The sequence below is a fragment of the Chiloscyllium punctatum genome, chromosome 30 (genome assembly GCF_047496795.1).
Source record: "Chiloscyllium punctatum isolate Juve2018m chromosome 30, sChiPun1.3, whole genome shotgun sequence".
NCBI classification, from domain to species: domain Eukaryota; kingdom Metazoa; phylum Chordata; class Chondrichthyes; order Orectolobiformes; family Hemiscylliidae; genus Chiloscyllium; species Chiloscyllium punctatum.
Window position 1 is genome coordinate 18,724,054 of NC_092768.1, and position 71,926 is coordinate 18,795,979.

The following is a 71,926-nucleotide window of genomic DNA, read 5'->3' on the forward strand; positions in this document are numbered from 1 at the left end:
CAAACAACATCGTCTTTGAAATAAATCGCGGAGTAAATGTCGATCAATGAGTTTTGAACAAGTTGACGAAGGCCATCTGTTACAAATAATGTTTTCCATGGACCGTCATCGCCACCTGGTGGTTATTATTGAGATACCACTTTTATATTTTATTTCCCGGCACTGCCTATTTCCGCCACCTGGTGGTAGTATTGCTCCACTTACCATTCCCCTCCAAATCCTCTCGTTCCGATGAAACTGTCAGGTAAAGAGATAGTCCCTTAACTTTGGTGTAGGAATATTGCAGCCTTCCAGATTCAACATCCCATTTAGAATTTTGAAATCGCACTCTATGTCCCTCTATATTTACGGGCAGAGCTTTTTTTTGTCTGATTGCTTCTGCGGTTTCCATTTGAACCGCTTTGTCGATGCATCTTTTCATGACAATGAATGTACTATAATAAAGCAAAATACTGCAGATGCTGGTGATTTAAAGTACAAACAAAGTGCTGGAGAAACACAGCAGGTACAGCAGAGTCAGTGGACAGAGAAACAGAATTAACATTTCAGTCCAATCTCTCTCTTGTTCAGAACTCCACGCTTAGTTTCTGTTTCTCTCTGCACTGACCCTCCCAGACCCTGCTGTGTTTCCCCAGCTGTGTTTCCCCAGCATTCACCACTTGTATTTATTCAAATTCTGTCTCATTTTCCCATTTAACGGAGCTGAGCTCTGGGGCAGATTACCCATGATCCTGTTGAATGGCAGGGGCTGACCTGAGGGGCTGAGTGGCCTATTAACTCTCCTATTTCTTATGTTCTTATTTTCATATATCAGGTCCTCGCTTTTCAATCCTTCTTCATTTAATTTCCTCCTGTAGTTGTGGGTATATTTTGTTTCTGAGGAGACCTTAAATCTCCTGGTTTGATATGTTTTCCCCAGCCCCCATGTTGTGTGTGTGCAGGTGTGAGACACAGTGACAGACAACAGCTGTATGAATCTTTATTCTATTTCCACCATCAGGAAGAAAGGAAAACGCCAGGGTGGTCAGTGACAAGCAGTGCCCTTCTCCTCAAAGAGCAATGCTGAGTGATCAAAAAAGTGAAGGGAAGGGTAAGGATTAAATCTAAATAGAGTTGGAGGGGGAAATAAAGCACTCCACTCTGTGGGCTGAACATCTTTCCGTGAACAGCTCGAGGGAGTTGGTAGACACCACATGCTCCCTCTCCAGGGACACCCGGGCTCAGATATAACCATCTGTCTCTCCTATATAATGCTTCATGCAGACTTTGCATGCAACCTTGTAATAATGCAGAGACTGTGTGGAACACTGTACAGGGCAAACAGAGAGACAACTGACAATCCACATTCACGAACACCAACTAGCCACTAAACACCACAACCAGCTGTCCCTGATAGCCACACACACAGATGACAAGGATTACAAATTTGATTGGGACATTACAACAATCAGAGGACAAGCTCAACAGAGGACAGCCAGAGAATCTCTAGAAGCATGGCACTCATCCACGGACTCCATTAACAAACACACTGACCCTGACCCAATACACCAGCCACCACAATGAACATCCAGAACCAGCAACTGGAAGCAGCAGGAACGGAACCAAATACATTCCAGAAGAGACAGTACCACAGCGTCTCACTGGAGAATCCCAAACCCTGAAGATGTCCCCTGGACGGGGGAGGTAACGTCTGTAAACCAACTTCCCAGCTCGGTGAACATACCCACAACTACGGGAACTGGCATCCGAGCTACAAATCTTCACACAAACCTAGATCTTCATTTCCTCTTTTGGTTCACACTACACACTTCAACTCAAATGTAATGAATGAGATCAAACTGATGGAGCCAAATGATAAGGTTTCCTTGAGTTAAAAAAAAAAGAGGAATTTTGTTCCCCAAACCCTGAGAAAATAATAAAAATGTACCATCAAGCATAAACACAGACAAGAAGGGACAGGGTGACCAGACCGGAAGCTGAAGTCTTTGAGTGTGAGAATTCCCGAAATTCTGTCTGTTTTGCTGTTGTCTTGTTTGTGATAGCCCAACAGGTTTATTTGGAAGTACAAGCTTTCAGAGCGCTGTTCCTTCGTCAGGTAGCAGGACTTAACATTTATCATAAACAATCAAAGTGATTTTGCTTCTTGTAAAGGACCCCTCCACCATGGAAAAAAGCTCATATTTTCCATTCCGTCTGTGCCATTCACAATCTACAATCCCGCACACCAGGCAACATCCTGGTAAACCTTCTCTGTACTCTGGCTGTGACTCAGGTGCTGCATTCTTGATCATCATCCTTCCTGTATTTATCCTGTCCAGTCCTGTTAGAATTTTATTAGTTTCACCTCTTAACCTCTGATGCTCCAGTCTGTTGAGCCTCTCCCTAAAGCTCAAACCCTCCAACCATAGCAACATCCTTGTAAATCTTTTCTGAACCCTTTCAAGTTTCACAACGTCTTTCCGATAGGAAGAAGATCAGAATTGCACACAATATTCCAACAGTGGCCTAACCAATGTCCTGTACAGCCACAACATGACCTCCCAACTCCTGTACTCAATACTCTGACCAATAAAGGAAAGCATACCAAACACCTTCTTCACTATCCTATCTACCTGACACCACTTTCAAGGAGCTATGAACCTGCATGCCAAGGTCTCTTTGTTCAGCAACACTCCCTAGGACCTTACCATGAAGTGTATAAGTCCTGAGAAGATCTGCTTCCCCAAAGTGCAGCACCTCACATTTATCTGAATTGAACTCCACCTGCCACTCCTCAGTCCATTGTTTGATCTGATCAAGTTCCCGTGGTACTCTGAGGTAACATTTGACACTGTCCACTACACCTTTAATTTTGGTGTCATCTGCAAACTTACCAACTGTATCTCTTGTGCTCACATCCAAATCATTTATATAAATGTTGAAAAGTAGTGGACCCAGCACCGATCCTTGTGGCACTCCACTGGCCACAGGCCTCCAGGCTCAAAAACAACCCTCCACCAGCAGCTTGTGTCTTCTGCCTTTGAGCCAGTTCTGTATCCAACTGGCTAGTTCTCCCTGTATTCCATGAGATCTAACCTTGCTCATCAGTCTCCAATGGGGAACCTTGTCGAATGCCTAACTGAAGTCCATATGGATCACATCTACTGCTCTGCCCTCATCAATCCTCTTTAACACTTCTTCAAAAAACTCAATCAAGTTTGTGAGACATGATTTCCCATGCACAAAGCCATGTTGACTATCCCTAATTAGTCCTTGCCTTTCCAAATACATGTACACCCTGTCCCTCAGGATTCTCTCCAACAACTTGCCCACCACCGACTTCAGGCTCACTGCTCCATAAGAACCACTCCCGCCACATTCCCATTCCGTGATCCAAAACCAATTATACAAATCAAAAACACACACATTTGAGCATCGATCATTAATAAACACCAATGTCTACCTCCCAGCAGTTGGAAAAGTAACCAGTTATCAAAGGGGAAGTTAGTGTTGATGCCACTGAAAGTGTAATCTGTGAGCCCAGGCCAAGGATCAGATTAGATTAGATTAGATTACAGATTCCCAACAGCATGGAAATGGGCCTTTCAGCCCAACAGGTTAACACTGACCCTCCGAAGAGTAACCCACCCAGACCCATTCCCCTACCCTATGTTTATCCCTGACTAATGCACCTAACACCACAGGCAATTTAGCAAGGCCAATGCACCTGAGCTGCACATCTTATTCTGGCGAATGTGTCAGACATCCCTCAACCCTCCCACTGCAGAAAAGACCAACAAAGAATTAAATCAGATGGACCACTGACATTAATCCAGCCTCTGGAAATGACGCTGGCACACACAAGCGAAACATTCCTTACTAATGACTCGGGGCTTGTGCCAGAATTGGGAGAGCTATTCCATGGAGTCATCAACCAACAGCCTGTTAATCCTCTGTCCAAGACAGCAACCTCCTCATTCAACAGGACACATCACCAGAGGTTACAGTGCAGTGGTATAGAGGCAGGAATGAGTTGCCCTGGGAATCTCAGCATTGAATTGGGACCCCATGATGTCTCATAGGTACAGGTTCAATCTGGCCAAAAAGTCAACTGGAACAATCACTGAGGATAGAAAATGTACAGAAGGTATTCTAAGTCTGGACTTCAATGTCCATCACCAAAAGCTGGCTGGGAGCACCATTATCCATTGAACTGGCTCAGTCCAAAAGGATCGAACAGTTTGACTTGGTCAGTGACAGATGGTGAAGGAACCAGCAAGAGCAAAACAGATAGTGAACCTCATCGCCACTGACCCAGCCGTCAGAAATACATCTGACCATGGTAGTATCTGAAGAAGGGACCAGAACACAGCTCTTTTGGAGAGAAAAGCCAGTCATCACATTGACAATCCCCCCTGTTGTGTTGTGCAGCTCTATCACCGTGCTGAATGGGATCGCTCTCCAAAAGATCAAAGAACTCAGAATAGGGAATCCCTGAGGTGCTGTGGGCCATCAGCAGCAGCAGAATTATATCCAGCTCCAATCTGTGACCTCATGGCCAAACACAATCCCCTCATATTTCCCGAATTTTCTGGTTTTATTTCTTGAATGACTGTGAGTGATGAAATCACCTGGATTTGTTCTGAAGATGTGAATGTATTTGTTAACAACATGTTCATTGCATCTTTAGAGGAGGCAGGAGATTCAAATCAAATGTCTGTACTCTGCAAAAGTCTGAGTTTATATATTTTGAGTTAGGTTATTTTGTTTATTGGGATTTTGTAGTATTTTAATGTTAAAATACTCATTTTTCCCCCAAAATGAGCCTACAAAGTATTGAATTATAATTATAACCTTGGATTTTCTTTTAACAATTTCTTTGTAGGTTTAAATACAGATGTAAAACTGTGATTGTGCAGGAGGACCACTCCCCCACCCTGAGAGTTTTCCCACAAGTAACTTGCTCCTTCTGCTTCCTGCATCCTTCAATGTAAAGACATGGCAGACTGGTTTTGTTTGAAAGTATCAGCTCTAAGTAATGTCAGTCATGCTCAGTCCTGTGACTGTTCTTGTGCAGCACGTTTTTACAAGTTGGGGAATTCGAGATGACAGATAATGATAGTTTGTGGGTGAGGTGATGAACAAAATGTGAACAGGTTCAGCAATGGAACAGAAAGTCCACTTCTCAAAGTGATCAGGCTCAGTGGAAAAAGGCAAACTGAACAATTCAAGTATGTTAGAGACCATAGGACTGTAAGATAGGAGCAGAATTAGGCCACTCAGCCCATCGAGTTTGCTCCATCACTCAATCATGACTGTTATGTCGATCAGCCCCGTGCGACTGCCTTCACCTACTAACCTTTGACTAATTATGAACCTACCAATCTCTGTTTAAAACACACTCAATGACTTGGCCTCCACTGCTGTGGACCCTGCTGTGCAAGGTGTTCCACAGATTAACCACACTCTATCTGAAGAAATTCCTCCTCATATCAGTTCGAAAGGATGATCTCTTTCCCTCTGAGGTTATGCTTTTGGGGCCTAGTCTCTCTGACTGGTGGAAGCATCTTCTCCATGTCCAATCTGTCCAGGACTCTCAGTATTCTGAGATCCCCCTCTTTTCTGTTTGATTTGATTTATTATTATCACGTGTCCTGAGATAAAGTGAAAAGTGTTGTTTTCTTTGCTAGTCAGGCCGACCATACTGTACAATATTACAGGTGGCACCATAGCTCAGGGGTTAGCACTACTGCCCCACAGTGCCAGGGACCCACGTTTGATTCTAGCCTTGGGCATCTGTCTGTGTGGAGTGTGTACATTCTCCCGTGTCTTTGTGGTTTCCTCCCACAGTCCAAAGATGGACACGCCTGGTGAACTGGTCTTGCTAAATGGCCCATAGCGTTCAGGGATGTGTTGACCATGTGCATTAGTCAGGAGTAAAAGTCGAGTAACAGGGTAGGGAATTGGGTCTGGGTGGGTTACTCTTCAGAAGCTCGGTGTGGACTTGTCGGGCCAAACAGTCTGTCTCCACACTGTAGGGAATTCTATGATCAGGGGAATTGAACAGTTTTGGAGGTGCAGAGAGAGATAAACTGAAACACTTGAGATGTCCATCCGGAAGTATGATAACATCAGTGAAGAAGCTGTTCTTGAATCTGTTGGTCTGTGTTTACAAGGTTTTATATCTTCTGCCTGATGGAAGATACTGGAAGAGAGTACATTCGGGTTGGGAAGAGTCTTTGATTATATTGGCTGCTTTCTCAAGACAGCGGGAAGTGTTGATGGAGTCAATGAATGGAAGGCAGGTTTGTGTGATGGACTGGGCTGTGTCCATGATTCTCTGTAGTTTCTTGTGGTCTTGGACAGAGCAGTTACTATGCCGTACTGTGACACATCCAGCTAGTATACTTTCTATGGTACATCTGTAAAATTGGTAAGAGTCATTTGGACATGCTGATTTTCCTCAGTCTTCTAAGGGAATAGTAACATTGTGGTGATTTCCTGACTGTCGCATCAACATGGATGGACCAGGACGGATTGGTGGTGATTGTTACTCTGAGGAACTGGATGCTCTCCACCATCCCCACCTCAGCATCATTGATCCAGACAGGGGCGTGTCCTCCACTCCACTTCCTGAAGTCTATCACCAACTCCTTCGTTTTGTGGACATTGATGGAGAGATTGTTGTCTCGAGACCATCCCACTAAGCACTCCATCTCTTTCCAACACTCTGACTTTTCATTGTTTGAGATCTCACCCGCTATAATGGTGTCATCAGCAAGTTTGTAAATGGAGGTGGAGTGGAATTTGGGCAAATAGCCGTGAGTGTATAAGGTGTACAGCAAGGGCTGAGTGAGCAGCCTAGCAGGGCACCAGTGTTGAGGATTATAGTGGAGGAGGTGTTATAGCCTATCACTACTGCAGTCTGTGGGTCAGGAAGTTGAGGATCCAGTCACAGAGTGGATCCAGAGGGGGAAGCAGAGTGCTAGGCCTCAGACTTTGGTGATGAGTTTGGTTGGAATTATGGTGTCGAAGGCAGAGCTGTGACCAATAAGTAGGAGTCTGACATTGACATCTTTGTTCCCCAGGTGTTCCAGGGAATGAGAGTAGGCCAGTGAGAAGGTGTTGTGGACCTGTTGTAAGGGTAGATGAACTATCGTCGATCTAACCTGGGAGGCTGGTGTTAGTGTGTGCTATGACTAACCTCTTGAAGCACTTCATAGTTCTTCTGTTATACTTCATCAAGGACAGACCCAGAGACACAAACTGTTCCTTAAATGGTGAGTTCTTCATTCCCAAGACCATTCTTGTTAACCTCCTGTATAACCTCCCCAAAGCCAGTTCATGCTTCTTCAGAATTGGGACACAAAACCGCTCACCATCAAAAAGACAGACCATCAGAGATGGCAGTGCAGTGGTACACAGTCAGGAATGAGTTGCCCTGGAGATCTCACCGTTGCATTGGGATCCCATGATGTTTCACATGAAATGGTTCAATATGGGCAAAGAAACAACTGAGGGTGGAAAAGCCAGTGCAGGTATTCTGGGTTTGGGACTTCATGGCCCATCACCAAGAGCTGGCTGGTAGCACAATTACCAACTGAATCTCCAAATCCTGACTGGGTCTGTCACAGTTGGTGAAGGAACCAACAAGAGCAAAATCATTGTTAACCTCACCGCCACTGATCTACCTGTTAGAAATACACCTGACCACGGTAGTTTCTGAAGAAGGGACCAGAACACAGCTCTTTTGGAGAGAAAATCTTGTCTTCAAGACAATACCCAGTTTTGTGTTGGATAGCACATACACCATGCTGCATGGGATAGATGTCCAAAAGATCAAACAACTCAGAGCTTTGAACAACATGTTCATTGCAGCTTAAGCGGAGGCAGGAGATTCAAATAAAATGTCTATGCTTTACACAAGTTTAACTTTAAACAATTTGAATTAGATATTTGTTGCAGCTTTTTTGTGTTTCCATTCATCAGACAGGTGCATCGTTGGCTGAGCCAGTATTTATTGCCCGTCCCTAGGTGCCCCTCCAGAAGGTGGTACTGAGCTGCTTTCTTGAACCACTGCAGTCCATCAGAGAGGGATTTCCCAGGATTTTGATCCAGCAACAGTGAAGGAACAGTGATATATTTCCAAGTCAGGATGGTGAGTCACTTGAAGGGAAACAAGGCTGGTGGACCCCCGTATCTACTGCCAATGACAATTTTATTTTTAAATTCAAACTTATCAAGTTGCCACCTGAATTCAGGAAGTTTGTGTTAACTGACATCTATAGAGTCTGAGAGATGTACAGAAAGGAAACAGACCTATGTCCCTCGAATTCTGGACTCCCTGACCCCAGGGAAAAGACCTTGCCTATTTACCCTATCCATGCCCCTCATGATTTTATAAACCTCTACAAGGTCTCCTTTTTATATATGAGTTTGCTTGCACTCATATTTCATCTCCTCACCCTTTATTTCTTTTGAATTATCCACGATTGATTATTAAAGTGTTCCCAAATCTCTGGCGTCCCACACACCCTCATCACATTGTCTGATTTTACTTTTGCTTTTATGCTGTTCCTGACTCCCCTTGTCAGCCACGGTTGGCTAGTGCTCTCCTTAGAATGTTTGTTCTTCTTGGGGATGAAAATAGTGAAAATACCTTCAGCTGCCTGGGCCCAATTCCCGGCCGGCACATTTCATCATCTCATCCAGCTTTCCTCCTTTAAGACAATCCTGTCTCTTTGACCAAATGTTTGGCTCATCTGTCCAAACACCTCTATCTGTGACTGATAGCCTCATAATCCAGAGGGACAGGCTAATGATCTGGGAACATGAGAACCAGGAGCAGGAGTAGGCCGTCTGGCCCTTCGAGCCTGCTCCACCATTCAATAAGATCATGGCTAATCTTTTCATGGACTCAGTGGTGTATAAGTCAGTGTGCCAAACTACCACTGTACCCTCCTTGTCGGCTGGTTTGATGGTGAGGTTAGGGTCGGAGCAGAGGGAGTGGAGGGCTGCGTGTTGTGAGGATGAGAGGTTGAAGTGGGTCTCCTCTAAATTGGGGAGACGGGATGCCCACTTGCTGAGTGCTTCAGGGAACTTCTCCGGGGACCCTCGCACCAACCAACCCCATCAGCCTATGGCCAAACACTTCAACTCCCACTCCGCCGAGGACATGCAGGGCCTCCTCCATTGCCATTCCTTTACCACCCGGTGTCTGGAGGAAGAACACCTCATCTTCTGCCTTGAGACACTCCAATGTGGATTTCACCAGTTTCCTCATTTCCCCCCCACTCCCCAACCTTATCCCAGTTCCAACTTTCCAGCTCAGCACTGCCCTCATGACCTGTCCACCTTCCTTCCCACCTGTTACCTTTACCCCCCACCTCCACCTACGTATTGTATTCTGAGCTACCTTTGCCCCAGCCCCACCTCCCTCCCATTTATCTCTCCACCCCGTAGGCTCCCAGCCTCATTCCTGATGAAGGGCTTTTGTCCGAAACATTGATTTTCCTGCTCCTTGGATGCTCCCTGGCCTGCACCACATTCTCAACTGATAAAGGTCAGTGTCCTGTATGCTTTCCTAACTACCTATTAACCTGTTTAACCACCCTCAGGAATCTGTAGGCAAGCACCCACTATCCCTCTGTTCTTCTGAGCTTCTTAATGTCCTGCCATTCATTGAGTCCTCCCTTGTCTCCTTCCTTCTTCCAAAGTGTATTTCCTCACACTTATCAGGGTCAAATTCCATCGGTCACAGATCTGCCTGGAAGTATATATCAACAATATCCTCTTCACCATGAACCACCTAGCCAATCTACATGTCATCCAAAACCTTACTTATCATCCCCCCACCTTCTTATTTATGTTATTTATAAATAAACGCAAACAATAAGAGACCCATAGTGATCCCTGTCGTATGCCACTAAACAGTCACACAAATAGCCTTCCACAACTACCCTCTACCATCTGCCATTAAGCCAATTTTGGATCCAGCTTGTCAAGTAATTCTGGATCCTATGAGCTTTCACCAACTTTATCAGTTTCCAACAGGGGACCGTGTCAAAGGCCTTGCTGAAATGTATACAAACGACATTAACTGCAAAACCATCTTTCCGAGTAACCTGGCTTGATAAAACATCTTTTGTCTTATTTTGGTTTTAATGAGGTGGTCTGTACCTCAGACAGAAGCATAGAATGATGTCGGTTTTAACCAGAAGAAATGAAGGTTTTGTATAATAAACCATACTGTATTTCTTCCTTCTCATTGGAGGACATTGAAATCGGCTTGAGCAGCTCGAGAGGGGAGTGGGTCTGTTGGGGATCACAAGTGGAGGTGATGGTGGGGTTGAGTAAATCAGTCACTGCAGAAATGTTGTGGTGAATGGAGGGTCAAAGGCCTGGATAACGTTTTTTGTTTTGAGTGTGTGGTTATCAGTGAATTGGGGAATAGTTCTTTTTCCCCAAGGAGGGATACAGAAGGCCGCAGACCTGGAATGTGAATGTGGGATGTAGATTAGGGTTAGTGATAAGAGCTGGCCTTCTTTGTGATGGAAGGATGAGGATGAGAGGACTAAGGTCGGGTGAGACAGCAAGACCAAGGTGGTGGCCAGGAATCATGGTTGGAGAAATGACTGAAACTGACAGTCAGGACAACCAAGGAAACTTCTAGAAAGATGATTATTCCTCACATATAATCAATACTTTGCAATATTAATTACTGATACACAATAAAGCAAACTTCAATCTGTCTTTTCATTCCTCAAATTGATATAATGAGGAGATCACAGCAGGTCAGGCAGCATCTATGGAGAGACAGCGAGCAAATGTTTCAAGTCTAGATGACTCTTCATCAGATTGTATTTGAAAAGAAAGGGCCGGCCCACAAAAAAGCATCAAATTTGGCAGTAATTACCTCGAGGTAAAAGGTCAAGTTACAATCACCACACACCCCCAAATTTTGGACAGCCCCAGTGTCCCAATGGATAAGTCACTGGCCTCCCAAAACCAGGATTGTGGGTTCAAGTCCCAGCTGGGGGTGGAACAAAGTTTGGTCAAGATACAAACCTCAAAGCCCTTTCTCTCAACATTGTTTGATCTGAATGTGGCAATCTGGGCAGTTCCCACTCAGCCGCTTCTCACTCTGTCACTTACTTTCCAGTGACACAAACCAATGTAATACTTCTCTCAAGCTGAGCAACATCGCCATCTCACCCCAGTTCCCAGACAAATCCTGTCCCTTCAGATGCTGTCTTCAGTTTAGCCAACACCCCACAATCACTACTTTGAAATGCCAATTGATCAAGTGTAAAATTCTATTGAGAGATTTATGTCAGAAAGGATTTTTTTAATTTCAAAAATATAATTCATTCATAAAATAATTTGATGGTTTGTACAGTTGGTCATGCCATACATATGTAAAGATTTACATACAGAAATCAGAATTTTGAAAGACCCAGTATATCCCATGGACAAAACCAACGTCATCGACAAAATTCCATGCAAGGACTGCCACAAACACTACGTCGGACAAACAGGAAGAAAGTTAACCACCAGGATACACGAACACCAGCTAGCCACAAAAAGACACGACCCTCTCTCCCTCGTAGCTGTACACACGGATGAAAAAAAACACCATTTCAACTGGGACAACACATCAATCCTGGGACAGACTAAGCAAAGACATGCCAGAGAATTCCTAGAGGCCTGGCATTCCAACCACAACGCCATAAACAAGCACATAGATCTAGATACCATCTATCAACCCCTCAGAAAACGAACAGGAAATGACATCACCACAAACCCCAGGAACCCCATCCAGGAGAAAGATATAAATAGAAAGTAGGAGACAACAGCTTCGCTTCACTTGGAGGTCGCTACTGATGATGTTACTGAGCCAGGTAATGAAACGTCTGGATATCAAACCTACAGCTCAGTGAGCAAACCTACACCCTAAACCTCAACCTGAGCTACAAACCTTCACAAACTTTGCAAACACCTGTTAGACTCTAACCTGCTGTTGTGTGGTTTCTAACATTGCACACCCCAGTCCAACACTGGCATCTCCCAATCCAGCCTTTCTCTGGTCTGACTGGCTGGGGCAGGGCTGGCCGCCAGGTTCGAATTGGGTAATATTTAAAATGTCAGGTTCGATTACCCTATTCAGAGAAAAAGGAACCGTCGACTAATATCGAGAAACTGTCAGAGAAATTACCCAATACCCAATTCAGCTTCTCTGTCTAAACCTGCCACCTATTTTCAAAAGCACTGTGTCATTTTGTTCCCTTCCCATTCATGTATCTACCTGGATACATCTTCAACCTAGGGTGTACCCTAGAACTCTGCAGGAAGCTAGGGAAGTGATTGCTGGGCCTCTTACTGAGATATTTGTATCATTGATAGTCACAGGTGAGATGCTGGAAGACTGGAGGTTGGCTAACGTAGTGTCACTCTTTAAGAAGGGTAGTAAGGACAAGCTAGGGAACGATAGACCAGTGAGCCTGATGTCGGTGGTGGGCATGTTGTTGGAGGGAATTCTGAGGGACAGGATGTACATATATTTGGAAAGGCAAGGACTGATTAGGGATAGTCAACATGGATTTGCGTGTGGGAAATCATGTCTCACAAACATGATTGAGTTTTTTGAAGAAGTAACAAAGAGGATTGATGAGGGCATAGTGGTAGATGTGATCTATATGGACTTCAGTGAGGCGTTTGACAAGGTTCCCCAAGGGAGACTGATTAGCAAGGTCAAGGGTCACAGAATAAAGGGAGAACTAGGAATTTGGGACAGAACTGGTTCTAAAGTCGAAGATAGAGGTTGGTGGTGGGAAGTTGTTTTTCAAACTGGAGGCCTGTGACCAGTGGACTGCTACAAGGATCAGTGCTGGGTCCTCTACTTTTTTTCATTTACATAAATGATTTGAATGTGAGCATGAGAGATATAGTTAGTAAGTTTGCTTATGACACCAAAATTGGAGGTGTAGTGGACAGCAAAGAAGGTTACCTCAGACTACAACAGGATCTTGATCAGATGGGTCAATGGGCTGAAGCGGCAGATGGAGTTTAACTCAGATAAATGCGAGGTGCTGCATTTTGAAAGCAAATCTTAGCAGGACTTATACACTTAATGGTAAGGTCCTAGGGAGTGTTGCTGAACAAAGAGACCTTGGGGTGCAGGTTCATAGCTCCTTCAAAGAGGAGTCGCAGGCAGATAGGATAGTGAAGAAGGCATTTGGTATGCTTCCCTTTATTGGTCAGAGTATTGAATACAGGAGTTGGGAGGTCATGATGCGGCTGTACAGGACATTGGTTAGGTCACTGTTGGAATATTGCGTGCAATTCTGGTCTCCTTCCTATCGGAAAGATGTTGTGAAACCTGAAAGGGTTCAGAAAAGATTTACAAGGATTCAGAAAAGATTTACAAGGATGTTGCCAGTGTTGGAGGATTTGAACTATAGGGAGAGACTGAACAGGTTGGGGCTGTTTTCCCTGAAGCGTCGGAGGCTGAGGGGGTGAATTTAAAGAGGTTTATAAAATCATGAGGGGAGTCGATAGGATAAATAGGCCAACTCCTTTCCCTGGGGACATAGTTTAGGGTGAGAAGGTCAAAGATATAAAAGCAACCTCAGGGGCAAAGTTTTGACTTAGAGGATGGTACGTAAATGGAATGAGCTGCCAGGGGAAGTGGTGGAGGCTGGTACAATTGCAACACTTAAAAGGCATTTGGATGTGTATATGAATAGGAAGGATTGAGAGATATGGGCCGGGTGCTGGCAAGTAGGACTCGATTAGGATGGAGTATCAGGTTGGCATGGACGAGTTGGACCCAAAGGTCTGTTTCCATGCTGTCCATCTGTATGACTGAATAAGCGTGTGCAGCATGGCCAATTTGGGCCGAACAGGCTGCCACCATACTGTAAAGTTGTATGATTAGATGGCAGCATCCACCGTCTCCTTTTACCTGGAGCAGGTGGTGAAGAATCAGTGGACAGAGCTGAATATAATCTGTTGAATAAATTGTTGAAAGAGGCACTTTGAGCAATACTGGAATAGGCAGTAAATAGAGGGAAATGGAGCAAATGCGGACGCAGATTTGGTTATGTGAAGGGCTTGGTCCTCTTATGAAAAACTTTGAACACAGCGGATAAAATAAGACGTACGGCATTATCTGTCAATTTGGGTGAAACTGAATTGAACATCGGTGCGGGGGACATAGGGAGACGTATGAAGCGCAAGCGAGCCTCATCTACTGATAGATCTGCTTTTTGTTTGTAAATCAGGGGAGAGCGCGAACGCAGTCCCCCACTAACACAAATTTTGCAGTCGAGTATCCCGCATTTGGGGACATCGCAGGCGTCAGCACATCCGAAGTGCAATGGGATAGCCTCGTCCTGGGAGAACCTTTTTTTTATTTCAAAAATATACTTTATTCATAAATGATTTGATGGTCTGTACATTGGATCATGCCATACATATGTCCATATTTACAAACACAGATTCGACTTTATCCTTGTCCTTTACAATCCTGTGCATTTTTTCAATCTTGTATATATACATATATTTGGCTGAGGCATCAGCAGAGCCCAAAAAAACGTCTGTATGGGCCCCCTGTTCTTCTTTAGGCAGGCCGATCTTACACGGTGGTCTTTCCCCACCGCGCCTTGGCGGCAGCTGCCCCAAGCTTCAGCGCGTCCCTCAGCACATAGTCTTGGACCTTGGAATGTGCCAGTCTGCAACACTCGGTCGGGGTCAACTCCTTCAGCTGGAAGATCAACAGGTTTCGGACCGCCCAGAGAGCGTCCTTCACCGAGTTGATGATCCTCCAGGCGCAGTTAATGTTCGTCTCGGTGTGAGTCCCGGGGAACAGGCCGTAGAGCACGGAGTCCCGCGTCACGGCGCTGCTCGGGACGAACCTCGACAAGCACCACTGCATTCCTCTCCAGACTTCCTCTGCATAGGCACATTCCAGAAGGAGGTGTGTGACAGTCTCGTCCCCCCCGCAGCCACTTCGAGGGCAGCGTGCGGTGCGGCAGAGAGTCCGGGCGTGCATAAAGGATCTCACAGGCAGAGCCCTTCTCACCACCAGCCAAGCCACGTCTTGGTGCTTGTTGGAAAGTTCTGGCGATGAGGCATTCTGCCAAATGGCTTTGACAGTCTGCTCAGGGAACCGCTCGACAGGATCCGCCCTCTCCTGTTCCCGAAGGGTCTCAAGGACGCTACGTGCTGACCACTTCCTGATGGACTTGTGGTCAAAGGTGTTTTTCCTCATAAATTTCTCCACGAAGGACAGGTGATACGGAACGGTCCAACTACTCGGAGCGTTCCGCGGCAGCGAGGCCAGGCCCATCCTTCGCAACACCGGGGACAGGTAGAACCTCAGTACGTAGTGACACTTGGTGTTTGCGTACCGGGGATCCACGCACAGCTTGATGCAGCCACACACAAAGGTGGCCATCAGGGTGAGGGTGGCATTGGGCGTGTTTTTTCCCCCATTGCACCGGTCTTTGTACATTGAGTCTCTTCGGACCCGGTCCATCTTTGATCTCCAAATGAATTGGAAGATGGCCCGGGTGACTGCGGCGGCACAGGTCCTGGGGATAGGCCAGACCTGTGCCACATATAGCAATACTGAGAGGACCTCACACCTGATGACCAGGTTTTTTCCCGCGATGGAGAGCGACCGTTGCCCCCATCTGCCGAGTTTCTGTCTCATCTTTCTGATCCGCTCCTCCCAGGTCTTGGCGCACGCCCCAGCCCCCCCGAACCAAATACCCAGCACCTTCAGGTGGTCAGTCCTGACGGTGAAGGGGATAGAGGATTGGTCGGCCCAGTTCCCGAAGAGCATGGCCTCGCTCTTGCCTCGGTTTACCTTGGCCCCCGAGGCCCGTTCGAACTGGTCGCAGATGCACACGAGTCTGTGCACGGACAGCGGATCCGAGCAGAAAACAGCGACGTCATCCATGTACAGGGAGGCCTTAACCTGCAGGCCCCCGCTGCCAGGAATAGTCACCCCTCTCAGGCTCGCATCCTTCCTGATGGATTCGGCAAATGGCTCTATGCAACACACAAACAAGGCGGGTGAGAGGGGGCATCCCTGCCTGACTCCAGATCTTACAGGGAAGCTATCTGATTCCCACCCATTGATTGAGACTGCACTGACAATGTTGGTGTAGAGCAGTCTGATCCAATTTCCGATTCCCTCCCCAAAGCCCATTTTGGAAAGGACATCCCTCATATGTATGCGATATCCTGTCAAAGGCTTTCTCCTGGTCCAGGCTGATGAGGCAGGTGTCCACCCCCCTGTCCTGCACGTAGGCGATCGTATCCCTGAGGAGTGCGAGACTCTCAGAGATCTTCCTGCCCGGTACAGCACAGGTTTGGTCCGGGTGGATCACCGATCCCAGAGCAGACCTGACCCGGTTGGCGATGACCTTTGACAGGATTTTGTAGTCTGCATTTAACAGTGAGATCGGTCTCCAATTTCTAATTTCCTCCCTCTCCCCCTTCCGCTTGTAGACGAGGGTGATGATGCCTTTCCTCATGGATTCACTCATGGTACCTGCCCGGAGCATACTGACATACACCTCCAGCAGGTCCTGGCCGATCAAGTCCCAAAGAGCGGAATAAACCTCGACCGGTAAGCCGTCGCTTCCGGGAGTTTTATTCTTTTCGAAGGACTCGAGGGCCTTGGTCAGTTCATCCAGAGATAGCGGCTGGTCCAGCCTCTCTCGTGTTCCGTCATCTAGGACCTCCGTGATAGAGGACAGGAACGACTGGGAGGCCGCGCTGTCGGTCGGCTTCGAGTCATACAGGCTGGCGTAGAAGGATTTGCTGATCCTCATGACGTCAGCCTGAGATGACGTTACCGAGCCATCTTCTTTCTTCAGGCTGCTGAGCACGGAGCTCTCTTTGTGCACCTTCTGGAAGAAGAAACGTGAGCACGTCTCGTCCTGCTCCACCGAGCGGACCCTGGACCGGAAGATTATCCTGGAGGCCTCCGAGGCAAAGAGCGAGGCTTGCTGGCCCTTCACCTCCTTGAGGTCCTCCGTGACATCCACCCCCATCGTCTGCAGCAGGAGCAGGTTCTGCATACTTTCCTGGAGCTGGGACAGTTTTCCCCGCCTCTCTCTCGCCTCCTGGACACCTTTGAGGATAAAGAACCTCTTGATGTTCCCTTTTACCGTTTCCCACCAGTCCGCTGGAGACTCAAAGAGGGGCTTCACGGTTCTCCAACCTGCGTAATCCCTCTTGAGCTCTTCGATGTTTCCCGGGGTCAACAGCTTAGTGTTCAGTTTCCACGTTCCCTTGCCCGCCCGCTGTTCGTCCTGTAGGTGACAGTCGGCCAGCAGGAGGCAGTGGTCAGAGAAGAACACCGGCTTGACGTCGGTGGATCTGACCGAGAGCGTTCGGGACACAAACAGGTAATCTATCCTTGAGCGGATAGACCCGTCTGCCCGTGACCAGGTGTATCTACGCTGCGCTCCGTCTGCAGGGGCGCTGAAGACGTCGTGTAGCTTGGCGTCTTTGACCGTTTCCATCAGGGCCCTGGACGTAGCGTCCGGTTTACTGTCCCCCCCGCCGGATCGTCCATCTGCATCAATGATGCAGTTGAAGTCTCCGGCCAGAATGACCGGCCTGGACGTAGCCAGCAGCAGTGGAAGCTGTTGCAGGACGGCCAACCGTTCACTCTTACCCACTGGGGCGTACACGTTGATTAGTCTCACGGGAGCGTTTCTGTATTTAACATCCGCGACGAGGAGGCGCCCGCCCACCACCTCCTTAACCTCGGAGATGGTGAAGTTGCCTCCCCGCAACAGGATACCCAGGCCGGAGGCGCGGCTATCGTTGCCCCCCGACCACACTGACGGCCCGTGGGCCCACAAGCTCGACCATCTCCTGTAACTGCTGAGGTGCGGTATCCCACACTCCTGCAGAAACAGGATATCGGCTTTGACGTTGGCCAGGAAGGCCCGCGTTGAAACACATCGCGTAGCCGCTTTAATGCTACGTACATTTACGCTGGCAATTTTAAACCCCATTTTAACAGTTTGCGGGGTTACCAGTGTCCATTTTCTTCTGGTCTTGCTCCAGTGGGGTAGCTGCGTGCATCCCCGTGGTGACAGCAAACTGCTGGACCTTCCCAGGGCTGAGGTAGTTGTCCGGCTCCACGCTGGAGTCATTTCCCCGCTCTGGTGTCATCGTGTCGGACCCAGGGTCCTCATCGCCCCGTTCTCCATCTGACAGCAGGGCTGTCACTGGGACGCTGCTCCCAGTTCCCTGGAGCTGTGGGCCGGTGGGTACCCCTTGGTTCTCACCGGGTAGGGGGAGGCCTTCACCCATCCCCTCAGAGGGATCGTCTTTTCCTTCTTGGGCGGTGTTGCCCTCCTTTCTCCCCACGGCGCTCTGCCTCTTCCTCCGGAGGCGACCCTTCTTGCGCCCGTCCTCACCCTCGGAGGAGCTGCCTGTATCCTCCTCTTGGAGGTGTCTCTTCCCCCTTCGCTTGGTGGCTTTGGGGCCCTCGAGAGGTTTCCTTTTCCTGTTTTTAACGATAATCCACTGCTCTGCCTCCTTTGATCCCTCCTCTTCCATTTCCTCCGTCTGTCTTGCAGGAGCTTGGGTCGGCTGCTGCATCTCCCCGCTGTCTGCTGCCTGCTCCTCTACAACTTTCCCTTCCTTCTGGGTGCCTCCAGGTACCGTTCCTTTGCTGATTCGCGGTACCTCGTTAGACTTTGTTGGTCCGCGGCTCGTGTTGCCACCTCCGGCCATCTGTGCGTAGGTGGCGGCTCCTCGTCTTGGGCAGGCCTTGTACATGTGGCCCGCCTCTCCGCACAGGTTGCAGCTCTTTTCCTCCCGACAGTCCTTTGTCAAGTGACCCTCCTGTTTGCAGTTCCTGCAGATGGTCACTTTGCAATCCACCGCCACGTGTCCCGACTTCCCGCAGGTTCGGCACACTTTGGGCTGCCCTGCATATGTCAGGTAGCCTCTGCTCCCTCCGATTGCGAAGCTCGAGGGTGGGTGGAGGATGTTCCCACTGTCATCGGCCCTCAGAGTTACCCTGACCTGCCGCTTGGCTTCTCCCTCAACTTGGACGTACCTTCCCAGGAAGGTCAGGACATCAGCTGCTGGAACGTAGGGGTTGTACATATGGATTATAACAACCCGATTCCTCTGTGCAGGAAGCACACACAATGGGGTCGCCGACAAGTTGGAAAACAGCGGCTCCCCTTCCTTCTCCTTGAAGACCTTCAGGAGCTGTTCTCACTGCTTCACGCTTCTGAAGGTCACATCGAAGTAGCCTGCCTCAGGGAAATCCTGCAGGCAGTACACGTCCGCTGCTGCAAGGCCGCAACACGCGGGATACAGGGAGCCGTATGAAGCACAAGTGAGCCTCATCTACTGATAGATCTGTTTTTTGTTTGTAAATCAGGGGAGAGCGCGAACGCAGTCCCCCACTACCACAAATTTTGCAGTCGAGTATCCCGCATTTGGGGACATCGCAGGCGTCAGCACACCCGAAGTGCAATGGGATAGCCTCGTCCTGGGAGAACCTTTTTTTTTTTTATTTCAAAAATATACTTTATTCATAAATGATTTGATGGTCTGTACATTGGATCATGCCATACATATGTCCATATTTACAAACACAGATTCGACTTTATTCTTGTCCTTTACAATCCTGTGCATTTTTTCAATCTTGTATATATACATATATTTGGCTGAGGCATCAGCAGAGCCCAAAAAAAAAACGTCTGTATGGGCCCCCTGTTCTTCTTTCGGCAGGCCGATCTTACACGGTGGTCTTTCCCCACCGCGCCTTGGCGGCAGCTGCCCCAATCTTCAGCGCGTCCCTCAACACGTAGTCTTGGACCTTGGAATGTGCCAGTCTGCAACACTCGGTCGGGGTCAACTCCTTCAGCTGGAAGATCAACAGGTTTCGGACCGCCCAGAGAGCGTCCTTCACCGAGTTGATGATCCTCCAGGCGCAGTTAATGTTCGTCTCGGTGTGAGTCCCGGGGAACAGGCCGTAGAGCACGGAGTCCCGCGTCACGGCGCTGCTCGGGACGAACCTCGACAAGCACCACTGCATTCCTCTCCAGACTTCCTCTGCATAGGCACATTCCAGAAGGAGGTGTGTGACAGTCTCGTCCCCCCCGCAGCCACTTCGAGGGCAGCGTGCGGTGCGGCAGAGAGTCCGGGCGTGCATAAAGGATCTCACGGGCAGAGCCCTTCTCACCACCAGCCAAGCCACGTCTTGGTGCTTGTTGGAAAGTTCTGGCGATGAGGCATTCTGCCAAATGGCTTTGACAGTCTGCTCAGGGAACCGCTCGACAGGATCCGCCCTCTCCTTTTCCCGAAGGGTCTCAAGGACGCTACGTGCTGACCACTTCCTGATGGACTTGTGGTCAAAGGTGTTTTTCCTCATAAATTTCTCCACGAAGGACAGGTGATACGGAACGGTCCAACTACTCGGAGCGTTCCGCGGCAGCGAGGCCAGGCCCATCCTTCGCAACACCGGGGACAGGTAGAACCTCAGTACGTAGTGACACTTGGTGTTTGCGTACCGGGGATCCACGCACAGCTTGATGCAGCCACACACAAAGGTGGCCATCAGGGTGAGGGTGGCATTGGGCGTGTTTTTTCCCCCATTGCACCGGTCTTTGTACATTGAGTCTCTTCGGACCCGGTCCATCTTTGATCTCCAAATGAATTGGAAGATGGCCCGGGTGACTGCGGCGGCACAGGTCCTGGGGATAGGCCAGACCTGTGCCACATATAGCAATACTGAGAGGACCTCACACCTGATGACCAGGTTTTTTCCCGCGATGGAGAGCGACCGTTGCCCCCATCTGCCTAGTTTCTGTCTCATCTTTCTGATCCGCTCCTCCCAGGTCTTGGCGCACGCCCCAGCCCCCCCGAACCAAATACCCAGCACCTTCAGGTGGTCAGTCCTGACGGTGAAGGGGATAGAGGATTGGTCGGCCCAGTTCCCGAAGAGCATGGCCTCGCTCTTGCCTCGGTTTACCTTGGCCCCCGAGGCCCGTTCGAACTGGTCGCAGATGCACACGAGTCTGTGCACGGACAGCGGATCCGAGCAGAAAACAGCGACGTCATCCATGTACAGGGAGGCCTTAACCTGCAGGCCCCCGCTGCCAGGAATAGTCACCCCTCTCAGGCTCGCATCCTTCCTGATGGATTCGGCAAATGGCTCTATGCAACACACAAACAAGGCGGGTGAGAGGGGGCATCCCTGCCTGACTCCAGATCTTACAGGGAAGCTATCTGATTCCCACCCATTGATTGAGACTGCACTGACAATGTTGGTGTAGAGCAGTCTGATCCAATTTCCGATTCCCTCCCCAAAGCCCATTTTGGAGAGGACATCCCTCATATATGTATGCGATATCCTGTCAAAGGCTTTCTCCTGGTCCAGGCTGATGAGGCAGGTGTCCACCCCCCTGTCCTGCACGTAGGCGATCGTATCCCTGAGGAGTGCGAGACTCTCAGAGATCTTCCTGCCCGGTACAGCACAGGTTTGGTCCGGGTGGATCACCGATCCCAGAGCAGACCTGACCCGGTTGGCGATGACCTTTGACAGGATTTTGTAGTCTGCATTTAACAGTGAGATCGGTCTCCAATTTCTAATTTCCTCCCTCTCCCCCTTCCGCTTGTAGACGAGGGTGATGATGCCTTTCCTCATGGATTCACTCATGGTACCTGCCCGGAGCATACTGACATACACCTCCAGCAGGTCCTGGCCGATCAAGTCCCAAAGAGCGGAATAAACCTCGACCGGTAAGCCGTCGCTTCCGGGAGTTTTATTCTTTTCGAAGGACTCGAGGGCCTTGGTCAGTTCATCCAGAGATAGCGGCTGGTCCAGCCTCTCTCGTGTTCCGTCATCTAGGACCTCCGTGATAGAGGACAGGAACGACTGGGAGGCCGCGCTGTCGGTCGGCTTCGAGTCATACAGGCTGGCGTAGAAGGATTTGCTGATCCTCATGACGTCAGCCTGAGATGACGTTACCGAGCCATCTTCTTTCTTCAGGCTGCTGGGCACGGAGCTCTCTTTGTGCACCTTCTGGAAGAAGAAACGTGAGCACGTCTCGTCCTGCTCCACCGAGCGGACCCTGGACCGGAAGATTATCCTGGAGGCCTCCGAGGCAAAGAGCGAGGCTTGCTGGCCCTTCACCTCCTTGAGGTCCTCCGTGACATCCACACCCATCGTCTGCAGCAGGAGCAGGTTCTGCATACTTTCCTGGAGCTGGGACAGTTTTCCCCGCCTCTCTCTCGCCTCCTGGACACCTTTGAGGATAAAGAACCTCTTGATGTTCCCTTTTACCGTTTCCCACCAGTCCGCTGGAGACTCAAAGAGGGGCTTCACGGTTCTCCAACCTGCGTAATCCCTCTTGAGCTCTTCGATGTTTCCCGGGGTCAACAGCTTAGTGTTCAGTTTCCACGTTCCCTTGCCCGCCCGCTGTTCGTCCTGTAGGTGACAGTCGGCCAGCAGGAGGCAGTGGTCAGAGAAGAACACCGGCTTGACGTCGGTGGATCTGACCGAGAGCGTTCGGGACACAAACAGGTAATCTATCCTTGAGCGGATAGACCCGTCTGCCCGTGACCAGGTGTATCTACGCTGCGCTCCGTCTGCAGGGGCGCTGAAGACGTCGTGTAGCTTGGCGTCTTTGACCGTTTCCATCAGGGCCCTGGACGTAGCGTCCGGTTTACTGTCCCCCCCGCCGGATCGTCCATCAGCATCAATGATGCAGTTGAAGTCTCCGGCCAGAATGACCGGCCTGGACGTAGCCAGCAGCAGTGGAAGCTGTTGCAGGACGGCCAACCGTTCACTCTTACCCACTGGGGCGTACACGTTGATTAGTCTCACGGGAGCGTTTCTGTATTTAACATCCGCGACGAGGAGGCGCCCGCCCACCACCTCCTTAACCTCGGAGATGGTGAAGTTGCCTCCCCGCAACAGGATACCCAGGCCGGAGGCGCGGCTATCGTTGCCCCCCGACCACACTGACGGCCCGTGGGCCCACAAGCTCGACCATCTCCTGTAACTGCTGAGGTGCGGTATCCCACACTCCTGCAGAAACAGGACATCGGCTTTGACGTTGGCCAGGAAGGCCAGCGTTGAAACACATCGCGTAGCCGCTTTAATGCTACGTACATTTACGCTGGCAATTTTAAACCCCATTTTAACAGTTTGCGGGGTTACCAGTGTCCATTTTCTTCTGGTCTTGCTCCAGTGGGGTAGCTGCGTGCATCCCCGTGGTGACAGCAAACTGCTGGACCTTCCCAGGGCTGAGGTAGTTGTCCGGCTCCACGCTGGAGTCATTTCCCCGCTCTGGTGTCATCGTGTCGGACCCAGGGTCCTCATCGCCCCGTTCTCCATCTGACAGCAGGGCTGTCACTGGGACGCTGCTCCCAGTTCCCTGGAGCTGTGGGCCGGTGGGTACCCCTTGGTTCTCACCGGGTAGGGGGAGGCCTTCACCCATCCCCTCAGAGGGATCGTCTTTTCCTCCTTGGGCGGTGTTGCCCTCCTTTCTCCCCACGGCGCTCTGCCTCTTCCTCCGGAGGCGACCCTTCTTGCGCCCGTCCTCACCCTCGGAGGAGCTGCCTGTATCCTCCTCTTGGAGGTGTCTCTTCCCCCTTCGCTTGGTGGCTTTGGGGCCCTCGAGAGGTTTCCTTTTCCTGTTTTTAACGATAATCCACTGCTCTGCCTCCTTTGATCCCTCCTCTTCCATTTCCTCCGTCTGTCTTGCAGGAGCTTGGGTCGGCTGCTGCATCTCCCCGCCGTCTGCTGCCTGCTCCTCTACAACTTTCCCTTCCTTCTGGGTGCCTCCAGGTACCGTTCCTTTGCTGATTCGCGGTACCTCGTTAGACTTTGTTGGTCCGCGGCTCGTGTTGCCACCTCCGGCCATCTGTGCGTAGGTGGCGGCTCCTCGTCTTGGGCAGGCCTTGTACATGTGGCCCGCCTCTCCGCACAGGTTGCAGCTCTTTTCCTCCCGACAGTCCTTTGTCAAGTGACCCTCCTGTTTGCAGTTCCTGCAGATGGTCACTTTGCAATCCACCGCCACGTGTCCCGACTTCCCGCAGGTTCGGCACACTTTGGGCTGCCCTGCATATGTCAGGTAGCCTCTGCTCCCTCCGATTGCGAAGCTCGAGGGTGGGTGGAGGATGTTCCCACTGTCATCGGCCCTCAGAGTTACCCTGACCTGCCGCTTGGCTTCTCCCTCAACTTGGACGTACCTTCCCAGGAAGGTCAGGACATCAGCTGCTGGAACGTAGGGGTTGTACATATGGATTATAACAACCCGATTCCTCTGTGCAGGAAGCACACACAATGGGGTCGCCGACAAGTTGGAAAACAGCGGCTCCCCTTCCTTCTCCTTGAAGACCTTCAGGAGCTGTTCTCACTGCTTCACGCTTCTGAAGGTCACATCGAAGTAGCCTGCCTCAGGGAAATCCTGCAGGCAGTACACGTCCGCTGCTGCAAGGCCGCAACACGCGGGATACAGGGAGCCGTATGAAGCACAAGTGAGCCTCATCTACTGATAGATCTGTTTTTTGTTTGTAAATCAGGGGAGAGCGCGAACGCAGTGCCCCACTACCACAAATTTTGCAGTCGAGTATCCCGCATTTGGGGACATCGCAGGCGTCAGCACACCCGAAGTGCAATGGGATAGCCTCGTCCTGGGAGAACCACCTTGGTGATCATGGTATCTCCCCTGCCAGGTAAGTATGCTCAATATTCTCACTCGCTCAAACCCAACAACAGCCCATACCTCTCACACTCATACTAACTGCGTGTTCGAAAATCGGAAATACACCTCTCTAAGGTTCCCTGTCTGTGAAACAGCGCAATTTCTGACCTGGATCACGGAACATCCGGAAAGGCTCATGTTTCACTGAATATGACACTCACGGGGCGCCCTGAGAAGCTGCGCTAATTTGCATTTCGTCCTGAAACAAAGACGCTCCGCCCCTTCCCCGCCCACTTCAGACTGACGCCTCTTTCACCAAAACAAATCGCCAGAAATCGCTCATGTACTTGAAGCTCTCTGTTACCAAACACTGTTTACAATGTGAGGTGAACGCGAATAAAAGCAATTTTTAAGCTTTGCTGGTGAAACTTAAAGGATATTTTGAAATCGCTTTTTCCTAATCCCTACAAATTGAACAAATCTTCTTTTGTGAAACTGCAGCTTTGCAATCTTCCCCCCTCTGTGTTCCACCATGCAAATCAATTCCTTCAGGAGACGTCACCGTTAAAATTAAAGGTGACAGGAACAAGTAAATATTTCTCAACGCTCTTTGGATGTGACATTAAACTGAGAGCACCACCTTTTCTGGATGTACATTCCACGTTTTCAACACCCTCTGTTGTTTCGAAAAACAGTCTCCTGTGATTCAAATGTAAATATTATTTTCATATCTGTCTTTGATTTGCTTGCTTACTGATACTAATAATGACACGTGGTTATTATGGTTGAAGTACAAGATTAGATTCCCTACAGTGTGGAAACAGGCCCTTCAGCCCAACAAGTCCACACAAACCCTTGGAACAGTAATCAACCCAGAACCATTTCCCCTCTGATGCACCCAACACTTCAGGCGATTTTAGCACGTCTAACTCACTTAACCTGCACACCTTTGGACTGTGGGAGGAAACCCACACAGACATGGGGAGAATGTGCAAACTACGCACAGTCGCCCGAGGCTGGAATCAAACCTGTGGCCCTGGTGCTGTGAGGCAGCGGTGCTAACCACTGAGCCGCCGTGCTACTCCCATGTAGGGCCTCTATAAAACCCACCTGTCCTTCTCATTTCCAGAGCAACTTTACAGTTCTTTAATGCCTGTGCCCTCTGTCTTTGAGAACGCAAGATAATTTTTAATTTTTAAAATTATCCTTTGTTCATTAAAATGTCTTTACATATATATGGTGGCTCAGTGGTTAGCACGGCTGCCTCACAGCACCAGAGACCCTGGTTCAAATCCAGCATCGGACAAGGCATCTCTTATTTGTGAAAGATTGCATTTTCAGAGGGTGATAAAGAGGTTTATACTACCCTGATTATAGTGGGACAAACTGAAGATCAGGCTGTTCTTCCTGCTCCCAAGGTTTCTGATTCTTGGTGCTAATGTTCTCTCTGGAGTGTGTGAGGGAACCCCTCTGATCGGAGTTGTTTTATTTCACAGGAGGCTGGAAGAACACAGCAAGCCACGCAGCATCAGGAGGTGGAGAAGACAATGTTTTGGGTCTAACCCTTCATCAAGACTGGGCTTTGAACTAGTTATCTGTTTGGTGTAAGAATGTAATTAGCATAAATTAGTTACTTGATGTTAATTGACATTCTATCTCGGGAAGACTGTTACAAAAGACAGCATTGGATATTGTAATTTCCCTACTGACTGAGCGGACCCGAGGAGCCGAACTGTCTCAATAGCAGTTCGACTGAAACTCAGATCTACTGTTCCACCCGAAACCTTGCAGCATTGTCCTGTCAACACCGATCCAATCAATCAAGTTGAATGGCCTGTGTATCTGTCTGACTTGATCCAAGTGAATGCTGCAAGCTTCCTGCCTTCATACCACAGTTCCCACTGTCCTATTAAAACCTATTCCATATCATCAATCATGGTAACAGGTGTGCATACCTGTTGGTCTGGCCTGATCCAACCTCAGTTATCCAGTTTTCCCAGCAGGCCATTCAACTGGCCAATGCTGTTTTCAGAATCCCAAAAGAGCTGTATTTTCTTTAAAAAGGGACAAGATAGCAGACGATGACATATCCCTCCCAGATCGTCTCAACACCATCTATGCTCGCTTTGAGCAGAATTTCGGTGGAGAGGTAACACCTATTCCGACCAGTCCTAATGAACCTATCCCAACAGTCACCGCATCAGAGGTCAGATCAGTTTTCCTTCGTGTGAATCCAAAGAGAGCGATGGGACCAGATGGAGTACCAGGCCGACATCTTCCAGCTCTCCCTGCAGCCAGCCACTCTCACTGCCTGCTTCAAGAGGGCCAACATCATCCCTGTGCCTAAGAAGGCTCGTGCAGCATGTCTCAATGACTACTGCCCTGTGGCCCGAACATTGGCGGTCAGGAAATGCTTTGAAAGGCTGGTCATTGCATTAGTCAACACCAGCCTCCCCACTACTCTTTGACCCACTCTGATTTGCCTATTGGACCAACAGATCCATGTCAGATGCCACATCACTTGCCCTTCACTCCTCCCTCGAACATCTTGACACCAAGAACAGCTATGTAAGAGTCCTGCTCATTGACTACAGTTCAGCCTTCAACAATATTATTCCCTCGAGACTGATTACTAAACTTAGTGATCTCAGACTGAGCCCCACTCTCTGCAACTGGATCCTCAGTTTCCTGATCCACAGGCCACAATCAGTGAAGACTGGGGACAATATTTCATCTTCACCAACATTCAACACTGGATCCCCCCAGGGGTGCGTACTCAGTCCCCTACTGTACTCACTGTATACCCATGGCTGCATCGCCAAATACCAGAGTAATGCCATTTACATATTTGCTGATCACATCACCAGAGTCGATTGAATCTCAGTTGGCGACAAAATTGGTCACAGATGGGGAGGTGGAAGACCTTGAAAAATGGTGCCCTGAGAACAACCTAGCTCTCAATGCCGGCAAAACCAAGGAACTCATTATTGACTTTCGGTGGGATGTTACTCATGCCTCCCCCCCCTACACATTATCAGCACAGAGGTGGTACGAGTGGAGAGTGTCAAGCTCCTGGGAGTGGTCATCCACAACAAGTTTTCTTGGACACTTCATATGAATGCACTGGTTACAAAGGCCCAACAATGTCTCTTCTTTCTCAGGCAGCTGAGGGAATTGGGCATGACGGAAAATACTCTTGCCATCTTTTATTGGTGCACCATCGAGAGCATTCTGTCTGAATGTATCACCACCTGGTATGGCATGTACCATTCAAGATCGGAGACAGTTACAGAGTGTGGTGAACTCCGCCGGACAATCACAAAGGCCAACCTCCCATCTGTAGAATCCATCTACCAGACCCGCTGTCAAGGAAAGGCCGCCAGCATTCTCAAAGATCCATCCCACCCTGGCAAGGTTTTGCTCCAACCTCTGACCTGGGTGTGTGGAACACTAATGCTCCTGCTAAGAGCCTGAACATAATCTAGCAGGGCTTTCCAATCCAGCCTTTCTCTGGTCTGACTGGCTGGGACAGGGCTGGCCGCCAGCTTCGAATTGGGCTATATTTAAAATGTCAGGTTCGCTTCCCCTGTTCAGAGACAAAGGAGCTGTCGACTAATATCGACAAACTTTTTTTTAATTTCAAAAATATACTGTATTCATAAAATATTTTGATAATCTGTACAATTAGTCCTGCCATACATCCTTAAATATTCCATTTCTTGGTAGACAGAGACAGAGTAATCATTCATATATACAGCTCTGTGGCATTACATATTTAGCTGAGGCACCAGCAGAGCCCAATGACTGCATGGGCCCCCTGTTCTTCTTTAGGCAGGCAGATGGTACATGGTGGTCTTTCCACACCGCGCCTTGGCTGCACCTGCCCCAAACTTCAGCGTGTCCCTCAACACGTAGTCCTGGACCTTGGAATGTGCCAGTCTGCAACACTCAGTCGGGGTCAACTCCTTCAGCTGGAAGATCAACAGGTTTCAGACCGCCCAGAGAGCGTCCTTCACCAAGTTGATGATCCTCCAGGCACAGTTAATGTTCGTCTCGGTGTGAGTCCCGGGGAACAGGCCGTAGAGCACGGAGTCCCGCGTCACGGCGCTGCTCGGGACGAACCTCGACAAGCACCACTGCATTCCTCTCCAGACTTCCTCTGCATAGGCACATTCCAGAAGGAGGTGTGTGACAGTCTCGTCCCCCCCGCAGCCGCTTCGAGGCCAGCGTGCGGTGCGGCAGAGAGTCCGGGCGTGCATAAAGGATCTCACAGGCAGAGCCCTTCTCACCACCAGCCAAGCCACGTCTTGGTGCTTGTTGGAAAGTTCTGGCGATGAGGCATTCTGCCAAATGGCTTTGACAGTCTGCTCAGGGAACCGCTCGACGGGATCCGCCCTCTCCTTTTCCCGAAGGGTCTCAAGGACACTACGTGCTGACCACTTCCTGATGGACTTGTGGTCAAAGGTGTTTTTCTTCATAAATTTCTCCGCGATGGACAGGTGATACGGAACGGTCCAACTACTCGGAGCGTTCCGCGGCAGCGAGGCCAGGCCCATCCTACGCAACACCGGGGACAGGTAGAACTTCAGTACATAGTGACACTTGGTGTTTGCGTACCGGGGATCCACGCACAGCTTGATGCAGCCACACACAAAGGTGGTCATCAGGGTCAGGATGGAATTGGGTGTATTTTTTTCCCCGTTGCCCAGATCTTTATACAGCGAGTCCCTTCAGACCCAGTCCATCTTTGATCTCCATATAAACTGGAAGATGGCCCGGGTGACTGCAGTGGCACAGGTTCTGGGAATAGACCAGACCTGTGCCACGTATAACAGCAATGACAGTGCCTCCCACCTGATAACCTGGTTTTGTTCCCGTGATGGAGAGCGATCGTAGCTTCCATCTGCCCAGTTTCTGCCTCACTTTGCAGATACGCTCCTCCCAAGACTTGGCGCACGCCCCAGCCACTCCGAACCAAATACCCAGCACCTTCAGGCGGTCGGCCCTGATGATGAAGGGGATCGAGGATTGGCCGGTCCAGTTCCCAAAGAGCATGGCCTCGCTCTTGCCTCAGTTTACCTTGGCCCCCGAGGCCCGGTCAAACTGGTCACATATGCACATGAGCCTGCGCACGGACAGCGGATCCGAGCAGAAAACGGCGACTTCTTCCATGTACAGGGAGGCCTTAACCTGCAGGCCCCCGTTGCCAGGAATAGTCACCCCTCTCAGGCTCGCATCCTTCCTGATGGACTCGGCAAATGGCTCTATGCAGCACACAAACAAGGCAGGAGAGAGAGGGCAGCCCTGCCTGACTCCAGATCTGACTGGGAAGCTATCTGATTCCCACCCATTGATTGATACTGCGCTGACAATGTTGGTGTAGAGCAGTCTGATCCAATTGCAGATTCCCTCCCCAAAGCCCATTTTTGAGAGAACATCTCTCATATACCTGTGTGATATCCTGTAAAAGGCTTTCTCCTGGTCCAGGCTGATCAGGCAGATGTCTAACCCTCTGTCCTGCACGTACGCGATCGTATCCCTGAGGAGTGCGAGACCCTCAGCGATCTTCCTACCCAGTACATCACAGGTTTGGTCAGAGTGAATCACCGACCCTAGGGCAGACCTGACCCGGTTGGCGATGACCTTTGACAGAACTTTGTAACCCACATTCAACAGTGAAATAGGTCTCCAATTTTTGAGTTCCTCCCTCTCTCCCTTCCGCTTGTAGACGAGGGTGATGATGCCTTTCCTCATGGATTCACTCATGGTACCTGCCTGAAGCATACTGACATACACCTCCAGCAGGTCCTGGCCGATCAAGTCTCACAGAGCGGGATAGAGCTCGATCTGTAAGCCGTCAGTTCCGGGAGTTTTAATCTTTTCGAAGGACTCAAGGGCTTTGGTCAGCTCGTCCAGAGATAGTGGCTGGTCCAGCCTGTCCTGTCTTCTGTCGTCTAAGACCTCTGTGATAGAGGGCAGGAACGACTGGGAGGCCGCGCTGTCGGTCGGCTTCGCGTCATACAGACTGGCATAGAAGGATTTACTGATCCTCATGACGTCAGCCTGAGATGACGTTATCGAGCCATCTTCTTTTTTTTTTTATTTCAAAAATATACTTTATTCATAAATGATTTGATGGTCTGTACATTGGATCATGCCATACATATGTCCATATTTACAAACACAGATTCGACTTTATTCTTGTCCTTTACAATCCTGTGCATTTTTTCAATCTTGTATATATACATATATTTGGCTGAGGCATCAGCAGAGCCCAAAAAAACGTCTGTATGGGCCCCCTGTTATTCTTTCGGCAGGCCGATCTTACACGGTGGTCTTTCCCCACCGCGCCTTGGCGGCAGCTGCCCCAAGCTTCAGCGCGTCCCTCAACACGTAGTCTTGGACCTTGGAATGTGCCAGTCTGCAACACTCGGTCGGGGTCAACTCCTTCAGCTGGAAGATCAACAGGTTTCGGACCGCCCAGAGAGCGTCCTTCACCGAGTTGATGATCCTCCAGGCGCAGTTAATGTTCGTCTCGGTGTGAGTCCCGGGGAACAGGCCGTAGAGCACGGAGTCCCGCGTCACGGCGCTGCTCGGGACGAACCTCGACAAGCACCACTGCATTCCTCTCCAGACTTCCTCTGCATAGGCACATTCCAGAAGGAGGTGTGTGACAGTCTCGTCCCCCCCGCAGCCACTTCGAGGGCAGCGTGCGGTGCGGCAGAGAGTCCGGGCGTGCATAAAGGATCTCACAGGCAGAGCCCTTCTCACCACCAGCCAAGCCACGTCTTGGTGCTTGTTGGAAAGTTCTGGCGATGAGGCATTCTGCCAAATGGCTTTGACAGTCTGCTCAGGGAACCGCTCGACAGGATCCGCCCTCTCCTTTTCCCGAAGGGTCTCAAGGACGCTACGTGCTGACCACTTCCTGATGGACTTGTGGTCAAAGGTGTTTTTCCTCATAAATTTCTCCACGAAGGACAGGTGATACGGAACGGTCCAACTACTCGGAGCGTTCCGCGGCAGCGAGGCCAGGCCCATCCTTCGCAACACCGGGGACAGGTAGAACCTCAGTACGTAGTGACACTTGGTGTTTGCGTACCGGGGATCCACGCACAGCTTGATGCAGCCACACACAAAGGTGGCCATCAGGGTGAGGGTGGCATTGGGCGTGTTTTTTCCCCCATTGCACCGGTCTTTGTACATTGAGTCTCTTCGGACCCGGTCCATCTTTGATCTCCAAATGAATTGGAAGATGGCCCGGGTGACTGCGGCGGCACAGGTCCTGGGGATAGGCCAGACCTGTGCCACATATAGCAATACTGAGAGGACCTCACACCTGATGACCAGGTTTTTTCCCGCGATGGAGAGCGACCGTTGCCCCCATCTGCCTAGTTTCTGTCTCATCTTTCTGATCCGCTCCTCCCAGGTCTTGGCGCACGCCCCAGCCCCCCCGAACCAAATACCCAGCACCTTCAGGTGGTCAGTCCTGACGGTGAAGGGGATAGAGGATTGGTCGGCCCAGTTCCCGAAGAGCATGGCCTCGCTCTTGCCTCGGTTTACCTTGGCCCCCGAGGCCCGTTCGAACTGGTCGCAGATGCACACGAGTCTGTGCACGGACAGCGGATCCGAGCAGAAAACAGCGACGTCATCCATGTACAGGGAGGCCTTAACCTGCAGGCCCCCGTTGCCAGGAATAGTCACCCCTCTCAGGCTCGCATCCTTCCTGATGGACTCGGCAAATGGCTCTATGCAGCACACAAACAAGGCAGGAGAGAGAGGGCAGCCCTGCCTGACTCCAGATCTGACTGGGAAGCTATCTGATTCCCACCCATTGATTGATACTGCGCTGACAATGTTGGTGTAGAGCAGTCTGATCCAATTGCAGATTCCCTCCCCAAAGCCCATTTTTGAGAGAACATCTCTCATATACCTGTGTGATATCCTGTAAAAGGCTTTCTCCTGGTCCAGGCTGATCAGGCAGATGTCTAACCCTCTGTCCTGCACGTACGCGATCGTATCCCTGAGGAGTGCGAGACCCTCAGCGATCTTCCTACCCAGTACATCACAGGTTTGGTCAGAGTGAATCACCGACCCTAGGGCAGACCTGACCCGGTTGGCGATGACCTTTGACAGAACTTTGTAACCCACATTCAACAGTGAAATAGGTCTCCAATTTTTGAGTTCCTCCCTCTCTCCCTTCCGCTTGTAGACGAGGGTGATGATGCCTTTCCTCATGGATTCACTCATGGTACCTGCCTGAAGCATACTGACATACACCTCCAGCAGGTCCTGGCCGATCAAGTCTCACAGAGCGGGATAGAGCTCGATCTGTAAGCCGTCAGTTCCGGGAGTTTTAATCTTTTCGAAGGACTCAAGGGCTTTGGTCAGCTCGTCCAGAGATAGTGGCTGGTCCAGCCTGTCCTGTCTTCTGTCGTCTAAGACCTCTGTGATAGAGGGCAGGAACGACTGGGAGGCCGCGCTGTCGGTCGGCTTCGCGTCATACAGACTGGCATAGAAGGATTTACTGATCCTCATGACGTCAGCCTGAGATGACGTTATCGAGCCATCTTCTTCCTTCAGGCTGCTGAGCACTGCAGAGAAATTACCCAATAAAGCAGACAGCACACAACCAGATCGGGTGAAACTGACAAGCTATTTAGTCCAAGTGATTAAGATTAAAGGTGCCAGGTACAAGCAAAGATTTCTCAACATTGTTTGGATGTGAGCTTAAACTGAGAGCACCATCTTCTCTGGCTGAACATTCCACGTTTTCGACACCCTTTGTTGCTTTGAAAAACAGTCGCCTGTGATTCCAATGTAAACATTTCCACATGGCTTTGATTTACGGGACTTGCTTACTTACACTAATAACAGAACGTGTTTTATCAATGAGATGTGCTTATGATCGTTGAAACACAAGATAGATATCTGATTAGATTAGATTCCCTAGAGTGTGGAAACAGGCCTTTCGGCCCCAACATGGCCATACTGACCCTGTGGGAGAAATTAGCCCAATAAGGCAGAGAGCACACAAACCAGATCGGGTGAAACTGACAAGCTGTTTATTACAAGCGATATCGTTGGAAGAGAAACTGACGAGTCTGACACAGAACTGACAGTCTGTACAGGGAGATCAAGGGTTCCCTTTCTCGAGCTGAGGATGAAGCCAGGTTTTATAGGAATCTTGTACAAAAAGATGAATGAAAATGGGGAAAGATACAATGCATCTGGAAATGGAGTAATCTAGTTACAATGATGATAATTGAAAAACAGTTATCGGATGAATGTCCTGAATCTCGATACAATGCAACATCCTGACAGTATCAATGGGATCAGGAGATTCCAGCTCTTTGCAGGTTGGTGAGAATGTCTCTTCTGAAACAGTAAGGGGCTTCCATTGTTCCTGTCCTGGGAGCAATGTCCTTGGTGGTGTCTCTCCATCTGACCTGATCTTTGTGGGGCTTTGGTATTGCTGTGTTATGAGACTGCCCTCGGGGTTGTGGGAGGTTCGCAATCTGCTTTGAGAGCACAAGATTTCTTTTAGTTTTAAAATTTATACTTTATTCATAGAAATGTCTTTCCAGAGATGTGTTTTCTCACAAGTGCAGGGTACAGGAGCAGATCAAAGAAACTATTACATATTGGAGTTTTACTCTAATCAACAAACAAAAGGCATCTCTTAGATTAAATTATTTACAGTATTAACACAGGCCCTTCGGCCCAACAAGTCCACACCGACCCTCTGAAGAGCAACCCACCCAGACCCATTCCCCTACATTTACCCCTTCACCTAACACTGGGGGCAATCTAGCATGGCCAATTCACCTAACCTGCACATCTTTGGACTGTGGGAGGAAACCGGAGCACCCGGAGGAAACCCACGCAGACACGGGGAGAATGTGAAAACTCCACACAGACAGTCACATGAGGCAGGAACTGAACCGGGATCTCTGGCGCTGTGAGGCAGCAGTGCTAACTACTGCACCACCGTGTCACCCACAAGATTGCATTTACAGAATATGATAAAGAGGTCTCTATTACACCGATCATAGCGGGTCAAACTGAAGTTCAGGCTGTTCTTCCTGCTCCCAAAGAAGAGTTGAAGCATAGACTATTTCTAAATGGGGAGAACATTTGAAAACCTGAAGTGCAAAGAGACTTGGGAGTTCTAGTCCAGCATTCTCTCAAGGTCAAACTTGTAGGTTGAGTCAGTAGTTTTGAAGGCAAATGCAATGTCGGCATTTACTTTGAGACAAACAAATAACAAAGAAATTTACACGAACAGGCCCTTCAGCTCTCTAAGCCTCTGTCGATTCAGCTTCTCTGTCTAAACCTGCCACCTATTTTCAAAAGCTCTGTGTTGTTTTGTTCCCTCCCCATACATGTATCGACCTGGATGCATCTTCAATGACGTTGTTTTTCTAGCCCCTACCACCTCCACTAACAATGTGTTCCAGGCACCCACAATCTTCTGCCTGATGAACTTTCCACATATCTCCCCTAAACGTTGCCCCTCTCACTTTGAACATGTGACCCCTAGTGATTGAATCCTCCGCTCTGGGGAAAAGCTTCTTGCTGTCCATCCTGTGTCTACTTCTCATGTTTTTTAGGCCTCAATCAGGGCCCTCCTCAACCTCCATCTTTTCAATGAAAATAATCCTAATCTATTTAAACCTCTCTTCATAGTTAGCCATGGTCCACATTCTTTCGGGAATGTTGGGACCAGAATGTAGAATTCCTCATGTGGCTGAACCAAAGTAGACAGCCACCCCAGAGACAGGACAGTCAAGTGGACAATGGGAACCCCAAGGAGAGCTCCCTCAGCCCCATGCCTGACTCGGAGAAGGGAGCAGACAGAGCTGGCGGCCGCCTGGTCCCTGTGCTCGGCACCGTCTACCTGAGCCTGGGGCTGTCAGTGCCCACCACAGCCCTGCTCATCATCTACATCCGATGTGGAGCCGAGCCAGAGCAGCCCGAGCAGGTGAGAGAGCGGGAAGGGAAGGGAGGGAAACACGTCACCGAGCCTGGCGCTGGTGGAGGCGCTACACAAATGTAGCTCTTCCTTGTTGTTTAGAGGAAGGTCATTTGATGTTTGACATTGCCCCGTTTACACCAGAGCTTTCCTCGTTATAAATTGCTGCCGCTCGGAGTCAGGGCAAAGGAATCTCTCGGGAAATCCCGGGAATGGCACTGAGGCCAATTGGGAAGCTTGGTCCCTGAGTGGTCAGCATGTGGAGCATCCCATTGGCCTCAGTACCCTTGGAGAGGAAGGAGGGGGAGGGGGATGGGGTACCAGGATGGCTGCAAGGACCCCATCACCAGCCGGGGATGACCTTGAGAAGATCCCAGTCACCACTTAAGGGACTTAATGTCCTCCATCGCTCACCTGTGGGAGCTCAGCCTTTGGGGGAGGAGGGGGTGGTAATGTAAAATGGGGAGGATCAGGAGGGGGACCCGGGGGGAGGGAGACCCCGAAGAGGGTGTACTTGAGAACCCGGAGAGCTGATCCTAGCCAGCGATGCCCACATCCCCATGAATGAATGTTTAAGAAGCCCCTCCTTGTGGGCTGCCATTGCAATGCCCCTCTTAAACACTTTCCCTCCCAGAGTTAACCAGGTTCATCAAAGGGACAGACAGAACTAAACACAGTGCTCTCACTGAGAAAGCGGAGTTTGAGCCATTCGCTTGCCTTTATTGGTCAGTGCATTGAGTAAAGGAGTTGGGAGATCACGTTGGGTCTGTACAGTCTGTTCAGCCACGACTGGAATATTGCATTCAATTCTGGTCTCCCTGCTGTAGGAAGGATGATGTGAAACTTTAAAATGTTCAGAAAAGATTTACAAGGATGTTGCTGGGGTTGGAGTGTTTGGCCTACAGGGAGATGCTGAACATGCTAGGGCTGTTTTCCCTGGAGTGTCGAAGCCTGAGGGGGACTTTATAGAGTTTCATAAAATTATGAAGGGCATGGATAGGGTGAATAGTCAAAGTCTTTTCCCTGGGCTGGAGTGTCCAAAACTAGATGGCAGAGATTTAAGGTGAGAGGGGAAAAATTCAAAAGGGATCCATGGGGAATTTTCTTTTTCATGCAGAGGGTGGTGAGTGTATGGACTGAGCTGCCAGAGGAAGTGGATGAGACTTGAACAATTACAACATTTAACAGGCATCTGGGTGGATATGTGAATAGGAAGAATGAATATGGATGTGTGGCAAGTGCTGGCAAGTGGGGCTAGATTAATTTAGGACATCTGCTTGGTGTGGATGAGTTGGACCGAAGGGTCTGTTTCCATGTCGTACGAATAAGACTCTATCTGAAAAGTGCTGGTTCCCTTTTGTTGCTTTTGTTGTTCTCACTGCTGCTTTGTTATTTCACATTAAACAGCGTTGTCTGCTTCGTTTGACCTACAACCCTACTTTTACAGTGGTGTATATAAACTGCAGGGTCTCTCCCTCCTCTCTGTGTTCCTGCAACCTCCCTCAGACTGGGTTGGGATGGGCTGTTCAGGCTGAGTTTCTCAAGCTGCCTGTCACCTCTGTGCAGACCGAGGTGAGGCAGTGATGTCTCAGGGTGAAACTGGGAAACCACAGCCTCCCGTTGTATTGACCGTGGGCCAGCTTGGGAGGCTCAGAGAGAGAGAGAGACTGCAGACAGAAATCAGAGGAAGCTGCTGGCAGGTGATCACAGTCTGAGATTGGGCGAGAGTGAGAACTGCAGATGCTGGAGATCAGAGTCGAGAGTGTAGGCCTGGAAAAGCACAGCTGGTCAGGCAACATCTGAGGAACAGAAGAATTGATGTGCCAGGCAAAAGCCCTTCACCAGAGTCTGAGATTGCTCAGTCCCTCTGCAATCTGAGAGCTCCACATGGGAATACAGACAGGAACACTGTCTCCAACCCTGAGCCCAGCATCTCTCCCGCTGGATCACTCTGTCAGTTCTCTGAATTGTTCATCTGTCGTGGGGGAGGTTCAGATGTTGCTTGATATCACTCTGAGGTGGCGCCACAGTCTGCCCATTCTGCGCACAGCAAGATCCAAATAACAGGAGGGCGGGAGTGAGCTGACCATTTCCTTTCTGAGTTTCTCTTTAGCATCGGGGAAGATATTGATCAGGTTCATTGCACTGAGCTCAGGGGAGCAGCTGAACCCACTCTCGCTTACTGTGAGGACTCAGCTTTTCTCTCCCATGATTCCTGCGTGTTTTCCAGGAACCTGCAGACAGGGAAAGTGAGACTTCCTGGGAATACGCTGTGCTTTCTGTCACCAGCAGAGGTGGATTCAGGTGGCTTTGGGTTTGAGGGAAAGGGTCCCACTGCAACAGCACCTCGGGAATATTCTGTTAATAGCTGGAGAATTCCAAGTGCCCATCCTGAGGTGCAGTGAGAGATGGGGCCTCCATGGGTCGTGCTCTCTCCCCTCGAAGTGGGAAGGTGGTGGGTTCAAGCCCCATTCCGGGGAGGGTGGTCAGTGCCCAGGGTGAGCCGCTTTGAAGTGTCTTCTCTCAGAAGTGGCCTCTCTCAGGTTGTCAATGATCTCCCTTGCTCTTTTTTACTCAGAAAAGTGACAAGGCAGGAATTCAAGGAGATTGCTCCACCTCACAACTGGTTCCATTTTAACACAGGAAGAAATACCAGACAGATTAAACAACAAAGACAGATCTTCCCTTATTACATGATAGATACACACCAACACTTAAAAAACCTCACAGCTTCAATTCGATGTTATTCCCAAAGAACATGACTCCACTTGTGAATCTGCTCCACTCACCTTATCCAGTCCCTTCAGGAACATCTTCAGCCACTTTCCAGCTCTCCTGTCCTTGAGCCCACGACCTTGGTCAGACAACAGACAGGCTCACAACCAGGACATGAGAGAGAATTCATCCCCAAGGATGGAGTTCGAGGCTCAGACCAATGTCCACCCCAGTGACCCCCCGTCACCAGTCTCTGCTCTTTCTCCCTTCATTGTCTGTTCTTTTCACAAATAAATGGATCCCGCTGTGTGAGTCGAGCTGGACAAACCCGGACCTCCCTAAGTCATCCTGGGCCCTGAGTGCCCTGTCCCTGGGCCTTGCTCAGAATGGGACACATGGGCCTGGGGTTTTCAAGCCCAATGCTTTCAGCTGGAGAAGAGGATGAGGCGTGTCCCCTTCCTTCAGGACAGGGGAATCCAGAACCAAGCCGAGCCAGGCCAGGCTCCTGTTCCCCGGATGGCCCTCAGGCTTCACCAGGGGATCCCAGCACCAGGCCCGGATTTGACAGATCTCGGTGGTAAAAGTGCACACGGCTCGAAGGTATTTCTCAGGAACCCAGGCGGTTCATTTCCTTCCTCATCCGGATCCGACACATTAACTCTGATTTCTCTCCACAGATGCTGCCAGACCTACTGAGCTTTTCCAGCAATTTCTGTTTTTGTCTCTGATTTCCAGCATCTGCAGTTCTTTCGGTTTTTAATTCTCAGGTAGACATGGGGTCCAAACCGTCATGGTGCCTGTTCGTACTTAAAATGTGTTATCTCAATCTGGAATGGATTAAAGTGGCCCAATGTTGTAAAGCCCCCTCACTCCCCCATTAGTGTCAGTGCTGCCCTTTAGGGAAAGCAATCTGCCCTCCTCACAGGCAGGGCGGGGCCGAGAGGCGGAGCTCGCGGGCGGTTCGGCTCCAACCGTTTGGGGCGGGCGCAGGCTCTGGCTCGGGCTCTCGCGCAGGCGCGACGGTTAGATTCAAATTTGAATGTGCGCTCGCGGGCGGCGGTGACGGTTAGATTCAAATTTGAATGTGCGCTCGCGGGCGGCGGTGACGGTTGAGATGGCGGGAACGGTTCTGATGACAATAATGGCGGCTCTGGGCGGGCGAAGGTAAAGACTGGGATCTTTTTGCACTCTCCATCTCCTCTTCCCCATTTATTTAAGAGAGTGATGGAGCGGCATCATGATGGAGGGTCGAGTGAGTTTGGGAAGTGGGGCATCTGGAGCCGGAGCTGCCTCTGGGATATTTCTCTCTCACTCACTCTCTCTCACACACACCGGGGAGAAAGGCTGTGAGCTCAGACCAAGCGGGAAACAGGCATCTGCTGGAAACAAGACGTGAGCGATGAGGCTGAAAGGAAGCTGCTGGAGCCCGCGCCCCTGAGTCTGAAATGGAGAGGTCTCTGAGCTTGCCCAAGGTGAAGGGTTACAATCCCAGGATTGAGGGGACACCGTGTCTTCATGGAGGGTCTTGGGAGGAAAATATCACCAGATGACAACGGATTGAAATGTTCTTCATGACTGTTTCAGGAGGTTGTACAGGATATTGGTGAGGACACTTCTGGAGCAATGTGTTCAATTCTCGTCCCCCTGCTGTAGGATGGATATTATTAAACTGGAGAGGGTTCAGAAACAATCTACAAGGATATCACACAGACTGGAGGGTTTGAGTTACACAGAGAGGCTGGACAGGTTTTTCACTGGAGTTTTGGAGGCTGAAGGGTGACCTTTATCGAGGTTTATAGATCATGAGGGACATGGATAGGATGAGCAGCAAAGATTTTTTTTCCCCTTAGGGTGGGGGAGTTCAAAACTAGACAGAGAGGTTTAAGGAGAGAGGGAAAGATTGGAGAGGGACCTGAGGTGAAACATTTTCACACAGAGTGAGGGTCGTGTATGGAACGAGCTGCCAGACAAAATGATACAACGACAACATTTAAAGGGCATTTGGACAGGGACATGAATAGGAAACGGTCAGAGGGTTATGGAGTAAATGCAGGCTCCTAGGACTTGTTCAGTTTGGGAAAGATGGCTGGCATGTTCAAGTTGCTGTATGCGTCTATGACAGTGATTAGTGATGTGAAAAAACATGGTGATGGTAAACAGGAATATGAGACAACAATTGTATAAATACAAGTAGAGAATGATGGGGAAACACAGCAGGTCTGGGAGGGTCAGTGCAGAGAGAAACAGAAACTGAATGTTGAGTTCTGAACGAGAGACAGATTGGACTGAAATGTTAATTCTGTTTCTCTGTCCACTGACTCTACTATACTTGCTTTCTCCAGCGCTTTGTTTTGTACTTTAAATCACCACAATCTGCACGATGTTGGTTTAATATTATTATAGTAATGTTAAATGCAATGAAAAGATGCATCAATAAGAGATTCAAATGGAAACTGCAGAAGCATTCAGACACAAAATCGATCTGCATGAAGAATATAGAGGGACGTAGAGTACAATTCGCAATTTCAAAATGGGATCACGTTATTGGGATTGCATTATAGACCCTCTAATAGTTAGGTGGAAATTGAGAAACAAATTTGTCAGGAGATCTCAGTTATCTGTAAGAATAATAGGGTGGTTATGGTAGGGGATTTTAACTTTCCAAACGTAGTCTTGGGCTGCTATAGCGTTAAGGGTTTAGATGGAGAGGAATTTAAGTGTGTACAAGAAAATGTTCTGATTCAGTATATCGATGTACCTACTAGAGAAGGTGTAAAACTTGATCTACTCTTGAGAAATAAGGCAGGGCAGGTGACTGAGGTGTCATTCGGGGAGCACTTTGGGGCCAGTGACCATAATTCTATTAGTTTTAAAATAGTGATAGAAAAGGGTAGACCAGATCTAAAAGTTGAAGTTCTAAATTGGAGGAAGGCCATTTTGATGGTATTGGGCAAGAACATTCAAAAGCTGATTGGGCGCATATGTTTGCAGGCAATGGGATGGTTAGAAAGTGGGAAGTCTTCAGAAATGAGATAATGAGAGTCCAGAGAAAGTATATTCCTGTTAGGGTGAAAGGAAAGGATGTTAGGTATAGGGAATGCTGGATGATTAAAGAAATTGAGGGTTCGGTGCAGAAAAAGAAGGAAGCAAATGTCAGGTATAGACAGGATAATTCGAGTGAATCCTGAGAGGAAAAAAATGCAGTAGGAGTACACTTAAGGGGGAAATCAGGGGGGCAAAAAGGGGACATGAGATAGCTTTGGCAAATAGAGTTGAGGAGAATCCAAAGGGTTTTTACAAATACATGAAGGACAAAAGGGTAACTAGGGAGAGAATAGGACACCTCAAAGATCAGCAAGGCGACTTTTGTGTGGAGCCGCAGGAGATGGGGGAGACACTAAGAATATTTTCCAACTGTATTTACTGTGGAAAAGGACATGGAAGATATAGAATGGAGGGAAAAACTGGCGATATCTTGAAAATCATCCATATTGCAAAGGAAGACATGTTGGATGACATGAAACGCATAAAGGTGGATAAATCCCCAGGACCTGATCAGGTGTACCCTTGAACTCTGTGGGAAGTGAGGGAAGTGATTTGTGTGCCTCTTTGCGAGACATTTGTATCAATTAGTTTAAAATAGTGCCGGAAGTCTGGAGGTTGGCTAATGTGGTGCTACTGTTTAAGAAGGGTGGTAAGGAAAAGCCGGGGAACTGTAGACCAGTGAGCCTGACGTCGGTGGTGGGCACGTTGTTGGAGGAAATACTGAGGGACAGGATGTACATGTATTTGGAAAGGCAAGGACTGAATAGGGATAGTCAACATGGCTTTGTGCATGGGAAATCATGTCTCTCAAACTTGATTGAGTTTTTTGAGAAGTCACAAAGAGGATTGATGAGGGCAGAGCAGTAGATGTGATCTATGTGGACTTCAGTGAGACGTTCGACAAGGTTCCCCATGGGAGACTGTTAGCAAGGTTAGGTCTCTCGGATTACATGGAGAAATGGCCATTTGGTTACAGAACTGACTCAAAGGTAGAAGACAGAGGGTGGTGGTGGAGGGTTATTTTTCAGACTGGAGGCCTGTGACCAGTGGAGTGCCACAAGGATCTGTGCTGGGTCCTCTACTTTTTGTCATTTACATAAATGATTTGAATTCGAGCACAAGAGGAACAGTTAGGAAGTTTGCAGATGACACCAAAATTGGAGGTGTAGTGGACAGTGAAGAGGGTTACCTCCGATTAAAACAGGATCTTGACCAGATGGGCCAATGGGCTCAGAAGTGGCAGATGGTCTTTCATTCAGATAAATGCCAGGTGCTAAAGTTTGGGAAAACAAATCTTAGCAGGACTTATACACTTAATGGTAAAGTTCTGGGGAGTGTTACTGAACAAAGACATCTTGGAGTGCTGGTTCACAGCTCCTTGAAAGTGGAGTCGCACATCGGTAGGATTGTGAAAAAGGCGTTTGGTATGCTTTCCTTTATTGGTCAGAGTATTGAGTACAGGAGTTGGGAGGTCATGTTACAGCTGTACAGGACATTGGTGAGGCCACTGTTGGAATATTGCGTGCAATTCTGGTCTCCTTCCTGTCAGAAACATGTTGTGAAACTTGAAAGGGCTCAGTAAAGATTTACAAAGATGTTGCCAGAGTTGGAGGATTTTAGCTGTAGGGAGTTGTTGGATAGGCTATGGCTGTTTTCCCTGGAACATTGGAGGCTGAGGGGTGACCTTATAGAAGTTTATAAAATCATGAAGGGTTTGGATAGGATAAATAGACAGTCTTTTCCCTGGGGTTGAGGAGTCCAGGAGTCGAGGGTGTCGGTTTAGGGTGAGAGGGGTAAGATATAAAAGAGACCTAAGGCGCAACTTTTTCACACAAAGTGGTATGTGTCTGGAATGAGCTGTCAGAGGAAGTGGTGGAGGCGACTACAATTGCAACATTTAAAGGGCATCTGGATGGGTATATCAATAGGAAGGGTTTGGATCGATACGGACCAGGTGTTGGCAGGTCGGATTAGTTTGGGTTGGGAGATCTGGACAACATGGAAGAGTTGGACCGAAGGGTCTGTTTCCGTGCTGCACAACACTATGACTCTATGTATGAGCATAGCATCTGGCTTTCGAGGAAATACATGAAGCCAAAGGAGATGGAATTATGAAGCTATTAAATCAAACTGAAAAGACATGAAATGGAAAAGAGAGAACTTGGTTGAGAAGTGAAAGGGAGAAAAAAGTGAAATAATCTGAATATCAGTTTAACACAATGCATTTGGAACAAGAGACATCAAGTACTAATGTAGTACTGAGAGTTGTGGAGGTGCCATCACTGAAAGGGTTTAAAGTGGAGGTTGATAGATGTTGTAATATCTGAGAGTTGATGGCTATGATGAGCTGCCATCAAAATGGAGCTGAGCCCTGGGGCAGGTTTCCCATGATCCTGTTGAATGGCAGTGCAGACCTGAGGGGCTGAAAGACCTATTATTTCTCTTATTCCTTATGTTCTTATATTAATATATCAAGTCCTCTCTTTTCAATCCCTCTTCATCCATCGCAACAAATATCTTCATTTCCTACCACAGTTGTGGGTGTGTTCACCGAGCTGGGAAGTTGTTTTGCAGATGTTTCATCTCCTGACTCTGGGACATCCAGCGCTTTGGATCCTCCTGTGAGGTGTCTTCTGGAAATTATTTGGTTCTGTTCCTGCTGCTTCCAGTCGCTGGTTCCGGTTGTTCGTTGTAGTGGCCGGTATATTGGGTCACGGTCTGTGTGTTTGTTAATGAAGTCCGTGGATGAGTGCTTTGCTTCGAGAAATTCTTTGGCTGTACCCCTGTTTAGGTTGTCCCTGTCACCTGTTCATATGGGCACTTGGGACAGTTGGTCATGGCGTTTTGTGGTGAGTTGGTGTTCATGGATGTGGATTGCAATTGTCTGTCTGTTTGTGCTCGACAGTGTTACATACAGTCTTAGCATTTTTACAAGATTTCTTGGAAAGATTGCATGAAACATTGGAGAATTTTTAGCAGCATGGCCCTCATTCATGGACTCCCATCAACAAGCACATCGACCACCAACCAATATACTGGGCACTACAATGAACAACAGGAACCAGCAACAGGAGTCGAACCAAATAAATTCCAGAAAACAGTATAGCAGCACTTCACAGGGGAATCCAAAGCACTGAAGACTTCACCTGGACAGAAGACAAAATGTCTGCAAATCAACTTCCCAGCTTGGTGAACATACCCACAACCATGGAAACTGGCACCCAAGCTACAAATCTTCACACAAACCTTGATCTTCATTTCCTGTTCTGGTTCACACTTCAATTCAAATGTAATGAATGAGATCAAACTGATGGAGCCAAATGATAAGGATTTCTTGAGTGAAAAAAGAGGATCTGTTCGCCGAGCTGGGAATTTGTCTTGCAAATGTTTCGTCCCCTGTCTAGGTGACATACTCAGTGCCTGGGAGCCTCCTGTGAAGCGCTTCTGTGCTGTTTCTTCCAGCATTTATAGTGGCCTGTCTCTGCCGCTTCCGGTTGTCAGTTCGAGCTGTCCGCTGTCGTGGCCGGTATATTGGGTCCAGGTCGTTGTGTTTGTTGATAGAGTCTGTGGAAGAGTGCCATTCTTCCACAAACTCGATCAACAAACACATCGACCTGGACCCAATATACCGGCCACTATAGCGGACAGATCGAACTGACAACCGGAAGCGGCAGAGACAGGCCACTATAAATGCCGGAAGAAACAGCACAAAAGCGCTTCACAGGAGGCTCCCAAGCACTGAGGATGTTACCTAGACAGGGGACGAAACGTTTGCAAGACAAATTCCCAGCTCGGCGAACAGAACCATAACAACGAGCACCCGAGCTACAAATCTTCTCCCACACTTTGAAAAAAGAGGAGTTTTGTTCCCAATAACCCTGAGAAAATAAAAAAAGTACCAACAAGTATAAATACAGACCAGAAGGGACAGGGTGTCTGATCCACAGGGGAAGCTGAAGTTTAAATTCCTTGAGTTGTGAGAATTATCTAAATCCTGTCTGTTTTGCTGTTGTCTTGTTTGTTTAGCAGTAGAGAGGTTTGAAGATATCCCGGAGTTCTTGGTTGTTTTTTTCCAAGGTGCTTTTTCACTGGGCACTGACATTGACTTTGACAGAGAGAATCCTTTAGCTCTTTCACTTCTTGTTGTTTTTCACAGAAAAATGTGTGTAAATCTTTATTTATATTCCACCACCAGGAAGAAAGGAAGCACCTGAGTGGCCAGTGACGAGCGATGCCCTTCCTCAGGGCAATGCTGCGTGATCAAATATGAAGTGAAGGGCAGGGATTAGATCAAAATAGATTTGGAGGGGGAAATAATACACTCCACCGCTCTTTCACTTCACAAGGTAATAGCACATTGTGTTGGTGGGAATTTGAGCTTGGATCGAGGATTGGCTGACAAACAGAAAACCAAGAGTTGGGCAAATTGGGCCATTTTCTGTTTGTCAAAATGTAACTGATAACATGTCACAAACCCCAAATATTTCCAATCGTTATGAATGACTTGGATGGAAGGATAGAAGGAATTATGGACAAATTTACAGATGATGTTAAAAGAGGTGATAAAATATATTGCAATGAATAAATAAGAAATATAAAAATGCATATGGATAGATGAGGTGAATGGGCAGGATTTGATAGATGAAAGGTGAATATGTGTGAGGTTATCCATTTTGCACAGAGGAAAAGAAAAGCAACATTTTATTGAAATGGAGAGAAACATCTGAGTGCTTCAGTGCAGAGGGATCTGGATATCCTTGGGTGTGAATCGCAGAAAAGTCAAATGTAGCTGCAGCAGGTAACCAGGAAAGCAAATGGAATCCTGACATTTATTACTAAACGAATAGGGTATGAAAGGAGGTGAGTGTTGCTACAATTGTACAAGGCATTAATAAGACCACACCCTGAGGATTGTGTACAATTTTAGTTCCCATATCCTTGAGGATGAATACAGTGGCACTGGAGTTAAGTGAGGGGAGATCTCAGTGAGTATATAAGATGATGCAGGGGATTGTGAAATTAAATGTCTAGAGGATACTTCCCGGAATGAGATCATAGTTGTTAGGAAAAGGTATTGTAGTTTTTAAATAGAAAAGAGGAAAGATTATTTCTTTCAAAGGGTCGTGAATATGTGTAATTCACTATCCCAGAGTATAGTGCATGCTGGGACATTGAGTAAACTTAAGGTGGAGATAGGTTTCTAATTGATCGGTGAAAGGGTTAGAAGGAGCAGGCAGGAAGTGCAGTTGAGGCTGAGATCGGACCATAACTGACCTCATCAAATGGTGGAACAGGCTCAAGGGCCTGAATGGCCTATTCCTGTTCCTAGTTCTTATGATCTTTCTGATAATTCCAGCTTCCTTCTCTCTGCTGTACTGCAAAAAAAATCTTTAGCTATAAATTCTGCGATCCTACGCCCCCCCGCCCCGCCCCCGACCCGCCACCCCGAGCAACCTGACGAAGAAGCAGTGTTCTGAAAGCTTGTACTTCCAAATAAACCTGTTGAACTTCCAAATGAATCTGGTGTTGTGATTTTTTTTTAGCAAAAAACATTGGTGTTGAAATATAGTTCAGCGTGTGTTGCAATGTGAAGATCCATCAAGTGAATGTTATCAAATATCAGACAAGTGTCAATTTTGGGAAGTTCCATGGATGGGATCATTCAGTGAGTTTTCTCACAGTTCTGCATAGCTCACCTCATTGAATATGAACCGTGACTCCAAGATGCCTTACTCTGACTATTGTCACTTCACAGTGCACGTCGTGACATGGCAATGAAAGAAATGCTTCTGGGGGCCCACAGGTGACCCTTCATTGGAAACTCCCATTCATAAGATGAGGTATAACAGCAATACATTTATTTCTGATTGCTTCATGTACCTACACCTGCAATGGCAGTCAATCTACACAGGCTGCATGTTCTGAACACCATACCATCTTTCAGTTTTGTGTAATGGAATGTTAATCTTTCCCTAAAACATATCAAAGCATTACGCTATCTCATAGACATGGAAAATAGGAACTATAGTAGGCCATTTGATCTTTTGAAATTTCTCCACCATTCAACTGAACCATGGTGATCATTCAATGCAGTCCCTTGTTCTCACTTTCTCCCACATCCCCCTTGATCCCTTTAGCCCAAGACCGATGTCTAAAGCCTTCATGAAAACATTTAATACTTTACCCTCAACCACCTTTGATTGGGACATTACAACAATCAGAGGACAAGCTAAACAGAGGACAGCCAGAGAATCTCTAGAAGCATGGCACTCATCCACGGACTCCATTAACAAACACACTGACCCTGACCCAATACACCGGCCACCACAATGAACATCCGGAACCAGCAACTGGAAGCAGCAGGAACGGAACCAAATACATTCCAGAAGAGACAGTACCACAGCGTCTCACTGGAGAATCCCAAACCCTGAAGATGTCCCCTGGACGGGGGAGGTAACGTCTGTAAACCAACTTCCCAGCTCGGTGAACATACCCACAACTACGGGAACTGGCATCCGAGCTACAAATCTTCACACAAACCTAGATCTTCATTTCCTCTTTTGGTTCACACTACACACTTCAATTCAAATGTAATGAATGAGATCAAACTGATGGAGCCAAATGATAAGGTTTCCTTGAGTGAAAAAAAAGAGGAATTTTGTTCCCCAAACCCTGAGAAAATAATAAAAATGTACCATCAAGCATAAACACAGACAAGAAGGGACAGGGTGACCAGACCGGAAGCTGAAGTCTTTGAGTGTGAGAATTACCGAAATTCTGTCTGTTTTGCTGTTGTCTTGTTTGTGATAGTCCAACAGGTTTATTTGGAAGTACAAGCTTTCAGAGCGCTATTCCTTCATCAGGTAGCAGGACTTAACATTTATTATAAACAATCAAAGTGATTTTGCTTCTTGTAAAGGACCCCTCCACTATGGAAAAAAACTCATATTTTCCATTCCATCTGTGCCATTCACGATCTACAATCCTGCACACCAGGCAACATCCTGGTAAACCTTCTCTGTATTCTGACTGTGACTCAGGTGCTGCATTCTTGATCATCATCCTTCCTGTATTTATCCTGTCCAGTCCTGTTAAAATTTTATTAGTTTCACCTCTTTACCTCTGATGCTCCAGGGAAAACAGCCCCAGTCTGTTGAGCCTCTCCCTATAGCTCAAACCCTCCAACCCTGGCAACATCCTTGGAAATCTTTTCTGAACCCTTTCAAGTTTCACAACGTCTTTCCGATAGGAAGGAGATCAGAATTGCATACAATATTCCAACAATGGCCTAACCAATGTCCCGTACAGCCACAACATGACCTCCCAACTCCTGTACTCAATACTCTGACCAATAAAAGAAAGGATACCAAATGCCTTCTTCACTATCCTATCTACCTGTGACTCCTCTTTCAAGGAGCTATGAACCTGCACACCAAGGTCTCTTTGTTCAGCAACACTCCCTAGGACCTTACCATAAAGTGCATAAGTCCTGAGAAGATCTGCTTCCCCAAAGTCCAGCACCTCACATTTATCTGAATTGAACTCCACCTGCCACTCCTCAGTCCATTGTTTGATCTGATCAAGTTCCCGTGGTACTCTGAGGTAACATTCGACACTGTCCACTACACCTTTAATTTTGGTGTCATCTGCAAACTTACCAACTGTATCTCTTGTGCTCACATCCATTTATATAAATGTTGAAAAGTAGTGGACCCAGCACCGATCCTTGTGGCACTCCACTGGCCACAGGCCTCCAGGCTCAAAAACAACCCTCCACCAGCAGCTTGTGTCTTCTGCCTTTGCGCCAGTTCTGTATCCAACTGGCTAGTTCTCCCTGTATTCCGTGAGATCTAACCTTGCTCATCAGTCTCCAATGGGGAACCTTGTCGAATGCCTAACTGAAGTCCATATAGATCACATCTACTGCTCTGCCCTCATCAATCCTCTTTAAAACTGCTTCAAAAAACTCAATCAAGTTTGTGAGACATGATTTCCCATGCACAAAGCTATGTTGACTATCCCTAATCAGTCCTTGCCTTTCCAAATACATGCACACCCTGTCCCTCAGGATTCCCTCCAACAACTTGCCCACCACCGACTTCAGGCTCACTGCTCCATAAGAACCACTCCCGCCACATTCCCATTCCATGATCCAAAACCAATTATACAAATCAAAAACACACACATTTGAGCATCGATCATTAATAAACACCAATGTCTACCTCCCAGCAGTTTGAAAAGTAACCAGTTATCAAAGGGGAAGTTAGTGTTGATGCCACTGAAAGTGTAATCTGTGAGCCCAGGCCAAGGATCAGATTAGATTAGATTAGATTACAGATTCCCAACAGCATGGAAATGGGCCTTTCAGCCCGACAGGTTAACACTGACCCACCCAGACCCATTCCCCTACCCTATGTTTATCCCTGACTCATGCACCTAACACCACAGGCAATTTAGCAAGGCCAGTGCACCTGAGCTGCACATCTTATTCTGGCGAATGTGTCAGACATCCCTCAACCCTCCCACTGCAGAAAAGACCAACAAAGAATTAAATCAGATGGACCACTGGCATTAATCCAGCCTCTGGAAATGACACTGGCACACACAAGCGAAACATTCCTTACTAATGACTCGGGGCTTGTGCCAGAATTGGGAGAGCTATTCCATGGAGTCATCAACCAACAGCCTGTTAATCCTCTGTCCAAGACAGCAACCTCCTCATTCAACAGGACACATCACCAGAGGTTACAGTGCAGTGGTATACAGGCAGGAATGAGTTACCCATGTCTCATAGGTACAGGTTCAATCTGGCCAAAGAGTTAACTGGAACAATCACTGAGGGTAGAAAATGTACAGAAGGTATTCTAAGTCTGGACTTCAATGTCCATCACCAAGAGCTGGCTGGGAGCACCATTATCCATTGAACTGGCTCAGTCCTAAAGGATCAAACAGTTTGACTTGGTCAGTGACAGATGGTGAAGGAACCAGCAAGAGCAAAACAGATAGTGAACCTCATTGCCACTGACCCAGCCGTCAGAAATACATCTGACCATGGTAGTATCAGAAGAAGGAACCAGAACACAGCTCTTTTGGAGAGAAAAGCCAGTCATCACATTGACAATCCCCCCTGTTGTTTTGCGCAGCACTATCACCGTGCTGAATGGGATCGCTTTCCAAAAGATCAAAGAACTCAGAACAGGGAATCCCTGAGGTGCTGTGGGCCATCAGCAGCAGCAGAATTATATCCAGCTCCAATCTGTGACCTCATGGCCAAACACAATCCCCTCATATTTCCCGAATTTTCTGGTTTTATTTCTTGAATGACTGTGAGTGATGAAATCACCTGGATTTGTTCTGAAGATGTGAATGTATTTGTTAACAACATGTTCATTGCAGCTTAAGAGGAGGCAGGAGATTCAATTGAAATGTCTGTACTCTGAAAAAGTTTGACTTTATACATGTTGAGTTAGATGTTTTTGTTTATTGAAGTTTTGTAGTATTTTAATGTTCAAATGCACATTTTACCCCAAGCTGAACCTACAAAGTATCTAAGTATAACAATAAACTTGAATTTTCTTGCAAAGATTTGTTGATTTAAAAACAGATGTAAAACAGCGAATGTACAGGAGGACCACTCCCCCGCCCTGAGAGTTTTCCACAAGTAACTTGCTCCTTGCTGAATGTATTTGTTAACAGCATGTTCATTGCAGCTTTAGAGGAGGCAGGAGATTCAAGTCAAATGTCTGTGCTCTGCAAAAGTTTGAGTTTATACATTTTGAGTTAGATATTTTTGTTTATTGGGATTTTGTAGTATTTTAATGTTAAAATGCTCATTTTTCCCCCAAAATGAGCCTACAAAGTATTGAATTATAATTATAACCTTGGATTTTCTTTTAACAATTTCTTTGTAGGTTTAAATACAGATGTAAAACTGTGATTGTGCAGGAGGACCACTCCCCCACCCTGAGAGTTTTCCCACAAGTAACTTGCTCCTTCTGCTTCCTGCATCCTTCAATGTAAAGACATGGCAGACTGGTTTTGTTTGAAAGTATCAGCTCTAAGTAATGTCAGTCATGCTCAGTCCTGTGACTGTTCTTGTGGAGCACGTTTTTACAAGTTGGGGAATTCGAGATGACAGATAATGATAGTTTGTGGGTGAGGTGATGAACAAAATGTGAACAGGTTCAGCAATGGAACAGAAAGTCCACTTCTCAAAGTGATCAGGCTCAGTGGAAAAAGGCAAACTGAACAATTCAAGTATGTTAGAGACCATAGGAATGTAAGATAGGAGCAGAATTAGGCCACTCAGCCCATCGAGTTTGCTCCATCACTCAATCATGACTGTTATGTCGATCAGCCCCGTGCGACTGCCTTCACCCACTAACCTTTGACTAATTATGAACCTACCTATCTCTAAAACACACTCAATGACTTGGCCTCCACTGCTGTGGACCCTGCTGTGCAAGGTGTTCCACAGATTAACCACACTCTATCTGAAGAAATTCCTCGTCATATCAGTTCGAAAGGGTGATCTCTTTCCCTCTGAGGTTATGCTTTTGGGGCCTAGTCTCTCTGACTGGTGGAAGCATCTTCTCCATGTCCAATCTGTCCAGGACTCTCAGTATTCTGAGATCCCCCTTTTTTCTTTTTGATTTGATTTATTATTATCACGTGTCCTGAGATAAAGTGAAAAGTGTTGTTTTCTTTGCGAGTCAGGCCAACCATACTGTACAATATTACAGGTGGCACGGTGGCTCAGGGGTTAGCACTACTGCCTCACAGTGCCAGGGACCCACGTTTGATTCTAGCCTCGGGCATCTGTCTGTGTGGAGTGTGTACATTTTCCCGTGTCTTTGTGGTTTCCTCCCACAGTCCACAGATGTACACGCCTGGTGAACTGGTCTTGCTAAATGGCCCATAGCGTTCAGGGATGTGTTGACCATGTGCATTAGTCAGGAGTAAATGTCGAGTAACAGGGTAGGGAATTGGGTCTGGGTGGGTTACTCTTCAGAAGCTTGGTGTGGACTTGTCGGGCCAAACAGTCTGTCTCCACACTGTAGGGAATTCTATGATCAGGGGAATTGAACAGTTTTGGAGGTGCAGAGAGAGATAAACTGAAACACTTGAGATGTCCATCCGGAAGTATGATAACATCAGTGAAGAAGCTGTTCTTGAATCTGTTGGTCTGTGTTTACAAGGTTTTATATCTTCTGCCTGATGGAAGAGGCTGGAAGAGAGTACATTCGGGTTGGGAAGAGTCTTTGATTATATTGGCTGCTTTCTCAAGACAGCGGGAAGTGTAGATGGAGTCAATGAATGGAACTGTGTGATGGACTGGGCTGTGTCCATGATTCTCTGTAGTTTCTTGTGGTCTTGGACAGAGCAGTTACTATGCCGTACTGTGATACATCCAGCTAGTATGCTGTCTATGGTACATCTGTAAAATTGGTAAGAGTCATTTGGACATGCTGATTTTCCTCAGTCTTCTAAGGGAATAGTAACATTGTGGTGATTTCCTGACTGTCGCATCAACATGGATGGATCAGGACAGATTGGTGGTGATTGTTACTCTGAGGAACTGGATGCTCTCCACCATCCCCACCTCAGCATCATTGATCCAGACAGGGGCGTGTCCTCCACTCCACTTCCTGAAGTCTATCACCAACTCCTTCGTTTTGTGGACATTGATAGAGAGATTGTTGTCTCGAGACCATCCCACTAAGCACTCCATCTCTTTCCAACACTCTATATTTTCGTTGTTTGAGATCTCACCCGCTATAATGGTGTCATCAGCAAGTTTGTAAATGGAGGTGGAGTGGAATTTGGGCACAGAGCCGTGAGTGTATAAGGCGTACAGCAAGGGCTGAGTGAGCAGCCTAGCAGGGCCCCAGTGTTGAGGATTATAGTGGAGGAGGTGTTATAGCCTATCACTACTGCAGTCTGTGGGTCAGGAAGTTGAGGATCCAGTCACAGAGTGGATCCAGAGGGGGAAGCAGAGTGCTAGGCCTCAGACTTTGGTGATGAGTTTGGTTGGAATTACGGTGTCGAAGGCAGAGCTGTGACCAATAAGTAGGAGTCTGACATTGACATCTTTGTTCCCCAGGTGTTCCAGGGAATGAGAGTAGGCCAGTGAGAAGGTGTCTGTTGTGGACCTGTTGTAAGGGTAGATGAACTATCGTCGATCTAACCTGGGAGGCTGGTGTTAGTGTGTGCTATGACTAACCTCTTGAAGCACTTCATAGTTCTTCTGTTATATTTCATCAAGGACAGACCCAGAGACACAAACTATTCCTCAAATGGTGAGTTCTTCATTCCCAAGACCATTCTTGTTAACCTCCTGTGTAACCTCCCCAAAGCCAGTACATGTTTCTTCAGAATTGGGGCACAAAACTGCTCACCATTCAAAAAGACAGAACATCAGAGATGGCAGTGCAGTGGTATGCAGTCAGGAATGAGTTGCCCTGGAGATCTTACCATTGCATTGGGATCCCATGATGTTTCACATGAACTGGTTCAATATGGGCAAAGAAACAACTGAGGGTGGAAAAGCCAGTGCAGGTATTCTGGGTTTGGGACTTCATGGCCCATCACCAAGAGCTGGCTGGTAGCACCATTACCAACTGAATCTCCAAATCCTGACTGGGTCTGTCACAGTTGGTGAAGGAACCAACAAGAGCAAAATCATTGTTAACCTCACCGCCACTGATCTACCTGTTAGAAATACACCTGACCACGGTAGTTTCTGAAGAAGGGACCAGAACACAGCTCTTTTGGAGAGAAAATCTTGTCTTCAAGACAATACCCAGTTTTGTGTTGGATAGCACATACACCATGCTGCATGGGATAGATGTCCAAAAGATCAAACAACTCAGAGCTTTGAACAACATGTTCATTGCAGCTTAAGCGGAGGCAGGAGATTCAATTAAAATGTCTATGCTTTACACAAGTTTAACTTTAAACAATTTGAATTAGATATTTGTTGCAGCTTTTTTGTGTATCCATTCATCAGACAGGTGCATCGTTGGCTGAGCCAGTATTTATTGCCCGTCCCTAGGTGCCCCTCCAGAAGGTGGTACTGAGCTGCTTTCTTGAACCACTGCAGTCCATCAGAGAGGGATTTCCCAGGATTTTGATCCAGCAACAGTGAAGGAACAGTGATATATTTCCAAGTCAGGATGGTGAGTCACTTGAAGGGAAACAAGGCTGGTGGACCCCCGTATCTACTGACAATGACAATTTTATTTTTAAATTCAAACTTATCAAGTTGCCACCTGAATTCAGGAAGTTTGTGTTAACTGACATCCATAGAGTCTGAGAGATGTACAGAAAGGAAACAGACCTATGTCCCTCGAGTTCTGGACTCCCTGACCCCAGGGAAAAGACCTTGCCTATTTACCCTATCCATGCCCCTCATGATTTTATAAACCCCTACAAGGTCTCCTTTTTATATATGAGTTTGCTTGCACTCATATTTCATCTCCTCACCCTTTATTTCGTTTGAATTATCCTCGATTGATTATTAAAGTGTTCCCAAATCTCTGGCGTCCCACACACCCTCATCACATTGTCTGATTTTACTTTTGCTTTTATGCTGTTCCTGACTCCCCTTGTCAGCCACGGTTGGCTTGTGCTCTCCTTAGAATGTTTGTTCTTCTTGGGGATGAAAATAGTGAAAATACCTTCAGCTGCCTGGGCCCAATTCCCGGCCGGCACATTTCATCATCTCATCCAGCTTTCCTCCTTTAAGACAATCCTGTCTCTTTGACCAAATGTTTGGCTCATCTGTCCAAACACCTCTATCTGTCACTGATAGCCTCATAATCCAGAGGGACAGGCTAATGATCTGGGAACATGAGAACATGAGAACGAGGAGCAGGAGTAGGCCATCCGGCCCTTCGAGCCTGCTCCACCATTCAATAAGATCATGGCTCATCTTTTCATGGACTCATTGGTGTATAAGTCAGTGCGCCAAACTATCACTGTACCCTCCTTGTCGGCTGGTTTGATGGTGAGGTTAGGGTCGGAGCAGAGGGAGTGGAGGGCTGCGTGTTGTGAGGATGAGAGGTTGAAGTGGGTCTCCTCTAAATTGGGGAGACGAGATGCCCACTTGCTGAGTGCTTCAGGGAACTTCTCCGGGACACCCCCACTAACCAACCCCATCAGACTATGGCCAAACACTTCAACTCCCACTCCGCCGAGGACATGCAGGGCCTCCTCCATTGCCATTCCTTTACCACCCAGTGTCTGGAGGAAGAACACCTCATCTTCTGCCTCGAGACACTCCAATGTGGATTTCACCAGTTTCCTCATGTCCCCCCCATTCCCCAACCTTATCCCAGTTCCAACTTTCCAGCTCAGCACCGCCCTCATGACCTGTCCTACCTGTCCATCTTCCTTCCCACCTGTTACCTTTACCCCCCATCTCCACCTACGTATTGTATTCTGAGCTACCTTTGCCCCAGCCCCACGTCCCTCCCATTTATCTCTCCACCCCGTAGGCTCCCAGCCTCATTCCTGATGAAGGGCTTTTGTCCGAAACATTGATTTTCCTGCTCCTTGGATGCTGCCTGGCCTGCACAACATTCTCAACTGATAAAGGTCAGTGTCCTGTATGCTTTCCTAACTACCTATTAACCTGTTTAACCACCTTCTGGAATCTGTAGGCAAGCACCCACTATCCCTCTGTTCTTCTGAGCTTCTTAATGTCCTGCCATTCATTGAGTCCTTCCTTGTCTCCTTACTTCTTCCAAAGTGTATTTCCTCACACTTATCAGGGTCAAATTCCATCGGTCACAGATCTGCCTGGAAGTATATATCAACAATATCCTCTTCACCATGAACCACCTAGCCAATCTACGTGTCATCCAAAACCTTACTTATCATCCCCCCACCTTCTTATTTATGTTATTTATAAATAAACACAAACAATAAGAGACCCATAGTGATCCCTGTCGTATGCCACTGAACAGTCACACAAATAGCCTTCCACAACCACCCTCTACCACCTGCCATTAAGCCAATTTTGGATCCAGCTTGTCAAGTAATTCTGGATCCTATGAGCTTTCACCAACTTTATCAGTTTCCAACAGGGGACCGTGTCAAAGGCCTTGCTGAAATGTATACAAACGACATTAACTGCAAAACCATCTTTCCGAGTAACCTGGCTTGATAAAACATCTTTTGTCTTATTTTGGTTTTAATGAGGTGGTCTGTAACTCAGACAGAAGCATAGAATGATGTCGGTTTTAACCAGAAGAAATGAAGGTTTTGTATAATAAACCAAACTGTATTTTTTCCTTCTCATTGGAGGACATTGAAATCGGCTTGAGCAGCTCGAGAGGGGAGTGGGTCTGTTGGGGATCACAAGTGGAGGTGATGGTGGGGTTGAGTAAATCAGTCACTGCAGAAATGTTGTGGTGAATGGAGGGTCAAAGGCCTGGATAACGTTTTTTGTTTTGAGTGTGTGGTTATCAGTGAATTGGGGAATAGTTCTTTTTCCCCATGGAGGAATACAGAAGGCCGCAGACCTGGAATGTGAATGTGGGATGTAGATTAGGGTTAGTGATCAGAGCTGGCCTTCTTTGTGATGGAAGGATGAGGATGAGAGGACTAAGGTCGGGTGAGACAGCAAGACCAAGGTGGTGGCCAGGAATCATGGTTGGAGAAATGACTGAAACTGACTGTCAGGACAACCAAGGAAACTTCTAGAAAGATGATTATTCCTCACATATAATGAATACTTTGCAATATTAATTACTGATACACAAAAAAGCAAACTTCAATCTGTCTTTTCATTCCTCAAATTGATATAATTAGGAGATCACAGCAGGTCAGGCAGTATCTATGGAGAGACAGCGAGCAAATGTTTCAAGTCTAGATGACTCTTCATCAGATTGTATTTGAAAAGAAAGGCCCGTCCCACAAAATAGCATCAAATTTGGCAGTAATTACCTCGAGGTAAAAGGTCAAGTTACAATCACCACACACCCCCAAATTTTGGACAGCCCCAGTGTCCCAATGGATAAGTCATTGGCCTCCCAAAACCAGGATTGTGGGTTCAAGTCCCAGCTGGGGTGGAGTAAAGTTTGGTCAAGATACAAACCTCAAAGCCCTTTCTCTCAACATTGTTTGATCTGAATGTGGCAATCTGGGCGCTTCTCACTCTGTCACTTACTTTCCAGTGACACAAACCAATGTAATACTTCTCTCAAGCTGAACACCATCGCCATCTCACCCCAGTTCCCAGACAAACCCTGTCCCTTCAGATGCTGTCTTCAGTTTAGCCAACACCCCACAATCACTACTTTGAAATGCCAATTGATCAAGTGTAAAATTCTATTGAGACATTTATGTCAGAAAGGATTTTTTTAATTTCAAAAATATAATTTATTCATAAAATAATTAGATGGTTTGTACAGTTGGTCATGCCATACATACGTAAAGATTTACATACAGAAATCAGAATTTTAAAAGACCCAGTACATCCCATGGACAAAACCAACGTCATCTACAAAATTCCATGCAAGGACTGCCACAAACACTACGTAGGACAAACAGGAAGAAAGTTCGCCACCAGGATACACGAACACCAGCTAGCCACAAAAAGACACGACCCTCTCTCCCTCGTAGCTCTACACACGGATGAAAAAAAACACCATTTTGACTGGGACAACACATCTATCCTGGGACAGACTAAGCAAAGACATGCCAGAGAATTCCTAGAGGCCTGGCATTCCAACCACAACGCCATAAACAAGCACACAGATCTAGATACCATCTATCAACCCCTCAGAAAACGAACAGGAAATGACATCACCACAAACCCCAGGAACCACCATCCAGGAGAAAGATATATATAGAAAGCAGGAGACAACAGCTTCGCTTCACTTGGAGGTCGCCACTGATGATGTTACCTAGCCAGGTAATGAAACGTCTGGATATCAACACTACAGCTCAGTGAGCAAAGCTACACCCTAAACCTCAACCTGAGCTACAAACCTTCACAAACTTTGCAAACACCTGTTAGACTCTAACCTGGTGTTGTGTGGTTTTTAACTTTGCACACCCCAGTCCAACACTGGCATCTCCCAATCCAGCCTTTCTCTGGTCTGACTGGCTGGGGCAGGGCTGGCCACCAGGTTCGAATTGGGTTATATTTAAAATGTCAGGTTTGATTACCCTATTCAGAGAAAAAGCAGCCGTCGACTAATATCGAGAAACTGTCAGAGAAATTACCCAATACCCAATTCAGCTTCTCTGTCTAAACCTGCCACCTATTTTCAAAAGCACTGTATCGTTTTGTTCCCTTCCCATTCATGTATCTACCTGGATACATCTTCAACCAAGGGTGTACCCTAGAACTCTGCAGGAAGCTAGGGAAGTGATTGCTGGACCTCTTACTGAGATATTTGTATCATTGATAGGCACAGGTGAGATGCTGGAAGACTGGAGGTTGGCTAACGTAGTGTCACTCTTTAAGAAGGGTAGTAAGGACAAGCCAGGGAACGATAGACCAGTGAGCCTGACATCGTTGGTGGGCATGTTGTTGGAGGGAATTCTGAGGGACAGGATGTACATATATTTGGAAAGGCAAGGACTGATTAGGGATAGTCAACATGGATTTGCGTGTGGGAAATCATGTCTCACAAACATGATTGAGTTTTTTGAAGAAGTAACAAAGAGGATTGATGAGGGCATAGTGGTAGATGTGATCTATATGGACTTCAGTGAGGCGTTTGACAAGGTTCCCCAAGGGAGACTGATTAGCAAGGTCAAGGGTCACAGAATAAAGGGAGAACTAGGAATTTGGGACAGAACTGGTTCTAAAGTAGAAGATAGAGGGTGGTGGTGGGAAGTTGTTTTTCAGACTGGAGGCCTGTGACCAGTGGACTGCTACAAGGATCAGTGCTAGGTCCTCTACTTTTTTTCATTTACATAAATGATTTGAATGTGAGCATGAGAGATATAGTTAGTAAGTTTGCTTATGACACCAAAATTGGAGATGTAGTGGACAGCAAAGAAGGTTACCTCAGATTACAACAGGATCTTGATCAGATGGGTCAATGGGCTGAAGTGGCAGATGGAGTTTAACTCAGATAAATGCGAGGTGCTGCATTTTGAAAGCAAATCTTAGCAGGACTTATACACTTAATGGTAAGGTCCTAGGGAGTGTTGCTGAACAAAGAGACCTTGGGGTGCAGGTTCATAGCTCCTTGAAAGAGGAGTCGCAGGCAGATAGGATAGTGAAGAAGGCATTTGGTATGCTTTCTTTTATTGGTCAGAGTATTGAATACAGGAGTTGGGAGGTCATGCTGCGGCTGTACAGGACATTGGTTAGGTCACTGTTGGAATATTGCGTGCAATTCTGGTCTCCTTCCTATCGGAAAGATGTTGTGAAACCTGAAAGGGTTCAGAAAAGATTTACAAGGTTTCAGAAAAGATTTACAAGGATGTTGCCAGTGTTGGAGGATTTGAGCTATAGGGAGAGACTGAACAGGTTGGGGCTGTTTTCCCTGAAGCGTCGGAGGCTGAGGGGTGACTTTAAAGAGGTTTATAAAATCATGAGGGGAGTGGATAGGATAAATAGACCTGGGGACATAGTTTAGGGTGAGAGGGTCAAAAATATAAAAGCGACCTAAGGGGTAAAGTTTTGACTTAGAGGATGGTACGTGCATGGAATGAGCTGCCAGGGGAAGTGGTGGAGGCTGGTACAATTGCAACACTTAAAAGGCATTTGGATGTGTATTTGAATAGGAAGGATTGAGAGATATGGGCCGGGTGCTGGCAAATAGGACGAGATTAGGATGGAGTATCAGGTTGGCATGGACGAGTTGGACCCAAAGGTCTGTTTCCATGCTGTACATCTGTATGACTGAATAAGCGTGTGCAGCATGGCCAATTTGGGCCGAACAGGCTGCCACCATACTGTAAAGTTGTATGATTAGATGGCAGCATCCACCGTCTCCTTTTACCTGGAGCAGGTGGTGAAGAATCAGTGGACAGAGCTGAATATAATCTGTCGAATAAATTGTTGAAAGAGGCATTTTGAGCAATACTGGAATAGGCAGTAAATAGAGGGAAATGGAGCAAATGCGGACGCAGATTTGGTTACGTGAAGGGCTTGGTCCTCTTATGAAAAACTTTGAACACAGCGGATAAAATAAGATGTACGGCATTATCTGTCAATTTGGGTGAAACTGAATTGAACATAGGTGCGGGGGACATAGGGAGCTGTATGAAGCACAAGTGAGCCTCATCTACTGATAGATCTGTTTTTTGTTTGTAAATCAGGGGAGAGTGCGAACACAGTCCCCCACTACCACAAATTTTGCAGTCGAGTATCCCGCATTTGGGGACATCGCAGGCGTCAGCACATCCGAAGTGCAATGGGATAGCCTCGTCCTGGGAGAACTTTTTTTTAATTTCAAAAATATACTTTATTCAGAAAATGATTTGATGGTCTGTATATTTGATCATGCCATACATATGTCCACATTTACAAACACAGATTCGACTTTATCCTTGTCCTTTACACTCCTGTGCATTTTTCAATCTTGTACATATACATATATTTGGCTGAGGCATCAGCAGAGCCCAAAAAAACGTCCGCATGGGCCCCCTGTTCTTCTTTAGGCAGGCCGATCTTACACGGTGGTCTTTCCCCATCGCGCCTTGGCGGCAGCTGCCCCAAGCTTCAGCGCGTCCCTCAACACGTAGTCTTGGACCTTGGAATGTGCCAGTCTGCAACACTCGGTCAGGGTCAACTCCTTCAGTTGGAAGATCAACAGGTTTCGGACCGCCCAGAGAGCGTCCTTCACCGAGTTGATGATCCTCCAGGCGCAGTTAATGTTCGTCTCGGTGTGAGTCCCGGGGAACAGGCAGTAGAGCACGGAGTCCCGCGTCACGGCACTGCTCGGGACGAACCTCGACAAGCACCACTGCATTCCTCTCCAGACTTCCTCTGCAAAGGCACATTCCAGAAGGAGGTGTGTGACAGTCTCGTCCCCCCCGCAGCCACTTCGAGGGCAGCGTGCGGTGCGGCTGAGAGTCCGGGCATGCATAAAGGATCTCACAGGCAGAGCCCTTCTCACCACCAGCCAAGCCATGTCTTGGTGCTTGTTGGAAAGTTCTGGCGATGAGGCATTCTGCCAAATGGCTTTGACAGTCTGCTCAGGGAACCACTCGACAGGATCCGCCCTCTCCTTTTCCCGAAGGGTCTCAAGGACGCTACGTGCTGACCACTTCCTGATGGACTTGTGGTCAAAGGTGTTTTTCCTCATAAATTTCTCCACGAAGGACAGGTGATACGGAACGGTCCAACTACTCGGAGCATTCCGCGGCAGCGAGGCCAGGCCCATCCTTCGCAACACCGGGGACAGGTAGAACCTCAGTACGTAGTGACACTTGGTGTTTGCGTACCGGGGATCCACGCACAGCTTGATGCAGCCACACACAAAGGTGGCCATCAGGGTGAGGGTGGCATTGGGCGTGTTTTTTCCCCCACTGCACCGGTCTTTGTACATAGAGTCTCTTCGGACCCGGTCCATCTTTGATCTCCAAATGAATTGGAAGATGGCCCGGGTGACTGCGGCGGCACAGGTCCTGGGGATAGGCCAGACCTGTGCCACATATAGCAATACTGAGAGTACCTCACACCTGATGACCAGGTTTTTTCCCGCGATGGAGAGCGACCGTTGCCCCCATCTGCCTAGTTTCTGTCTCATCTTCCTGATCCGCTCCTCCCAGGTCTTGACGCACGCCCCAGCCCCCCCGAACCAAATACCCAGCACCTTCAGGTGGTCAGTCCTGACGGTGAAGGGGATAGAGGATTGGTCGGCCCAGTTCCCGAAAAGCATGGCCTCGCTCTTGCCTCGGTTTACCTTGGCCCCCGAGGCCCGTTCGAACTGGTCACAGATGCACACGAGTCTATGCACGGACAGCGGATCCGAGCAGAAAACAGCGACGTCATCCATGGACAGGGAGGCCTTAATCTGCAGGCCCCCGCTGCCAGGAATAGTCACCCCTCTCAGGCTCGCATCCTTCCTGATGGATTCGGCAAATGGCTCTATGCAACACACAGACAAGGCGGGTGAGAGGGGGCAACCCTGCCTGACTCCAGATCTTACAGGGAAGCTATCTGATTCCCACCCATTGATTGAGACTGCACTGACAATGTTGGTGTAGAGCAGTCTGATCCAATTTCCGATTCCCTCCCCAAAGCCCATTTTGGAGAGGACATCCCTCATATATGTATGCGATATCCTGTCAAAGGCTTTCTCCTGGTCCAGGCTGATGAGGCAGGTGTCCACCCCCCTGTCCTGCACGTAGGCGATCGTATCCCTGAGGAGTGCAAGACTCTCAGAGATCTTCCTGCCCGGTACAGCACAGGTTTGGTCAGTGTGAATCACCGATCCCAGAGCAGACCTGACCCGGTTGGCGATGACCTTTGACAAGATTTTGTAGTCTGCATTTAACAGTGAGATCGGTCTCCAATTTCTAATTTCCTCCCTCTCCCCCTTCCGCTTGTAGACGAGGGTGATGATGCCTTTCCTCATGGATTCACTCATGGTACCTGCCCGAAGCATACTGACATACACCTCCAGCAGGTCCTGGCCGATCAAGTCCCAAAGAGAGGAATAAACCTCGACCGGTAAGCCGTCGCTTCCGGGAGTTTTATTCTTTTCGAAGGACTCAAGGGCCTTGGTCAGTTCATCCAGAGATAGCGGCTGGTCCAGCCTCTCTCGTGTTCCATAATCTAGGACCTCCGTGATAGAGGACAGGAACGACTGGGAGGCCGCGCTGTCGGTCGGCTTCGAGTCATACAGGCTGGCGTAGAAGGATTTGCTGATCCTCATGACGTCAGCCTGAGATGACGTTACCGAGCCATCTTCTTTCTTCAGGCTGCTGAGCACGGAGCTCTCTTTGTGCACCTTCTGGAAGAAGAAACGTGAGCACGTCTCGTCCTGCTCCACCGAGCGGACCCTGGACCGGAAGATTATCCTGGAGGCCTCCGAGGCAAAGAGCGAGGCTTGCTGGCCCTTCACCTCCTTGAGGTCCTCCGTGACATCGACCCCCATCGTCTGCAGAAGGAGCAGGTTCTGCATACTTTCCTGGAGCTGGGACAGTTTTCCCCGCCTCTGTCTCGCCTCCTGGACACCTTTGAGGATAAAGAACCTCTTGATGTTCCCTTTTACCGTTTCCCACCAGTCCGCTGGAGACTCAAAGAGGGGCTTCACGGTTCTCCAACCTGCGTAATCCCTCTTGAGCTCTTCGATGTTTCCCGGGGTCAACAGCTTAGTGTTCAGTTTCCACGTTCCGTTGCCCGCCCGCTGTTCGTCCTGTAGGTGACAGTCGGCCAGCAGGAGGCAGTGGTCAGAGAAGAACACCGGCTTGACGTCGGTGGATCTGACCGAGAGTGTTCGGGACACAAACAGGTAATCTATCCTTGAGCGGATAGACCCGTCTGCCCGTGACCAGGTGTATCTACGCTGCGCTCCATCTGCAGGGGCGCTGAAGACGTCGTGCAGCTTGGCGTCTTTGACCGTTTCCATCAGGGCCCTGGACGTAGCGTCCGGTTTACTGTCCCCCCCGCCGGATCGTCCATCTGCATCAATGATGCAGTTGAAGTCTCCGGCCAGAATGACCGGCCTGGACGTAGCCAGCAGCAGTGGAAGCTGTTGCAGGACGGCCAACCGTTCACTCTTACCCACTGGGGCGTACACGTTGATTAGTCTCACGGGAGCGTTTCTGTATTTAACGTCCACGACGAGGAGGCGCCCGCCCACCACCTCCTTAACCTCGGAAATGGTGAAGTTGCCTCCCCGCAACAGGATACCCAGGCCGGAGGCGCGGCTATCGTTGCCCCCCGACCACACTGACGGCCCGTGGGCCCACAAGCTCGACCATCTCCTGTAACTGCTGAGGTGCGGTATCCCACACTCCTGCAGAAACAGGACATCGGCTTTGACGTTGGCCAGGAAGGCCAGCGTTGAGACACATCGCGTAGCCGATTTAATGCTACGCACATTTATGCTGGCAATTTTAAACCCCATTTTACCAGTTTACGGGGTTACCAAAGTCCATTTTCTTCTAGTCTTGCTCCAGTGGGGTAGCGGCGTGCATCCCCGTGGTGACGGCAAACTGCTGGACCTTCCCAGGGCTGAGGTAGTTGTCCAGCTCCACGCTGGAGTCATTTCCCCGCTCTGGTGTCATCGTGTCGGACCCAGGGTCCTCATCGCCCCGTTCTCTATCTGACAGCAGGGCTGTCACTGAGACGCTGCTCCCAGTTCCCTGGAGCTGTGGGCCGGTGGGTACCCCTTGGTTCTCACTGGGTAGGGGGAGGCCTTCACCCACCCCCTCAGAGGGATCGTCTTTTCCTTCTTGGGCGGTGCTGCCCTCCTTTCTCCCCACGGCGCTCTGCCTCTTCCTCCGGAGGCGACCCTTCTTGCGCCTGTCCTCACCCTCGGAGGAGCTGCCTGTATCCTCCTCTTGGAGGTGTCTCTTCCCCCTTCGCTTGGTGGCTTTGGGGCCCTCGAGAGGTTTCCTTTTCCTGTTTTTAACGATAATCCACTGCTCTGCCTCCTTTGATCCCTCCTCTTCCATTTCCTCCGTCTGTCTTGCAGGAGCTTGGGTCGGCTGCTGCATCTCCCCGCTGTCTGCCGCCTGCTCCTCTACGACCTTCCCTTCCTTCTGGGTGCCTCCAGACACCGTTCCTTTGCTGATTCGCGGTACCTCGTTGGACTTTGTCGGTCCGCGGCTCGTGTTGCCACCTCCGGCCATCTGTGCGTAGGTGGCGGCTCCTCGTCTTGGGCAGGCCTTGTACATGTGGCCCGCCTCCCCGCACAGGTTGCAGCTCTTTTCCTCCCGACAGTCCTTAGTCAAGTGACCCTCCTGTTTGCAGTTCCTGCAGATGGTCACTTTGCAATCCACCGCCACGTGTCCCGACTTCCCGCAGGTTCGGCACACTTTGGGTTGCCCTGCATATGTCAGGTAGCCTCTGCTCCCTCCGATTGCGAAGCTCGAGGGTGGGTGGAGGATGTTCCCACTGTCATCGGCCCTCAGAGTTACCCTGACCTGCCGCTTACTGGTCCAGATCCCAAAGAGGTCGATCACATCAGTGGCTTCTCCCTCAACTTGGACGTACCTTCCCAGGAAGGTCAGGACATCTGCCGCTGGAACGTAGGGGTTGTACATATGGATTGTAACAACCCGGTTCCTCTGTGCAGGAAGCACACACAATGGGGTCACCAAGATGGAAAACAGCGGCTCCCCTTCCTTCTCCTTGAAGACCTTCAGGAGCTGTTCGCACTGCTTCACGCTTCTGAAGGTCACATCGAAGTATCCTGCCCCAGGGAAATCCTGCAGGCAGTACACATCCGCTGCAAGGCCGCAACCCGCGGGATATAGGGAGCCGTATGAAGCACAAGTGAGCCTCATCTACTGATAGATCTGCTTTTTGTTTGTAAATCAGGGGAGAGCGCGAACGCAGTCCCCCACTACCACAAATTTTGCAGTCGAGTATCCCGCATTTGGGGACATCGCAGGCGTCAGCACACCCGAAGTGCAATGGGATAGCCTCGTCCTGGGAGAACCTTTTTTTTTTTTTATTTCAAAAATATACTTTATTCATAAATGATTTGATGGTCTGTACATTGGATCATGCCATACATATGTCCATATTTACAAACACAGATTCGACTTTATTCTTGTCCTTTACAATCCTGTGCATTTTTTCAATCTTGTATATATACATATATTTGGCTGAGGCATCAGCAGAGCCCAAAAAAAAACATCTGTATGGGCCCCCTGTTCTTCTTTCGGCAGGCCGATCTTACACGGTGGTCTTTCCCCACCGCGCCTTGGCGGCAGCTGCCCCAAGCTTCAGCGCGTCCCTCAACACGTAGTCTTGGACCTTGGAATGTGCCAGTCTGCAACACTCGGTCGGGGTCAACTCCTTCAGCTGGAAGATCAACAGGTTTCGGACCGCCCAGAGAGCGTCCTTCACCGAGTTGATGATCCTCCAGGCGCAGTTAATGTTCGTCTCGGTGTGAGTCCCGGGGAACAGGCCGTAGAGCACGGAGTCCCGCGTCACGGCGCTGCTCGGGACGAACCTCGACAAGCACCACTGCATTCCTCTCCAGACTTCCTCTGCATAGGCACATTCCAGAAGGAGGTGTGTGACAGTCTCGTCCCCCCCGCAGCCACTTCGAGGGCAGCGTGCGGTGCGGCAGAGAGTCCGGGCGTGCATAAAGGATCTCACAGGCAGAGCCCTTCTCACCACCAGCCAAGCCACGTCTTGGTGCTTGTTGGAAAGTTCTGGCGATGAGGCATTCTGCCAAATGGCTTTGACAGTCTGCTCAGGGAACCGCTCGACAGGATCCGCCCTCTCCTTTTCCCGAAGGGTCTCAAGGACGCTACGTGCTGACCACTTCCTGATGGACTTGTGGTCAAAGGTGTTTTTCCTCATAAATTTCTCCACGAAGGACAGGTGATACGGAACGGTCCAACTACTCGGAGCGTTCCGCGGCAGCGAGGCCAGGCCCATCCTTCGCAACACCGGGGACAGGTAGAACCTCAGTACGTAGTGACATTTGGTGTTTGCGTACCGGGGATCCACGCACAGCTTGATGCAGCCACACACAAAGGTGGCCATCAGGGTGAGGGTGGCATTGGGCGTGTTTTTTCCCCCATTGCACCGGTCTTTGTACATTGAGTCTCTTCGGACCCGGTCCATCTTTGATCTCCAAATGAATTGGAAGATGGCCCGGGTGACTGCGGCGGCACAGGTCCTGGGGATAGGCCAGACCTGTGCCACATATAGCAATACTGAGAGGACCTCACACCTGATGACCAGGTTTTTTCCCGCGATGGAGAGCGACCGTTGCCCCCATCTGCCTAGTTTCTGTCTCATCTTTCTGATCCGCTCCTCCCAGGTCTTGGCGCACGCCCCAGCCCCCCCGAACCAAATACCCAGCACCTTCAGGTGGTCAGTCCTGACGGTGAAGGGGATAGAGGATTGGTCGGCCCAGTTCCCGAAGAGCATGGCCTCGCTCTTGCCTCGGTTTACCTTGGCCCCCGAGGCCCGTTCGAACTGGTCGCAGATGCACACGAGTCTGTGCACGGACAGCGGATCCGAGCAGAAAACAGCGACGTCATCCATGTACAGGGAGGCCTTAACCTGCAGGCCCCCGCTGCCAGGAATAGTCACCCCTCTCAGGCTCGCATCCTTCCTGATGGATTCGGCAAATGGCTCTATGCAACACACAAACAAGGCGGGTGAGAGGGGGCATCCCTGCCTGACTCCAGATCTTACAGGGAAGCTATCTGATTCCCACCCATTGATTGAGACTGCACTGACAATGTTGGTGTAGAGCAGTCTGATCCAATTTCCGATTCCCTCCCCAAAGCCCATTTTGGAGAGGACATCCCTCATATATGTATGCGATATCCTGTCAAAGGCTTTCTCCTGGTCCAGGCTGATGAGGCAGGTGTCCACCCCCCTGTCCTGCACGTAGGCGATCGTATCCCTGAGGAGTGCGAGACTCTCAGAGATCTTCCTGCCCGGTACAGCACAGGTTTGGTCCGGGTGGATCACCGATCCCAGAGCAGACCTGACCCGGTTGGCGATGACCTTTGACAGGATTTTGTAGTCTGCATTTAACAGTGAGATCGGTCTCCAATTTCTAATTTCCTCCCTCTCCCCCTTCCGCTTGTAGACGAGGGTGATGATGCCTTTCCTCATGGATTCACTCATGGTACCTGCCCGGAGCATACTGACATACACCTCCAGCAGGTCCTGGCCGATCAAGTCCCAAAGAGCGGAATAAACCTCGACCGGTAAGCCGTCGCTTCCGGGAGTTTTATTCTTTTCGAAGGACTCGAGGGCCTTGGTCAGTTCATCCAGAGATAGCGGCTGGTCCAGCCTCTCTCGTGTTCCGTCATCTAGGACCTCCGTGATAGAGGACAGGAACGACTGGGAGGCCGCGCTGTCGGTCGGCTTCGAGTCATACAGGCTGGCGTAGAAGGATTTGCTGATCCTCATGACGTCAGCCTGAGATGACGTTACCGAGCCATCTTCTTTCTTCAGGCTGCTGAGCACGGAGCTCTCTTTGTGCACCTTCTGGAAGAAGAAACGTGAGCACGTCTCGTCCTGCTCCACCGAGCGGACCCTGGACCGGAAGATTATCCTGGAGGCCTCCGAGGCAAAGAGCGAGGCTTGCTGGCCCTTCACCTCCTTGAGGTCCTCCGTGACATCCACCCCCATCGTCTGCAGCAGGAGCAGGTTCTGCATACTTTCCTGGAGCTGGGACAGTTTTCCCCGCCTCTCTCTCGCCTCCTGGACACCTTTGAGGATAAAGAACCTCTTGATGTTCCCTTTTACCGTTTCCCACCAGTCCGCTGGAGACTCAAAGAGGGGCTTCACGGTTCTCCAACCTGCGTAATCCCTCTTGAGCTCTTCGATGTTTCCCGGGGTCAACAGCTTAGTGTTCAGTTTCCACGTTCCCTTGCCCGCCCGCTGTTCGTCCTGTAGGTGACAGTCGGCCAGCAGGAGGCAGTGGTCAGAGAAGAACACCGGCTTGACGTCGGTGGATCTGACCGAGAGCGTTCGGGACACAAACAGGTAATCTATCCTTGAGCGGATAGACCCGTCTGCCCGTGACCAGGTGTATCTACGCTGCGCTCCGTCTGCAGGGGCGCTGAAGACGTCGTGTAGCTTGGCGTCTTTGACCGTTTCCATCAGGGCCCTGGACGTAGCGTCCGGTTTACTGTCCCCCCCGCCGGATCGTCCATCAGCATCAATGATGCAGTTGAAGTCTCCGGCCAGAATGACCGGCCTGGACGTAGCCAGCAGCAGTGGAAGCTGTTGCAGGACGGCCAACCGTTCACTCTTACCCACTGGGGCGTACACGTTGATTAGTCTCACGGGAGCGTTTCTGTATTTAACATCCGCGACGAGGAGGCGCCCGCCCACCACCTCCTTAACCTCGGAGATGGTGAAGTTGCCTCCCCGCAACAGGATACCCAGGCCGGAGGCGCGGCTATCGTTGCCCCCCGACCACACTGACGGCCCGTGGGCCCACAAGCTCGACCATCTCCTGTAACTGCTGAGGTGCGGTATCCCACACTCCTGCAGAAACAGGACATCGGCTTTGACGTTGGCCAGGAAGGCCAGCGTTGAAACACATCGCGTAGCCGCTTTAATGCTACGTACATTTACGCTGGCAATTTTAAACCCCATTTTAACAGTTTGCGGGGTTACCAGTGTCCATTTTCTTCTGGTCTTGCTCCAGTGGGGTAGCTGCGTGCATCCCCGTGGTGACAGCAAACTGCTGGACCTTCCCAGGGCTGAGGTAGTTGTCCGGCTCCACGCTGGAGTCATTTCCCCGCTCTGGTGTCATCGTGTCGGACCCAGGGTCCTCATCGCCCCGTTCTCCATCTGACAGCAGGGCTGTCACTGGGACGCTGCTCCCAGTTCCCTGGAGCTGTGGGCCGGTGGGTACCCCTTGGTTCTCACCGGGTAGGGGGGGGCCTTCACCCATCCCCTCAGAGGGATCGTCTTTTCCTCCTTGGGCGGTCGTGGGAGAACCTTTTTTTTTATTTCAAAAATATACTTTATTCATAAATGATTTGATGGTCTGTACATTGGATCATGCCATACATATGTCCATATTTACAAACACAGATTCGACTTTATTCTGGTCCTTTACAATCCTGTGCATTTTTTCAATCTTGTATATATACATATATTTGGCTGAGGCATCAGCAGAGCCCAAAAAAACGTCTGTATGGGCCCCCTGTTCTTCTTTCGGCAGGCCGATCTTACACGGTGGTCTTTCCCCACCGCGCCTTGGCGGCAGCTGCCCCAAGCTTCAGCGCGTCCCTCAACATGTAGTCTTGGACCTTGGAATGTGCCAGTCTGCAACACTCGGTCGGGGTCAACTCCTTCAGCTGGAAGATCAACAGGTTTCGGACCGCCCAGAGAGCGTCCTTCACCGAGTTGATGATCCTCCAGGCGCAGTTAATGTTCGTCTCGGTGTGAGTCCCGGGGAACAGGCCGTAGAGCACGGAGTCCCGCGTCACGGCGCTGCTCGGGACGAACCTCGACAAGCACCACTGCATTCCTCTCCAGACTTCCTCTGCATAGGCACATTCCAGAAGGAGGTGTGTGACAGTCTCGTCCCCCCCGCAGCCACTTCGAGGGCAGCGTGCGGTGCGGCAGAGAGTCCGGGCGTGCATAAAGGATCTCACAGGCAGAGCCCTTCTCACCACCAGCCAAGCCACGTCTTGGTGCTTGTTGGAAAGTTCTGGCGATGAGGCATTCTGCCAAATGGCTTTGACAGTCTGCTCAGGGAACCGCTCGACAGGATCCGCCCTCTCCTTTTCCCGAAGGGTCTCAAGGACGCTACGTGCTGACCACTTCCTGATGGACTTGTGGTCAAAGGTGTTTTTCCTCATAAATTTCTCCACGAAGGACAGGTGATACGGAACGGTCCAACTACTCGGAGCGTTCCGCGGCAGCGAGGCCAGGCCCATCCTTCGCAACACCGGGGACAGGTAGAACCTCAGTACGTAGTGACACTTGGTGTTTGCGTACCGGGGATCCACGCACAGCTTGATGCAGCCACACACAAAGGTGGCCATCAGGGTGAGGGTGGCATTGGGCGTGTTTTTTCCCCCATTGCACCGGTCTTTGTACATTGAGTCTCTTCGGACCCGGTCCATCTTTGATCTCCAAATGAATTGGAAGATGGCCCGGGTGACTGCGGCGGCACAGGTCCTGGGGATAGGCCAGACCTGTGCCACATATAGCAATACTGAGAGGACCTCACACCTGATGACCAGGTTTTTTCCCGCGATGGAGAGCGACCGTTGCCCCCATCTGCCTAGTTTCTGTCTCATCTTTCTGATCCGCTCCTCCCAGGTCTTGGCGCACGCCCCAGCCCCCCCGAACCAAATACCCAGCACCTTCAGGTGGTCAGTCCTGACGGTGAAGGGGATAGAGGATTGGTCGGCCCAGTTCCCGAAGAGCATGGCCTCGCTCTTGCCTCGGTTTACCTTGGCCCCCGAGGCCCGTTCGAACTGGTCGCAGATGCACACGAGTCTGTGCACGGACAGCGGATCCGAGCAGAAAACAGCGACGTCATCCATGTACAGGGAGGCCTTAACCTGCAGGCCCCCGCTGCCAGGAATAGTCACCCCTCTCAGGCTCGCATCCTTCCTGATGGATTCGGCAAATGGCTCTATGCAACACACAAACAAGGCGGGTGAGAGGGGGCATCCCTGCCTGACTCCAGATCTTACAGGGAAGCTATCTGATTCCCACCCATTGATTGAGACTGCACTGACAATGTTGGTGTAGAGCAGTCTGATCCAATTTCCGATTCCCTCCCCAAAGCCCATTTTGGAGAGGACATCCCTCATATGTATGCGATATCCTGTCAAAGGCTTTCTCCTGGTCCAGGCTGATGAGGCAGGTGTCCACCCCCCTGTCCTGCACGTAGGCGATCGT

At 49.0% G+C, this 71,926-nt stretch overlaps 1 long non-coding RNA gene, 3 other non-coding genes and 2 pseudogenes across 4 annotated transcripts; all 6 read right to left on the bottom strand.

Moving 5' to 3' along the window:
* Positions 1–14,258: 14,258 nt before the first annotated feature.
* Positions 14,259–14,421, bottom strand: LOC140455812 (U1 spliceosomal RNA). Its single transcript, XR_011953058.1, has one exon. It is a non-coding gene; the product is annotated as a U1 spliceosomal RNA (small nuclear RNA).
* Positions 14,422–19,405: 4,984 nt separating this feature from the next.
* LOC140455817 (U1 spliceosomal RNA) lies at positions 19,406–19,555 on the bottom strand (annotated as a pseudogene).
* Positions 19,556–24,561: 5,006 nt separating this feature from the next.
* LOC140455860 (U1 spliceosomal RNA) lies at positions 24,562–24,725 on the bottom strand. Its single transcript, XR_011953085.1, has one exon. It is a non-coding gene; the product is annotated as a U1 spliceosomal RNA (small nuclear RNA).
* Positions 24,726–33,731: 9,006 nt separating this feature from the next.
* LOC140455225 (uncharacterized) lies at positions 33,732–39,306 on the bottom strand. The gene is made up of 2 exons (XR_011952797.1): positions 38,448–39,306; positions 33,732–34,201 (listed from the first exon to the last, which is right to left on the bottom strand). It is a non-coding gene; the product is annotated as an uncharacterized lncRNA (long non-coding RNA).
* A 21,399-nt stretch (positions 39,307–60,705) lies between these two features.
* On the bottom strand, positions 60,706–60,870 carry LOC140455776 (U1 spliceosomal RNA). The gene has a single exon (XR_011953030.1). It is a non-coding gene; the product is annotated as a U1 spliceosomal RNA (small nuclear RNA).
* A 5,014-nt stretch (positions 60,871–65,884) lies between these two features.
* On the bottom strand, positions 65,885–66,035 carry LOC140455810 (U1 spliceosomal RNA; annotated as a pseudogene).
* Positions 66,036–71,926: the final 5,891 nt, after the last annotated feature.